Source organism: Phaethon aethereus (assembly GCF_964289735.1).
Source record: "Phaethon aethereus genome assembly, chromosome: Z".
Classification (NCBI taxonomy): Eukaryota; Metazoa; Chordata; class Aves; order Phaethontiformes; family Phaethontidae; genus Phaethon; species Phaethon aethereus.
This window is the reverse complement of record NC_138577.1, coordinates 32,782,428-32,843,581: the sequence shown is the minus strand read 5'-3', so window position 1 is coordinate 32,843,581 and position 61,154 is coordinate 32,782,428. Positions and strand designations below refer to the sequence as shown.

The window sequence follows — 61,154 nt, the reverse complement described above, 5'->3', positions numbered from 1 at the left end:
TGATGCTGCCCCCCCTACTTAGCAATCTCCTGTATTATAAAAATCGTTATTTTCTATGAGTGATTGTGGGAGAGAAACATCATAGTGGTACAAAACATTGCTATACTGGCACTATGTTACACTAACTAAGGTTTTTTTGTTTTTGTTTTTTAACTTTTTAAAGTTGAGGTACTTAAACTTCTGATAAGATGGATGTAGTTGACCACAAATCTTAAGGAGGCCCCACAGTGAAAGTAACTACTCTGTTTCACTAACTCACTGCCACAAACTTTAAAAAAAGAACACTTAATTTTAAATACAAATCTGGATTTCAGGTCAGTTTGCAAGTTGTATATCCCCTTAATTGAACTTCTCTCAGCAAAAGTCCAAGAACAACAAGCATTGTACTTTGCAAACAATAATGCTAAAGAATAAGTAAAAACAACAAAAAACATGATTTGAACTAAAAAGAAACAAAACCTGCAACTTTACTGCTTTGAGATATGAGATTATCCCCAAGTTTTATGCCTGGAGGCAAAACCGAAGAGTTGTCTTGTCTGTAAATTTTTGTTAGACTTATTTCAAGAGCTGAATTATACAGCATAAGTACTCTGTTCTTATTAGAACAGATTAAATTAGGTAGCTCTGATCTCCTTCCAGTTCTCAGTAACTGGAATCATGTCCTCACCCCTTGCTGAGTGTGGAGCAATTGCACTTGTAATTCCTCCTTCCAAATAGTCTTATGTTGGGTATTACCACAGAAAGAAATAGGAGGTAACTTGGGCCACTTCATTACAAAATAGACTTGATGTGGTTTTGACAGGCCGTATCAGATACTGAGACATAGGCATTCTTTTTTGTGTACTGGAAGGAAGGTATAAGGTGATCATCTTAACAGCAAAGTGAGGAATTGTGAAATGGAGGGCATTTTCTAGATTTTTAATTCTGCTTTAAAAAGTTTCCAATTTATAGATACACTTATGACTGCATGAAAATTACACAGATGGAAAGAATAAAAGAGCAGCATTTAAAAGCAGTATGTTTAACTTTTTCATATTCAGAAACAAACTGAAGACACTGCTTTGTATAAGATGGTTTAATTTCTACCTGTTACCACTCTATCTTCAATTATATGAAGGGAATCTAATGCTTACTCAACAGAGAAAAAGAAGAGTAAGAAAAACTGGATAATATGTTTGCTTTCTCATTTTAAATGAAAATTTTCACATGGATGAGTAGGTTTTCTGGTTCTCCAAATTAAGAACAATTTGCTCCCTTTCCCTCAAAATACTTACAGCACATCACAGCCTATTACAGCTCTTTGCATATATTGCTGGCTGGCAACTGATTCAGACAGGCACATTAAAAGTTTCTGGGTTACATAACCACTCCTATGTTGTTATAGAGAGAAGCTATTTCTGCATCAACAATGAAAAAATTATAGAACGGTATTACCAAACACAAGCCCTTGTGCAACACACAAAACAGGGTGCTAAGTCACTATAATACTCAGTGTGAAAAGTCTAGAAGTCTTTTCTGTGCATCTCCATTTCAACAAGGAAATACACTGTCTTTTCATCTCTTAATCTCACCACATTTTAAGTCACTTTTTTGCATTGCCAAATAAGGCAAAGAATGGTGTTGTAGACTGACCATATATTAGATTTTATTTAAAAAAATAATTTCTCTCCCTATTGAAAATTTCAACATGTTCTCATAGTAACAAATATATCCTGATAAAGAAAACCAGCAGGATTCCTCAGTATGCAGATTGAGATAGGATATTTGCCACACAGATTTTACTTCCAGCAAAGGTAAGATGCACATGTGTACGTACATATGTCAATTACACACAGCAGACCAAGTACATTTTGTTCTGCATTCCAACACATCCTCTGAAAGAGGGATAGTCTTCTCATCCACCCATGTTGTCCCTTATATGATCCACTCGCTGAGCAAGATCCCTAAAGGTGGGACGCTGGGTAACATTATTGTTCCAGCATTCTTTCATGATAGCATAAATCTGGAAAAGAAACAAAGAAAATCTGTATTAGATAAACAGATGTTACAAATGGTTAATAGTTACTTTGAACCAGTCCAAAGAACATCTAACTTAACTTTATTCTTCCAAGCAACAGTAGCACAAGACTGTGCCTAAAGTCTTGCTATACCACTCAGTTTATCTGCTTGATCCCAATGACAGCAAAAAGTGAGAATAGCTAGCTTTGCAAAGGCCCTTATTATAAAAGAAGAGGTTTTTTGAAGTTAGTATGGAAATTCACTCAGCTAGTTTTTGAAACTTCAAGAGACTTATGTTATTTTGCTAAGTTTTTAGCTTCTTGCTTGCTTTTATTTTTTGGAAAGCTCAAAAATATTTAAGATGACAAACACTTTACAAGTCTGATCAAAAATCAGATTTACAAAGGCAGCAATTCTAAATTAAGCTTCCCTGCAATACTAACACACACTTCTCCACATTCATATATTAAAATCTTAGTTATTCTTCGTATATAATGAGAAATAAGCTAGAAAAGTTACTGTGCAAACTGAACCCACTTCTCGTAGAAGTAGATTTAAATGATTTTTGGAAGAGATTTCCATTACAATAGACATTTGGCAACAGTCTTCTCTTTTCCCAAACATGTACTTGATACTTGATCACAAAACAACTTGCCAAGATCCTCATGTGTACTCATCTCACTAATTTAATCCACATCATTGTTACCAACTTCTCATACTTTGAATATTTTTTTACACATTGCTTAAGAACAATCTGCACAGCACCCACGGAAAAAAGTAGCATCAGTTCTTTATTTTTCAGCAAAACTGAAACGCCTGCACTGACCAAGCTGCTTTAGACATGAGTCTCAAGCACCTTGTAAGCTAAGACATCTGGAAGATACAATATCTGTGATGACTGGCCTTTCAGGATCAAAACAGGAAGAGCACAGTTTCTGACAAGAGAGAGACATTTCTATCTGGCTTTGATAGCTGAAGAAATGTCAGACAGTGAAACCTTTGCGTTAGTTTGGATACAGTTGCAGTAAAACAGATTATGTATTATCTTACACATACGACATTCAGGTTATCTCCAAAAAGCCAGACCTTTGCAATTAAACAATTGTTGTACTCATACATATAATGCAAGAAAGGTTACTTGAGAGACTTCTCTTTTAATTCTCTATAGACTATTTCTTCCCTCATGGCTTCCCTGCTCCACCTGTACCATTCTTTCTCTTCTCTGCTAGACTACTTGACCCTGATTTCTCCTCTGTCTCCAGTTTTGAATGGATTATTTCTTGAACTATTGCCAAGTGTGCTTGATTTTAAAGGGGTGCAGCAACTGATCTGAGCTGGAAGTTATAAGTGTTAAAAAACATAACTATTTTATTTACATTCTTTCCCTACCGATTCACCTACCTAACCCTACCAGTTTGACTCAAGATGAAGTGCACTCTGCTCTGAAGAACACAGAACTACAAGAATTAGAAGTAGTATGAAAATATTTTTTAAAACATCTGGAGTATTAACTTTTTGTTAATACTGAATTAATTTGTATGCAGTGGGGATGGCTTCACATGCATACACACTTTAGTATCTACGAAGAACATGAATAGAAATCTGAGGGCCCTGAACATACACAATCTGATTCATATACTTAACCGTGTCTACAGTCTGCAGGTAGCACTTGGCTGAGAATGCTTGACAGTGAATAATACACATGATAAACATGGGTATTCCTATGCTTGAGGAGGGAAGAGCAAGAGAAGGAAAATAATCAAGATAAGGGGTTCTTTACATCTTGGAATTAAATGTGAAAAACCTTATGTAGATATTAAGATATTTCTGCTAAACGTTACAGCCTTCAAAAGAACCCAGAGCTCACAGCTTTGACCAAGAATCTCTGTATAGGACTTCCATGGAACAAGTTCTATATACTAATCTCACTGCCCTAATAAATTCATATTTTTGAAAGAGAAGTCTGAGTGCCCAAGTACAACAGTCAGTCATAATAGTCCTACTTCATATATTTATACAGACTACGTTCTAGGCTCCTAAGAGAATGCAATGTAAAGAATCAGAAATGTGATTATACTCATCATGCACCTCATAAAATAACAGCACAGCCATTCCATTTGTATAAATACTTTAGCAATCCATGCAGAAGGAAACACAAGGTTTGCATTTACCAGGTACTCACCCTGACTGATCACCTTTCAGACTATACTAACATATTAATACAATACTTCACCTCATCAGGGCATCCATCTGGTCTCGGTAGTCGTCCATTATTCTTCAAAAGCTCTATCAAATGAAATACAATCATCTGCCCTTGTTTGTCATTGCCAATCATGCGCATGAATTCCTGAAACAGAAGGTTGACTGTCATAAATAATTTTTAAAGGAAAAAAAAATACTGCAATCTCCTTACCAAAGGAAAATTCTTTATAAGAAGAATAAATAATACTAAGAATAAATAGAATAGTATATAACAATGATAAAATTATAAATTATGAGTCTATAGAATACATCAATAATTACATATTTTTTTGTCTGTGGATAAAAATAGGATGTTATATACTAAACTTAAAGCAATAACTGAAAAATCTTATTAGAAATGTTGGTGATCATCTGATGATTAACTAGCTTTAAAAGGATAAACCTCACAGCTAATTCTAAAGAGCTCCCTGAAAGAAACATAAAACCAAGATCTTGATGTTTTGAAAAATCCCAGCCAAAGAGAAAACAGGTATCATACTGATGTATTAAAAAAAAAAGATCAACAGGATTAATCAGTAACTACAGGCTAGAAACAGTAGTCTAATTAAAGCCAACAAAAATGTCTTAGATAAATCTTGCTATGCAAAAAACCTGACCCAAAAAGTAAATTAAAATCTCACTCAAATTGCCAGAGATGAAAAGTACTCAAGGAATTACTATTAACTGAACATAATTTCTAAGCACAACATAAAAGTATTTTCCTCCAATGATATATCATTTCTTTAATGATCCATGACATGAAAATGTGAAAGAACTGTTGGTTGAACGTGCAAATGGCCAAAGTTGGGAAAACAATGTATAATTAAAAAGACTATGACAGTTAAACAGACCACTTTGGCTAACTGGTAAAATTAATTTTTCTTGATGCACACCAATAGGGTAATCAACCTGATGAAGTAGTGAATGCACATGTAGAGTCAATTTATTCAAAGTATATTCCCCCTGAACCCATGACTTACTCTACCCACATTCCATTTCATAATCCTTCTGAAGAACTCTAGGTGTCTGCAATGTTTATGTTATTAGGCAGGAAGAGCTGCCCCTGCCTTGAGAGTTCTTTGATAGTAATCCAATACAATGGACTAAGCTAAGAGGTCCACTGAGGTCAATGCAGAGACCTTCCAAGTGCATTTTTGCCTGTCATCATCGTTGAGCTCTCAAAACTGTATTTGCCAGGACTGAGACACTGGCCAAGGGTGAGGACAGGTCCAGTAAATATATAAGGCTCAACTCTTCTCTGTGGGCCTCCAGAGGACAACTAGGTGTAAGCAAGATTGTGAATCACATTTCCTACCGAAGAACTGTTACTCATTGTACAAGTAGTATTTTACTCCACCCACTGTACATTTGTCTTTAAAGGTGTCCATCAACAGTCTGCAAAAGGCCACTCCCTTTCTTTCTTGAACTCAGTAAGTTATTAACTTGGGTTCTGGTAACATAACAAAATAACTTTAAGTTACCTTAATCAACTTAATGTATTTGTTTGGCTCAGCCTTAGTTCAGAATGGCATTAAAAATACATGTCATGTTGCAACAAAACAGCTGTATCTGGGATTACTCTCCACAAAGGACGACAAATAACAATCTACAATGAGAGATTTCTAAATCTTTTTCAAACAGTTAGGAGTTACAGGATGGGTAAGATTTGCACAGACTATTAGGTAATTTTCAGATCTCCCTTCTTATGGCTTGATACTAATACTTTTTAGCATGTTTATTCTTCTGATTGGATGCTGTCTCATAAACACTAACGTATCTCCAGAAAAGGATCAGTAAATGAATCTATCATGTATGTAAATATCAGCCTATTTACACAGAGGAACAATCTATATATTTTTTAAAATTTAAATAAACAAACAAAAAGCCTCTGAGAACTGTTAACTATGTACTTACAGCTGGTGGGCTTTTGCTCTTGTCAATATATGTGAAGAGTTCATACAAGACCACACCGAAACTCCACACATCTGAGGCCACAGAAAATTTGCTTTCTGTCAGAGATTCTGGAGCATACCTGCAACACAATGGTAAAAGGAATATTGTTGTGTGTCTTTTTGGTTTTGAAGATACTTCTTTTTAATAAGACTGATTTTTTTTTTTTCATTCGTAAGTGTTCTTTGTTCATAGGCATTAGCACATTCTCATTTCCTTCCACTACCTTCACTAGTAACTATTCTTTTAATAATAGTTAATTGGCATTGAAAACACTAACCACTTTAAACAAACACAGTTAGTGATAACTATATCCAAGTTTGTTTTTTCTCCAACAAAGCTGTAGATATTTTTCTTATCTATAGTGCAAGTAAAAAGACTTTGATGTGATAAGGCCTGGAAAGAAAAGACTACTACAGCCAGCAAGCATCCTTCCATCATTTTCAGTAAGCCTTGAACCATGTTCCAGATATGTCTGGACTTAAATTTTGCAGCTCCCAATAACATCTATTAAAATTCTTTTTGTATAATTTATCCTTTAAATATGACATTTTAGCAGTCCCTAAGGCAGACTAAAATATAGACTAAAATCACATGTACGGAATGGCATTTCTTTTCCTATCAGGACATAAAATACTTTTTGTCACAGTAATCCACCAGTGTATTTTCTATAGTATTTCTACAACTTTATAGAACAGAACTGAAGTATGTATTTTGTATTCTGAATACAGTCTACCAATTTCCATTTCATAATCATCAGTCTCCCACAGGCTACACGGTTTTCCTTTCCAAGTTAAGTGCAGCTCATTGGAGCATTACTGTATTTTGGAGTGCCTTAGACCTACTCTGAAAACTCAATGCCCAAATACAGACATCTACCTGATTATTCAACCCAGCACTTTATCCTTGCTAATTACAGTCTGTGGGACTTACCTCCACTTGGTCAGAGGGTCTATCCAACAGATCTCAGCTACAAGATATGAACAACTAGTGTTTAGGGAACTGCAAGGCCTAAAACATTGCAAGCATCATGCGGAGTGGGCCTTTCTGGGTTTGTTTTATCTTTGAATATCTCTCCTGTTGCATTCTATTTCTTTTAAACATTTAGTTTGTGTTTTGTTTTGTTTTTTAAATAGGTTTAAAAATCCTACAGTTAAACGCTGTTTTGTAAAGTCAAACATCATGCATATGACACTCACAGTGCTGGCAACTGACTTGGAGTTTGCACTTAAAAATTCCACAATATGTATAAGAATTGGCTGAAACAGAAAAAACTTAAAACATGCCATGATTTCATATACTAAAAGATGACTTACCAAAATATAGGGCTTTCACCAGGTTCTTTTACTTTGTAGTACTCCTTGTCTTGTGGCAAGACTTTTGTCAATCCAAAATCTCCAATTTTAACTCTGTTCTCATTCTCCACTAAGATATTTCTGGTTGCTAAATCCCGGTGAACATATCTTTTTGTACCCAGATACTCCATGCCCTAGGTGAAAAGTTGACAAACACAGTAGGAAATGAGTTACTTTTATCATTAAGTAGCTGCACTTTCCCTAAAGGGATGAATTAATCTCAAAGATAAAACCAAACACAGATTGTTACCAAAATCTGTGTGCTTGAACATCTGTCTTCTCTGAAGAGTTTATTTCCAAGTGCAGAGACTTCCCTTAACTGAAGGGAGATAGACTGAGCACCTCTGAGAGCCCAGTGTTTTTTGATTACATAACTGGATAGCTGTTACAGCTCCTTTCTGTAGCCAAATGCTGCTTGCCAGTGACAGACAGAAGGAAAACAAAATTTGGGCTAAGCTACACAATCCAGGGCAGATGACAAGACTGTCCTATTTACCCATTTAATTTAATCTTTTTTTCTTCACTTTGCATATCTGCTTTCCTGACTGCTTTATGAAACTTTATATTATGATTCTTTGAATTTGATAACTATTCTCTGACTGTATTCCCACCTGTGTCTCTGTTTCTCTTCTGTATGAACCATTATTCACCACAGTTCTGCTTACTGTCATATTTCCATGGGTTGCTGTAACAAAATGTTCGTTCAAAGCCATGTTGTCGTTTGCTGCTGCTGATCCCCTCTTACCAATGCACGTAATTCTTTTTGCTAACAACGAAATGTGGAAGGAGCCAGTGTGTGTAGTGGCATTACCAAAAAAAGAGGTCTTACTTAGCAATAAATGGTGGACAGAAGTTGACACTGCACAGTGTCAAGAGATACCCCAGTGATACATGAAAGGAAACGCAAAGCAAGCTGTCAGTTTCAGAGTGTTGTAAGAAAGCTTCTCACTTCTTCAACACAACTGAAAAGCAGTAAGTTATACTAAGAGCAGTAAGTTATACTAAGAGTACTATCTTACTAAGCCTAAGATGTCCTATACTAAGACATCGTTGAACTCAAGTTTTGAACATCAACGTTACACTATTAATGCCAGAAGATTTCTTACTCTCTTTTTTACTTTTAAGTGAGAAACCTCAGCAATAGTTTGACTCCAACGTCTAACCTTCCCCTCGGACTCGTTACCTCCTAGCACCACTGGGTGGCATCGCTGTTTACTCACATCCCATTCCAATGATACTCAAAAATGCCCTATTCTTCATCACCCGCTCATCCACTGCTATCCTGAAAAATACCAAACTTAACTTTTTCAAAGTGAGACTTCCAGGTTTCTGATAAAACCAGTCTATGTAAATACTATAACTTTTTATTTCTACTACATACTGTACTGAAAGCAGTCCTAAAGTTTCTCTGATGGTAGTAATCTTTCCTGTTACAGCAGGTATTTTCCAGGCTGAGAGAGATACTTAATTGAAATCATGAAAATTCCAAGTGGAAATCATAATCCTCTGGCACTATGTTAACAATGGAATTGAGTTTAATTATGTGATTGCAAAGTTTCTATCATTGAAGTTGGGCTTTCCAGCAAGGACACCTGAAGTACTTTAAGCATTAAGAGATGGAAAAATAAATTTATTCTTAGCCTCTTCTGCTATCAGGCAGCATTAACAAAATGCAGGGCCAAAAGAGCAAAAAAGGACATCGCAAAAATCAGATGGATGGAGAAGTTAACTTCTTTATTTGCCATTCTATTGTGAGGATTCTTTAAAGTTCAATATAGAGTTCTATTGCTTGCCACCAGACAAGCTGTGCTAATGGCACAAGCTGCACCAGCTGATAGCTGCATTAATTTGCATCTACAGAAACATGATCACCAGCAAATGTCATCTCTGAAAATGCTGCTTTTCATGGTATGAGATATGCATAAAAAACATGTTTTAAGTCACGAACCCTTTCCCAGTATAGTAAAAAGACGGCAATCAAGCAAACACACTCATCTTAACCCTCAGAAGCCTTTACTTCTCTCTCAAACATTTCAAAGAAGAGCAGCAAGGCAGAGGGAGAAAGATTTTGGTTAAAAACCCCAAAATAACAGAGTAACAGAAATGCACAGCAGAGACATCTGAGATGCTGAAAGAGCAAACATTGCAAGAGAAGCAAAAACAACTACAGGAAAGGGGGAAATGTGATCAGGTAGAAGAAGAAGGAAAAGCATTCAGATTCCATTTTCATAATATTAGGTACTCACCATGTTTTTAATTAAGTTGTTTTGAAATGATGTTGCAGATTAGAGTGAAATCTTAAAGTGATCAATATAGCCTCTGCTTTGTAGGTTGCACAGCAGCAACAGTGCAAAGCGAGACACATACGCTGTAATTCTTAGACTTCGCTTCCCTTAGAAGTGAGAAGATACTTCTTTAAGAGCAAGTCCTACATGTGGTCTTCCCACATTCTGATACTGTGGGTACCCATGCTTTGTCACATGAAAGCAGGATGTTTTCCCACTGAAGTATTTGCAGAAGGCATATCCTAGCTCCCTTCCTCTTGGTTGGTGCTTGGTACTTAAGCAGCAGTCATTTCATCTTCTATTTTGATTTTTCATCACTATCCTGAAGACCTTTAGTATTTCAATGCTTCTTTATATATATATGTGTATGTACACACACACACACACACTCTCTAAGAACCTCTTCCTTTGTACCTTGTGAATCTAATTCCTTTCCCAAAGTTTTCTGCCATACTTGCACTGACTGCAAAGGCCAAAATCCACCTTCCAGTCCTCCTACCAGATAGCTCTGTCTCAGACCAGGGTCCTGAGATATATTGCCACCACTGTTTCTTCAGGCACTGGATAAAGCTTTGGATACGGCCTGAAGACTTACATATGCAAGCTTCACAGCTTCTTATGAGAGTGAACAGGGTAGGCACCTTACGACCCTTTAGGTAGTAGGCTGAGATGGCCACAGAATAAAACATGTAAGTGGCTGCAGCCTTTTTGTGTTCAAACACCCCTGTTGCATTTTTACTCTATGAAATATTCACTGTGACCATCCTCCTAGATGGTGTTGAGTGTTAGGCTCTTCCAGCTCTTTGCTTGAAGGAAGATTGCTTTCAGTGACTTACCAGCACTGATAACAACAGTCATTTTGTTGCAGAAATAACATTGAGAGAATTTCTTATGCCCAATTACTAGAGAATGACTTCTTGTTTTGTAGACACAGATCAGAGGGCTTTTTAACCCTCTTTGAGTGGCTGGTCCCATGTTCAATCCTTCCTTTGCCTCCCTGGGGCGTGGGTTAAGGACATCACTAGGATGCTTCCTAGCCTGGTGCGGGCCCTCAAACTATTACCCATTACTGCTTTTCCATGTGGATGGTGATAAAGCTGCAATGCATAGTCCAAGGGTGATCAAAAGACACTTCAGTGACTTGGGATGGTTGGTAAGGGAATCTGGAGCACGGGTTTTTTTTTCCTCTCTCCTTCCAGTTGTGGGCAGCAACATTAGAAGAAACAGACAGGCCCAGTCTCTTAATACATGGCTCTGCTCTGTGACTGGTGTCACTGCCATAATTTTGAGTTTTTTGATAATGGGATGGCCTACATGGCACCTGGCTTGCTGTCATCAGATGGGATCCGCCTTTTTCAAAAGGGGGAAGAGGGTCTTCGCTTACAAGCTAGCTGGTCTTATTGACAGAGCTTTAAACTAGACTTGAAAGGGGAAGAGAGATAGTATTAGGCTTGCCTGTGACAAGGGATAACACGCCAAGGTTAGAAGGGGCAGGAAGCAGCAAAGGCCCTGAGCTTGTTTCTCTGAGACATGCTGGCTACACTGTAGCACACTTGAAGTCTTATGGAAATGAGCCAGGGGCTCCTGAGGTAATAGAAGCCAACAGGAAAACACCTGTGAAAGACCTCAAAGGAATTAAGGAGTGTTTTTCTAAGAGGGTGACATGGCTGACAGCCCAGCTGAAGTGCCTCTACACCAATGCACGCAGCACAGGCAACAAACAGGAGTTGGAAGCCACCATGCTGCTAGAGAGCTATGACCTGGCTGCCATTACTGAAACTTGGTGGGACAAATCCCATGACTGGCATGCAGCTACAGGCTGTTCAGAAGGGATGGAGGAGGAAGGAAGGTCAGAGGCGCTGTCTTCTGTGTCAAGAAATGGACAGATTATGAAGAGCTGTCTCTGAAGTATAGCCACAAGCAGCTTGAAAGCTTATGGGTTAGAATCAGAGACTGCAGCAACAAAGAGAATCTTGTGGTTGGTGTCTATTACAGGCTTCCCAATCAAGGGGAGTCTGTTGATGAAGCCTTCTTACTCCAGCTATAGAGACATTTGTGCTCGAAGGCTGTTGTCCTGCTGGGAGACTTCAACCACCCCAGCACCTACTGGAAAAGTAGCATGGCAAGCTGTAGGCAATCAGAAGACTCCCGGAGTGCACCAAGGATAACATCTTAAGCCAGGTAATAGACAGCCCTACCAGACGGGATGAGATACTGGACCTCACAGTCACCAACACAAGTGAGCCAATTGGTGACGTCAAGATTAGGTGCAGCTTGGGCTGCAGTGATCACGCACTGGTAGAATTCACAATCCTGAGGGATACGGGGCAGGCGAAGAGAAGAAATTTATCACAGCGAGGGTGGTGAAACACTGGCACAAGTTGCCCAAAAAGGTGGTAGATGCCCCATCTCTGGAAACATTCAAGGTCAGGTTGGATGGGGCTCTGAACAACCCGATCTAGCTGAAGATGTCCCTCCTCATTGCAGGGGGGTTGGACTAGATGACCTTTATAAAGGCCCCTTCCAACCAAAACTATTCTATGATTCCATGAAGAGACTGACACTTGCCATAGACTTGTGAACGTTTTCTGTTTTCCAGCCTCATTGCACATAGCTTGCCCATTCAGGAGGTTTTGCTGGAGACTACCCACATAGCCTTTCTTCAGTGAAGCACATGAATGGGTGAGATCAGCTGCTAAAGCTGCATGCAGCATCCTTCCGTACATGACTCAGGTTCAGTAGCTAAAACGTTTGCTGAGTCAGCCCAGTTTCAAATGGAACTATCAAGCTAGTTCACCAGGTGAAAGTTTGAATGCCTGGAGAAGATCTCAGCTCTTGCAGAGGCTCTCTTGCCTGATTCTTGCCAGGGCTTTTCTGCGGATATTGTAGAAGGAAAGTTTTCTGCTCTGAATGTGGCAGGGCACAATTACCAGACATAGTATGTGTGGGCTACAAACCCTGAAGACTACTCATTGACTTTAAGTAACCTACTGTTTCCATGCCTTTGATGTGGATATTGGGGAAAGCAACTCAAAAATATTTCTGTTACACACCTTCAGGGTGTAGGGGAAAGTGTGGGGTTTTTTTCCTCTTCTCCCCCCACGCCATATTTTTTTTCTTTCCCCAAACTACTGAAAATGCAACGAAATCTAAAGTGCCTGTAGTTTCTGTATCTAAAGCACAATAACAAAATAAAACTAGGATAGTCATAAGCTATGAGGAAATGAGATACCACAAAAAGTATATGTTTGCCCCTCTTTTCAGAATTTTATGAAGGATGTTCAGTACCAACCATTGAGACTAGCAAGTGATTTATTACAGCTTTGGGCACTTCTATGGCCTCTAGTTCCTCATGCAGAAATCAGATATCTTTGGTCTTTCTGCTAAATAAGCTAATATTATTTACATTTTTAAAGTAAATTTCTTAAAAATACACATACTGTTATGGTGGTTTTGTAGAAGAATGTCTAAGTTCTGAAAAATCAGTTACAGTATGTCATGAACAGTTTGCTTGGATGAGTATATTTTACTTCAGTTCTTATTAGGGAGAAATAAGGTTTTAATTCTTTTGAACAAAATATAAGCTAAGCAAACTATAAAACACATGAAAAATAAATGGAATATATTCTGCCTCAGTCAGCAGACTGGCCAGTCTCAGCACCCTGTATTAAGACACTCAGAGGTCTGTCCAGTTCTTGAGTACATGAATATGTATTGCAACTTTTTTTAGGGTTATGTGGTGCTAGCAGCCCGACAGTATTATGAAAAATTATAAAAAAGATACACAACAACAACCAATGATGGTTGTTTTGCAACAGATGAGACCAAAGGGACAAAAAATTGTTGAAAAATATCAATCATATGAAATTTCCTACCTTGCATATCTGAGACGCATACAGCAAAAGCTTCTTGTGGTCCAGCCTCTCCTTGTGTTTCTGCAGATAATCTCGTAAACTTCCGTATGGTAAGTATTCCATAATTAATCTTAGATTCCTACGACCTTTCACAACAACAACAAAAAAATAGATTTGATTTTCAGTAATTTTCCAATGACAAGTTTTGAAATATAAATATTTACAAATACCTATGAACAAAAGTAATAGAAAATAATCTTAATACCAAAAAAATAATTTATTTTATGTACATCACTATGCAATTCTTCATATATTTGTTAACTGCATGTGTTCACTAAACACCATTTATTTAAACAAAACAATAATGTGGATATGTTTGGTATACAGAGCATCACTAATCAAAATTATACTTTAGCTACTATTGCTAAAGCAAAGCAAAAGTGCCACATGTGTATATCTGCATTTATGCAACATTATTCTTTTTACAGCAAGATCCTGGGCAGAAGCCATGCTTTCATTCATCAACTTTAACAGCATGAACAATTCACTCACATCCATTTCTGAAACTTCTTCCTGCCTAGTCTTTTACTGTATAGGCTGTACAAGAACTGGTAATATCCACTCTAGGACTTTACATTGAACAAAAACCAACAGTTGCAAAATGGTTGCATTTTCCTACTTAACCCTAAATTCTTTTCTAGGAAGATTTTTATGCTTTAAGATAAAGAAACTGAGTAGCCAGTCAAAATAGTACTTTCTCTAAATCAATCAAATTATGCAATGAGTTAACTGAATAAAATGTCCACCTTGTACGGAGAAGTAGTATGTGACAGACACTACTTCCTTTGGTTTGTAGTCTCTAAGTTCTGGTAAAGTTAGGACAAGTCAGTGACTTTCATAAACACTTACCTCTCTGAATTTCTCAGTATGCATACTTAAATGTACACCTGAATTCAATATAGCACATACCTGCACTGTAGCATACTCCTTTGTATTTAACAATGTTATCATGCTGCAGAGACTTAAGTATTTCAATTTCTCTTTCAAAGTCCCTAAGGTGCTCTTCTGTGCTATGTTGCAGCTTTTTCACCGCCACCACCTCCCCAGTATTATCCTGCAGGGGGTCATACCGGCACATCTCAACACTGCCAAAATTTCCCTGGATCACAAACAGAAATACTTGAATTAAAAACAAGTCCACATCATTGTCTCTTTCTTAGTGCTTGTTCATGCTGCTTCAGTGCTTGCTGTAGTAGCATTAAGGTGACCACAATTAATTATTTAAGTGAAATGCCACAAAACCTCCCCGAGAGAAAAAAAAGAGTGCAGGATCACAGGTAACAGTTCTGTAATATGGAAACAAACAGCGCAGGAGTAAAGAAGGACAAGGAGAGGGGGTGATGTCCATTCATTTTCTCCCCTTTCTTCACATATTTCCACTTTCACTTCCAAACTGTTAGTTGGGATACTCCTTTTCCAGCACTTGCAGAACCCCCTACATTTAGGTTCCTCGTGGCTCTTAATGTTTCTCTGTTTCTTGGTGGTTCCTCCCCCATTTGTTTCAACGTTCTACCTTCTTCCCTTTCTCTGTTTGTATTTTCTTTATCTTCCTTTATGCAGCCATCACCTACCACTCTGTTCCTCTCCCTATGCTACCATTCATAGTCAACAATGAACCATCTCCAAATAGAAGTAGTTCTGCTACTTTGCTTTCAGGCTTGCTTTCACTAATACTTGAAGTCAAAGGAATATATAGCTATCATGCCAATAAAAAACATAAACCATTCTGGAAAAATAGTACTTGGATGAATATCTGCCAGCTGCACTTGGTCGTCTGTCTAGGCATGCTTTCAACACAGCCAGACTGCAAGGACTTGCAAAACTAGTAATCAAATGCTGATTTATAAAGCTTAAGAAGTTCAAGACCTACATATATCTCAAAAACTTTACTGAATTTAGGGAATTCAGACTTCTCAGACTATGCATGCACAAAAAACCCCAACCCTACTAGTTCTAAGCAAGACTGCTCTGGAGCTTTTTAAATTGAATACCAAGTATAAAAAGAAAAAGAAACACAAAAAAAAGATTATGTCAGAGGCAGCTCTGCATTACTGAAAAAGATATTAGCCTATTGGTGTGACTGGATTCATTGTACAGATCAGCTACCTTTCTTCTAATGATATTGTGAAACCGGAAAAAGATCTAAAAGGAACCGCATGTTGTGGTCAGATATGACTGAAATTATTAATTTCTGTAACAGAAGTTTCAATGTAAATAATGTATATGGGGTCATTGGAAGATAACTGAAAAAGACACTTCTTTCCTAGGCAGTTAGAGAATTTCAAAACATCTTACCTTGCCAAGTTGCTGTAAAAACTTAAGATGTCTTTCTTCAAATTGTGTTGGGTCCCGATCTTCAAAAGCACCAGAAAATCCAAGTGCTCCAATTCTCATATTTGGCAACATATCACTTTCCGTCAATAGCTCATAATCTGAGGTCCAGGAGGAAAAAGGGAAGACAGAAAGGGAACAGGAGGCACAGAGAAGCAAATAGGAGACTAAAGAAACTTATTACAATCACGGCATGTTCCACCTTTGCTTGGCATACCCCAAGCTCAGTAGAATATTAACAACCACCTTAATTTCTATATAGTAATTTGCAGTCAAAGATAGTGGTGTATTACAAAAAAGTCAAATCACTTGTCTTGACCTGTAGCAAGTCTTGCTTTAATTTCCCAATTTTTCCTTTTTGCAGGTCTATTGTACCTAAAATTTAGCAACTATCGTGCAACATCTCCACTACTGCACAGGGAGGAAACGTAAACTTTTTAAGGGCTTGTGATAACATGCATCTTCCACTTGGAAAAAAGCAAGATACCTATTTACTGTATCAAGAGAAAAAAGACCATCACAAACATAACATACTTGGTTGAGAGACTAGAATGTTCGGGACAGACAAACTAGAAAACTGCTTTGAATGATAATGCTAACTTTGAATGTGTTCTCTTTTAGAACAAACTAAAAAGCAGTAACGTATAAACTTAGTTTACTTGGGCTGCTTTGGAGAGTGATTGTGAATCAACATACCAAAGAGTAAGGCACCATATGAAAATGAATGAATATTAATTAAGGTTCTTTTTGTCTAGTGTGTTGTTGTACCACAGACTCACCTGGAGTGAACAAACTATTCAAGTCACGAATAATTGCTCTAAATGAAGGCCTGAAATCTGGCTCATAATCCATACAGTTGTTTATAAGGTTTGCTAGTTCTGTCCAGTTGGGAGCAGGAAGCTGGTGCCTATCTTCATAAAACTGTAGTTTCTATAATTAAATAGATAAAAACCATTTTAATATACAACCGTGAAGAGTTGCAGAAGCCTTAACACTCTCACCAGGGCAGCCAAAAAATACAGCTCTCAACCTAGACTTGTTATATCACTGGTCATACATCTGGCCAATTTACGTCAAAAGCCAAGGCTGACAATGTAGCAAGACTGACATAATTTAGAGTAATCAGTTCAGAAATTCCCAGTCAGTCACTGGTGGAAGATAAGAAAACAGAGAAAGATAAATGTAAAGATGGTATCTCCTTTGTTGGTAATTTCATAAAACCTCACTGGATGGGTCCAGCAGAAAATTCTATCCACCTGAGCTGGCTGAGCTCCTCCAGTTGTAAAAAGCTTCATGAGTATTATGAAAGAATGTGGATTAGTACAACAGAGAGGGTAACTTCTGAACTACCCAGATGTCTATAAGCTAGGTCTGGGTAGACCTTTGAGTTTATTGTAAGAGCTAATTACAACACCTGAGAAATCAGATCAGACTTTGTGAAAAGGTAACAGTCCATTTATAAAAATAATACTACAAATCTTTTTGTAGCATAGTAAAGGAAATAATGGTTTTGCTTCCAATTAAGGAAGCAAATAAATAATTACTATTTTTCTGGGATGTGTTCCTCCCACCCCATCCCACCCCTGGCCCCAGTTGAGACAAAGTTAGCATTTCTGATGTAGCTAAAATTGGTCTGCAACACACAAATCTTACAGTATTTAAGATGTTCAATTACTAGAATAATGCAAATTAAAATCCATGTACATTGTCAGGAATACTTTTTGTTTAAAGTGCAACAGAAGCAACAAAGCAACAGAAACATGAACAAGACAATACTGCCAATGCTGTATTTTGTCCCCATAAAAATAAAAAGCAACACAAAACCAAGCCTCAAATCATCACTTTTGATCATTACCTACCAGTAAAAGTGTGCTTTTCCCACAGCGGTCATGGGTCACACCACCTTACATACTGATATAGTTACAACAGCAAATGTTTTAAATTAGAAGTGTCCCAAGAACTGTTATGACTGCGGACCCAGTAACACTTACTCTTGAACAATCCAGTGCACTCAGAGGTTTGTCTCCTCCACTGCAGATTTCCCACAAAGTAGTACCAAAACTCCATTTGTCTGTGGCCAGGCTTAATTGTTTGGGATTCTCAATACATTCAGGTGGAACCCATGGTATTCTCTCAAGAAGAACTGTGCAATCACACAAAGGAAGCAACATGTTAAGATGGATAATAAAACCATAGAAGTCTATAACATATTTGATTTAATAAAACTGACTTTAGTATACATAGGTATTTCATTCTGTAATGTGCTTATAATACCTTTCCAAGTTTTTATTACTCCCTGAAAAAATAAGCTACAGAATACATACAAAAAGAATATTTATGAATCAGAATGGAGAACCATTAGTTTTATTGTAAAGTGAGTCTAATGTTATAAAACTGCCTTAACATCATTTCCACTTTATATTTTTGCTCCGACTTCTGTTATTTTCCCCAATGTTTCCAAGATTTAGTAGCTACCACAAAGGAACTAGATGGGAAAGAGCAAAGAGTACTTTGCTAGCGGTTGGCACATTATGGCATAGCAAGAGGCACCGTAGGAATTTCACACTATTTGATTTTTAAACTTTTGATACTGATTGTAGTAACAAGTTAAAAGATGGTACTGTACTGATGTAGATGAGAGCTCCTTAAAATGAGATCTTGTAAGATTAATGTAGGCTTCTTATTTAAAAGGGAGAGTTTAAATAGTTCATTAGAAAATAATGACACTGCATTGCTTATAGTCTCTTAGATGCATTATTTCTTTTGACATGTATAAAATCATCAAGTATAAAGTGTGTTCATTTTTCCAAAATGATTTAAAAGACTAGATAAAGATTAGTATGTTTAATTCAGTTTCATTAGCATAACAATCTTGCACACACTTTTCATTTCCTTCATTTTGCTGTTTATAAAGCATTAGAACAGCCTCAAAAGGCAAATGATAATCCAGTATCTTTAGCATCATCAAGTGGCTTCAGGTATTCACCAAGAAATGCACTGAAAATGATTTTCAGCTGCCAGGCAGCACTGTCAAAAGTGCATTTACTTTCAACTCTGAAAGTTTCTCCAAGCTATAAAATACAATTTAATCTTGATCAATAATAGGAGACTAAGTCCAGCAGCTACCTGCAGATGCAACAGACTTACTCATGGTACATTATAGCATACTAACAGTACTACCAGTGGAAAAAAAAAGGTGAGAATGAGAACAGCAGGAAAAAAACCCTCACACAACGTAGAGTTGTGGCTTTATTTCCTGTAGCTATTTGCTGATAAAGAAGATACACTCAAAACTGTTGACTAGGACTGCAGAGATTATTTTAAAGTGACGGATGAAGGAACTTACTACAACAGAAACACCTTAGAAGGTCGTCAGAAGAAAAAAAACCTCAAACTTATTTTTCAAGTCAGAAGCATTAAACAAGAAAGCTGACACAAAGACTTACTATCTCTTGGCAAAACTGTAATACTAATGCCAGGATCACTTAGTTTTATAAACGGAAGGTTTCCAGACTTCCTGTCTTCCTCTCTGATAAGCAAGATGTTTTTTGCACAGACATTCCCATGAACAAGGCCTTTATCCTCCTATGAACAGAAATGCATCTTTCACATACTGACAAAAAATTCCTATGGTTGAAAAGGTATTTAAAAACCAACACTTTACAGCATGAAGATAACATCATCAGAGAAAATACTGATCGTAGATTAAGTTGATCAAATCTCAGACATTTCATGAGTTCCTCTCAAAGTTACAGTTTCTAGCCAATTTTCATTTTAATTATCTACCTAAAGTTTCAAGTTTAAAACTATTTGATGTACTTTAACTCAGAAGAATGCTGATGCATCAGTATGATCCATTTAAAATGAATATAAGAACATATAAACTGTTAAAAGGGAAGATTCATCTAATACCATATTGTGTCTCGAATAATGCTCTTGATGTTAAATTACGCAGAATGTAATGTTGGGACCTAAAGCACAAAAAGAATGTACTAGCAGTTTGAACAGTACAATGTTTTCCCCTCCCAGTAGTTAACTACTAACACTACCAGGAAATATTTTAAGTTCAGCTGAGGTGATCATGAGCTGAGGTGGGAAAACCGGGAAGGACTGATTCTGGGGTAAGGGGGAAAAAAAATAATTACTGGAAACGTGGTTTTATTCCACACCAAAACATAAAGTATTAAAAAAAGAACGGGAAATTCAATTACACTTCAGTTACATTTTGTGCAAGACAGAAATATCTGTTCTTGGCTATCCACTATCTGGTATATGGCCAGCCTATTTTCAAATACCCTCTAGAGTTTCAAGTAGTAGGGTAATAGCTCAGTCATTCTACATGTATTAGCCTGAAACACTTAAACTCAGCCATTAACAAAACTGAAGAATAAACTACTTACCAGAAAATGCATGGCTAATGCCAACTGTTTGGCTACTTCCAGCTTCCACAAGATATTGATAACATTTTTGTTCTTTTTCAAATATGTGTCCAAGGATCCAAATTTTACATACTCTTGTACAAGGATGTCTGATTTAAAATGGTTTAAAAAAAAAGTAACAATTAAAACCAACATGAAATAATGGAATTTCAGGACAGATTCATTACTCTAGTACTACCCATCTATTTCTTTGATATCTTGCTGGTGAACTAACTATAAATTTGAAGCTATATGACATCTGAGTATTGCCACAAATATTCTATGTTCTTTATATTTCTTCAGGGTGTGGCAGTTAGCCTAATTTCTTCTCAAATGCAAAATTACTACATTTAATCATATTTACAGAATAGGTTTCCACTTTAACAAATCCAGTGAGCATCCTTCCACCCTCAGTTGAAAGGCACAATAAATAACATGACTTCTCATAAAGCAAAATAGTATACAGCAATATCAATTGAGTCAAATAATATTCAAATCATTAATTTCATAGTTGTTTACAGCCTATATTCTTAGTGAAAAATATGATGCTTTCCTGACAAAAGACAGTCTTTTTGAAAACCAACTAATATTTGCACTAAAAAAAAATTGGTGTATATATATGACAATATATATGACATATGCCTTCAAGCATCCAGCAAATAACTGAAGAAACACGATCTATTTCATAATACTGCACAGATTTCATCAGTTTCAATACAACAATTTCAAACTGCATGACTGAACTCTTGCCTTCAGCTGCAAGATGCTCACATTCCCGTGCTTCTCATTTAGACTCTAAAGACACTAGAAAGTACTGGTATTGTATTTGGTTATAACAAATAAAGTGATTTTTATAATAAATTCATTTTGTAGTCAGCAAACTTTTTTTTTTACTATTATGTGAAGCAATTTTCACCAAATCTGTACACCAAGTATGTAACCCACAGAAAAAATAAGAGTACCTCTTCCTGTTTCTTAGTAACTGCCTCTTACTAAACTGTAATAAGTCTCTTGCCTTCAGAAATAGAACTGTCTAGAGAGGGCAACTGTGATATAAAGGAGAAATAAGTAACCATATACATCTTGAGATAATTTTTTTTTTAATTATATACGTGGCCTACCTGAAATTTTATATATACTCCCCATGCATGATATAGTGAATAAACTAGAAAAAACACTCTTGGGCATTTTTGCGAAGAAAATTGTGTAACAAGTTCTTGGCCAAACATGGTGCCGTCCCTTTTCTAGCCTCCTAAGAAAAGCAGCTCCTGATACAGAATCCACACTCCCTTTCACAAATTCCTTCTCTCAGTGCAGGCAAGCATCTACGTAATATGCTTATACAGTTATTATAGAATGCTTCCTTTTGTTACAAATGTCTAATCACATTAAAAAAATGGTTTTAGGGCAAACTAACATTTCTGCCCAAAAACTGAATGAAGAGGAAAAACTGGCAAAGTGAGACCCAGTAGTGCATATTCGAAGATAGCACGCATAGGTATATGACAACCATCCAAAATTAAGATTTCATCACAAAATGTTATAAATGTATTTCAGATGTTCTTAAAAAAACCCTTATTAACATATAGTCACAATGCAGTTGACAATGCAAAGATTTTACCTTTAACATTTTGTGGTGTTTTTGTTGAAATACTGGGACCTCATGTTTTCAGATGGGATCTCTAAAGCAAACTTCCCAAAGCTATATTTGCGTTCCAAAGTCAGCACATGCGTGGGAAAGGGTGGCAGTTTCTGTGTTTCTGATCACAGTAAATGAAGATTTTCTGAGGTAGCCAAGCACTTTCCTTTCTAGCTAACCACAATGGATACAATGTAGGGGTGCAATTTTTCTGGCATTTCAAAAGCTCGTTTCATAAGTTCAGCAAAACTTTGCAAAAGTGAGATTTTCAGATAGAACAGACATGACTGAGTCATTTACAGAGGTTACTATTCACACTGACTGTATTTACACAATTTTTCCATTTTCTTTGTTATGAGCATATTAACTATTTCTCAGACACCAAGACTAATACTACTGCAATATGAAAATGTATTGGGTGTCCAGGTGGTGTGACAGGTTGTTTTGTTTTGGGTTTTTTTTTCCCCCTGCTTTTATCCAGAACCAATGGCAAACTCTAATGACAGCTGTATAAAATTAGTACAAAAAGATAATTAATTTCTACTTACTCTCCTCTCCACATACGCAGACTCCATAATTTAACACCAAATGTTTGTAAGAAAGCTGGCTCATCATACTTGCTGCCTCAAAGAAGGACTTTGAGGAAGGAGAAAGAGATTGAGAGAGAATAAGTATCAGTGAAAACAACCCCCCAAACGTTAGAGAGAGACTGAGAGATAGAATAGATGTTAGTGAAAACAAACCCCTCAAACATTACATGATTTCTAATAAATTTATTCAAACCATGTGCATTTTTTAAAACATTTCAACTTCCATCTCATTGCAAAGACCCTAACATATCTTATATTTTTGTGGTTGGTTTAGTTTTGTTCTGTTTTTTTTTAAAATAACTTATACTCCACATTCCAGAGAGGTTAGCAATCTCTTTCTGCAGGCAGGTGTATCTCCACATTTTTAAAAGAATCTTTTCTTCCATGTCAGTTAACTAAGTAAAGTAAAATACAGAGAAATTCATGACGCACTATTCAGTTTCCAATTTATTCTTTCATAATGCACTACTTGGCTTCTAATTTATTTCTTCATAGCACATTATTAAGTTAAAAGACAACAAGTATTATATTACTAATCTGCTACTCCAAGATGTTACCTAACCTTGTCAGGAAGGTTTCAGTTGCTTTTATTTCTTTAGCCTTTTTTTTATTCTCTTCAGTGGCAACTCCAACTACATTTGCTTGCGTACTGACTATTCACACATCAAAGCAAGGTCAAAATTAGCACATTTTCCTCCTGGTGACTGCATTTGTATTTCTGTACTCTTAATCCTTTTAACAACTGATTTTCACTTACCTTTAGTATGTAAATACATTACCTAACTTATTAAAATTAAAACATGGGTTATAGTTTCTTTACTGTTTTCAATTGCACAAAGTGTATGCCTACATTGCTTATGAATATTAGCTATCCAAAATGTCTTTTTCTTTTCTGATTACATATAGATTCGTCTTAAGTAATTGAAAAGTTCAGTAAACAATGGACTGCTTCTCTTGGCTTGCTGTAAATACAGCTAGATTAATTAGGAATTTGATACAATCATATAATCAAAATAAACAATACACAGCCATATAAAGTTACATTTATTAAACACTACTACATCTTGTTAAAGTCTTTAAAATTAAATTCTCACAGACACAGTCTTGGGCTCAATCACATCACCAGTGTATTAGTTTTTGCACAAAAGCATTTCAAGTTTGCTCACAGCTTCACTCAGTGAAAAGTACAGATGATCCTATAAATGACAAGTGTTTATCATACATGAACACTTCTCGTTTTTTATGACTTAATGTCTAATGTTCATTTTACTGGTGGGTCAGTATGACTCCAGAATATTGGAGACAGTCTACCAAAAGAAAGTAATTTTCAATAAATGTTGGTTGCTCATCTATACGTCATGAGTTTACCGGTGAAGACAATTCTGTGGCAACACGACGTCTCCTGTGCTACTTGTATCAATCAAAAGAAACCGCTCTCTGGCTCTCAGTGGGTAGCTCTGAATTCTCTGATGGGTGGTGGGAGAGGGGAAATAAGATACATAAGGTGTACTTCCCAAAGCCTGTCTTAAATCCACCCTCCCAGAGTCACAAGTCCAGGAATGAGCTTGGTTCAATGCACAACCCTCTACCATACAGCAAATACTTGTTTATTGTAAGAAAAGTAATGCTCAACATAGCATGGACAAACATTATATAGCAGTCAACAATCACACCAACCTCAGAGTAGTTTCTGTGCACTTTGTCCAGCACCTTTAAAAGAACTTCAGTTTGATGGAGCTGGCCATAGTCTCCCACTTCTTTCCTTACACCTTTGAAAATCTTAGTAAACGTACCCTGTCCAAGACTCTCCTCCTAAAAGACAGGAGGGATGCAGATTAGGAAAAAAAAATCCAAAATCTCTGCCTGTTTTGCAAAAGGTCTCTTGAACATCAATCCTAAGTAATGCATATGCAAATCATTACAGCTAGCACACCTCTGGAGTCAGACTGAGGGGACAAGGAAGCAACTATATCAGAAACAGCTTAAATCTTTGCTTATTTTTTGTCAACTCCTCAAGGATCTCAGAAAATAACCTGCTGCAACAGAGAGGAAGGAATTGCTGTTACTAAGATGTATTTAGACACCCCTAGAAGTAAAGAAAATAACTGGTATTGCAGTCAAAACAACATATTTAAGAAAACCCCAATTATTTGTATTAATGGAAAATTTTATAAAGTTCTTTTCTCTCACAGCTCTAAGGAAAGATTACAGCAAAATCCCCCAGTTCAGGTAAGACTCTTTTAAATATATACGGAGTTTTTTAAAACTTAGTGTGTGTTAAACGAATGATCTGCAGAGGAAGAAGCAACTAATGGACTTACAAATATCAAGTCCTCATTCCGGATTTTGTGAAAGACCATCTGGTTGACATTATTGTGTCTCTGTAGCGTAGGTGATGAAGGTACATCAGAAACACTATTGCTTCTGAATACTAGGAGATTTGATTTATCTGGGAGAAGAAAGAGGGTGGGGAAAAGAAAAACAAATTAAATTTGTAAAATATAAAACTATAACAGTGTATTTCAGAAAGATTACTAATGAGAAGCTGTTAAACCAACAAAAAGCCGATACCACTTTGCGATCAGTCTATTAAAAAAGCCACAGTATTTCATTAAACAAATTCAAAGTCTGATTTTTTCTAATCAGCACAAACATTTAAGTTCAATTAGCTGTTTTAAGTTTCTTAAGTAAAAAGTTCTTACTTTTGACAAACATTCTGAAAACATTCCTGCCTCCTTTCACATTTTAACTTCTGCTGTATTTGTAGCAACAAACAGGAATGGAAAAAGGGGATATAAGTCACCTTCTTCTTTTATATTACAAAGTCATTCTGATACCTGTATAAAGGTTTTAAGTATTTTTGCCCTGTAGCACTTTAGTGATCCTCATTGCCTTATGTTTACCAGAATAACTATTCATTGAGTGATTTTGAAAAAAGGCTCTCCACGAAGTACAGCAGGTGTGTTACTAAAATTAAAGCTGATAGGTTGTATTTGAGGGTGTATGCATGCATGCGCAATTATATTTATTCAATAATTTATAATTCTGATGCATACACATTTTTTGTTTTGATGGAAATAAGGTTTTGTTTGATGTAAATAAGAATAAAATTATTCTCTGTAGTGTGCATAAGCATTTACTTTTCAAATCTTTTCTAGCTTTTGAATCCATGGGCTAATTTCAATCAAATTGGAGAGAAGTAAAAGTGACATCAAATAGTGTGTTCTCTCAAGTTGTCATTTAATAAGGGACTTGGATAGAGACAAAGACTAACTAAGATTAACTGTAAGTAGTAATACTTATAATAGGCAAAAAGGGCAGATGTTATAAAATTCATAATGGAGAAAGATACTACGAATATCAAAGATAGGCAAAAACCTTTAATGTAAATTCAAGAAAAACCCACTCCTCAGACAGTAGCTCTATTCTATGTGTATCTTTCAGTGTTAAAAAGAAGTTGAAATCACACTGCAGCCTTGGCATAGTTCAGCTAAGATGTCAACAAACAATGAAAGAAATTCATTGGCATTATTGATTCCATTGCTTATGGAACTATCCTTAGTGAGGAATGACACATTCAGTAGTTCTTTCCTTTCAAAGACATGAAAACACTTGATTGAAGACGAAATGCTGTTGCATACAACCACTACAATTAAGAAACCAGTTTTGCTTCTTATCATGAAACTGGCTACCATGATTCTTTCTGGAAGACCATCTTATAACGAAGTAATATTTGGCATATGGTAGGACTGAAAACTGTTGACTAAGAAGATGAACAAGTCAGTCAGTGAAATTTAAAAAAAACCTCACAAACATGTATCTACCTACCTGAGAGTCATTTAATGTTAACTTATTTTTAAATCTTTAATCAGAAATTGGAAACCCTTCTGCTTAGAAATAATCTTTCTCTTACCTTTTGGTTTTGGAGGACAGCATTTGATGAACTGGAAAATTATGCTGTCTGAACGGACAGTTTCTGTCTGGTAACAGGTCAACAGATCCTTAAGATTACCAAAACTTCTCTTGGTTCCACTAAGATTATATTCTCCATTCTCATTCTTTGTAATTAAGCAGTGCTTATAATCAGTGGTATTCTCACGCTGCAGAGATTTTTTCCATTAAAAATAAAATTGATCAATATTTGGTATTTGAAAGTTTGTTTAAATGTATAGCACCCTAATAACTGAAGAAAGAATGCTTCAAAATATTACAATAAACTTTTATTTTGTTCTCATTATGTAATACTGATTCTGAGAAAACATTCTGTTCCCATTACGGAATTAGCATGTTGATGATGAGAAAAACAAATGTTACAATATCTGCAAAGATGGAGCTGAGAAAAGAGATAATGGATCCTAGGAAAAAAAAAAAATCTTTCAGAGCTAGTAATGAAAGATTCTTCACCCTTGGGGATACTACCCCTTGCACATAAGGTAATATCAAAACAAAATTTTGTTGGAAGCAATAGCCCAAATGCTCATGTTCCATGTTATTTTGGACAGCATTTGGAGATCTCAGCTGCATTTCTACTTTTCTGTCATCTGCAGCACAGTTCTAAGCAATTAGTTCTTAGCACAGATTTTCAATATGCACTGAATTATTTATACAATGAGTCTTGAAAAGATCACATTAAAGATTTTTAAATAAGAGGAGCTCTTAATAGTGCTTTCATGGTCCTTCACGTCAACATTGTGGCAGCCCTTCAGTTGGGCTTATAAGAAAGATGGGGACAGATTTTTTAGCAGGGCCTGTAGCAACAGGATGAGGGTTAATGGTTTTAAACTGGAGGAGGGCAGGTTCAGACTAGGTAGAAGGAAGAAATTTTTCACAATGAGGGTGTAGAAACAGTGGCACAGGTTGCCCAGAGAGGTGGTAGATGCCTCATCCCTGGTCAGGTTGGATGGGGCTCTGAGTAACCTGCTCTAGCTGAAGATGCCCCTGCTCATTTGCAGGGGGGTTGGACTAAGATGACCTTTAAAGGTCCCTTCCAACCCAAACTATTCTATGATTCTATGAAATTCTGAATCTCAAAAGCCTTCTGACAGCTTGCCCAGAAAGACTCAGAACAAGCAAAAAACCAAAACCAAAACCAACAATATGGCTAGGTCACTTAATGGCAGGCTTAACTCACAAGCTTGACTCTCAGACTTTGACTTTCTAAGCTTGCTCAGGGACTGATCTCTTCGTCAAAAAATTCCCTATCAAACACACTTCACTGACTAGACATAAAATTTTTGTGAAACTGATCTTAAAATGGCTGTTTACTTCTTGATCCACACATCAACCTTATTTTGTCATTTTCAGAGATGTACAGGATTTAGCAAAATTGCTAGCTTGCTTCAAACCAGCAGCAAAATCCATGTATGACCTTCCCTAGTTAAAAGTCCAAAGGTAGCTCTATTAATTTAATTAAAGAGAAGCTTATCCCTGGAACCAGATCATACAATTATATAATAGCAATATTAAAGTACTGTATTATCACTAACTGCAATCTCACAGAAGAGAGGTCATCTGGTCCTTTAGCTGCATGAGAATTGCAGGCATTTCAAGGGTGGCTCCCATTCTACCTAACACCAGATACCCAGCAGGAGATCTGTGTTGACATAACAGCTGCCAAATAACCTGGCTGGCCCAACACTGGGGATGGGAACAGGACTCAAACCCAGAACCACCTGTGGAGAGACTCTCAGTTCACGAAGGGCTGTATACTCAGTCTAACTAAACCCTGTTCAGGATGGGGGAAGAAAGGGAGTAGGCAGAAATCCCAGGAAAAAAAGCAACTGAAAAACCCCAAACCTTAAAAAAACCAAAACCAAAACCAAATGGCTGTACCACCCAAACATTTACTGAAGTCTAAAGAACCATGTCACTATCCCCCAAACTCTCAAGCTCTCTTCCCTCCACCTGTCTTGTTCTCCTAGGCATATGGTATGTGTCATTAGAGGTTCTTTACCATACAAGTATTTTGAATGACCTGAAAGCTGGTCAGTCTGACAGAAGTAGCCATAGAATATACACATCAGACAAACATTCTGAAGAGAAAATTCAGAATCATTTACTGAACATGCCAGGCTTATTATTATAATGCAGTAAAAATTATGCAGGTACAATACAAACCTCTATAGCAAAGGTGAGGAAGTATTTTTTAAAATCTTTAGGACTGCAACGAAGAACGTAGAAACCAGTCTGATTACCCGCCTTCTTCAGTTTACTGATAGCAAAGTCCATGCTATAGTAAAAAGAAAATGTTTAATATGGCATACTTTCAAAATCCAGGAACATCAGAGATTGGCCTATGAGCACTATTATCAGATATGGAATGCAACAGCAACCCAAATTCTCAGATTTTTACAGCTTCGTTTAACTTAAAATTTTTGTCCCTTTATTTTCCAATATTCAGGGTGGCTGCTTATGTAGAGCGCAGTGTATTAAAAATTCTTCATACTGAAAACACAACAATTATTTATTTGATGAGAAATCTTACAGCCTAAAACATTATATTCCCCTAAGTTTTAGGACTATCTGATATAACTTTCAACATCAATTATGGAAGCAGCTGTAATAAAACTGCCTCATAAGCAAAAATTAGCAAAATATTTGTGTGGTTGAAAAAGGTGGGTTTGCCTTGGGAAAAGGCTAACAAGAAAGAGAAGTTGAAATAAAACATAACCTGTTACTACAAGAACCAGTTTCCTCTTAAACCAGCCTTGCTACCTGACTGTCTCCATCTCAGGGAATGAGGAATAGAAGGGCTTGGAAAGGTCTAGACTCATTGCATATCCTTCTAAACAGCTCTAAATAAAGGTCAATATACAGCATTATAGTGCATGAATTAGTGCATGCACTAGTGCGTGAAATGTGATTAGAACTGTATAGGCCTCCATCCCTCTCCTCCTCCTCCATCTCTCCTGAAGATTATAGCACCTACCCTATTTGTCACTGGGAAATTTACAGAACTATTCTGTATTAGCTGAGTAGACAGTGCTAGTTTCATGCAATATATCTTGCATATATCAGCTTTCAAGCTTTCTGTAGCTAAAGCAAATACCCATTTTATTCTGTCTAACAAAACATTTCTAAAGCTCCCATGTGTACTTTTGCAAACAATAAACAAAACTATATGAATTATTAAAAAAGTTCAATGAAGTTTAAAAAATTTTAATGAAGGTACAAAATTATTCCTCTTAAAAAAAAACCACAAAAAGGAAACAAGGAGACAACATTCCTTAAAAACAAACAAAACCTCCATTTTATATGGCTGGCAGTTTACTGCAATCCTTGCTCAAATGCCAAAGAGAGTGTTAGCTGAATTTTCCTTTTTCCTCTTGGCATCTCAGATAATATAACTGCTAGAGGCTGCAGTGAAAACATGAGATCCTCTGTCTATGACACTGCATATTGCTGCCATGGTAGTAACTATAATTCTGTAAAATAAGCATCATGACTTTGCTGCCTGTCTCACTTGAAGAAAAAAAGAATTCTAAGGGAAGAAAATTAAAATCAGTATCTTTCAGTTTGTTTTTTATAATATGTCAAGAAGGCATCGTATTTTGCAAAGTGAAAAATAAGAGGAAAAGTGTAAAGCATTTTATGTTACGTAAATGTAATAAATACACATTTCAAGATGTCCATCAGGGCTCACAGTCAACTAATGTTTATCTTTCAAAAATAGTATCACCTTGCTACAGTTCTAAAAAATTGCTTACAAAATTGGTCCGTGGCAGTTGCTTTGGATATTTTCAAGGACCGATGGTGGTGCTACTTCTTTACAAAGATAATGGTGGGCATCCGCAGTTAATCTGTAATATCCATCAATTAATGATACAAAGGAGAGGGCTTCTCTTAATGATTGAAATTCAGCCTCCTGTTAAATTGCCAGGGGAAAGTGAAGGGGAGAGTAGAGGGTGCAGGCAGGGGAGAGAGAGAGAAATTCAATTTTTAATACGCAACACAAAATTTCTAGATATGGTAGTGGTATAAAAAATATAAATATATGCATACATTTAAGATATCCCAACTGTTTTTAACTACTGTTTGCACAGTTCCATCTTCCTAGTGCTACCCAAAACTTGTTAGCAATCTTCAAAGTTCAAAATTAAACCCAAATCAAACAAATCTGCCCTAAAAAAAACCCCTCCTCTAGATATACAAAACAGCAGAGGAATGCTGACAAGAGGGAACATTTGAAAGGGAAAAACTGAGCAGATACAACTCATCGTGGCAGACACCTACTGTCCTGGCAACACGGTGCTATTTTTTTCCTAAAGGAAAGCCTTCGCTTATCAGAGATTTACAGGGCTGCCTTCAAGTAGCAAAGAAAAATCTCTAGGGAAGTGTCTGCCCGAAAATTTAGCTAGTAGTCAGCAAAAAGTGGTGTCCTGAGCTCAATCATAGATAGAAGCTGACTTCTAACTACTATGAAGATAGGTGCAATGGATGGAAGTGGGAAGAAGAATAATGTGGTCAAAGGAAACTGGGGTGTGGAAAAGATCTATGCAGAATACATTGAACAGGTAAGAGCAGGGCAGAATTACATCCATCTGTAACAACATATTTATTACTGCTAGTAAAGGAAAATATAGATAATTGCATAAAAATACACTCTATTTTCTTAATATTTTGACAGTTGCATCAGAGCATTAAAGGCTTCTTTACTTCAACAGAGAAGTATTATTCTACCATCTACAGAGTCACACTAGATTTCATTCAATAGCACAGCCAAACAGAACAGGCTTTAGTACATGCTGCACAAGTTTGCCAATGACATGGGGGACACACTTAGTGGCTGAACACAATCTTTTGGCAAGTTCTTTGCTGGACAACAATAAAAAAAGCTGGTGCTTTTGACTGTGTGCCAAAAATTTGTTTGGAGTCTTCAAACCTCGTATTAAAAAGAGGACCTGGGAACAACTCTCTAGTTGTTTCAACATGATCAGAAAACCCACACAGATAACAGACCTAAAAATCCAGCTATTTTAATCAATCCATGCATCCTAAAACTTTGTTAAGTACATTTCTATGATGAATTCTACTAGCTGTGTAACAGGTTAAACTAAATCACAAATTCTAATTTACACATCAGCTAATTCTGGTGTGTAAGGTGTCCAGACACAAATCATAGCAAAACAGCAGCTACTGCACCTTTTCCTGCTCTACCTTGCTTTTTCATAGCTTTTTTAGACAAGCTCTTAGAAAGTCATTTTTACCCTCAGAAGCATATGCAGTCAAGTACCTAACTACTGCTGTTGAGAGTTTTTAAGAGAATTTTAATGGCTTAAGATTAAGGACGCTTCCTCCACCAATCTGAAATAGTATTATACTCTCAGCATCATAGATGCACACCACAGACACTCCAGCTACTCTTATGTTTCAATAAAAAGTCTCGAAAAAATTTCAAATTCTTAACAGGTCATTAATTCTGTGCCATTAATGCAGGAAATTAATGTGAATCATAATTCTACTATAAATGAAAGTAAACCACATCTTTTTTTAAAAATGTATCATTAGAGAGACAATAAAATTAGATAATGCTTATTGAAATATTTTTTGAAATTTTAAAAATTATTATTATAGAAAAGAAGTACATAAGCTGTATACAGGCTTTTTACACACACACGTGTGCACACACACACACACAGAAAGGAGGGCTCAGCTCACAAATTCCTGAGATGGGTAGACCTGAAGGCCCACAGATCAATCGCAAATAAAGGAAGAAACAACTTGTACTGGGTTTGCATGGCAAGGTTTTGGCAGCAGGCTGGCTGCATGGGTGGCTTTGGTGAGAAGCTGCTAGAAGCTTCCCCTGTGTCCAACACAGCCAGTGCCAGCCAGCTCCAAGATGGACTCGCTGCTGGCCAAGGCTGAGCCCATCAGGGACAGTGGTAGCGCCTCTGGGACAACAAATTTAAGAAGGGGAAAAAAACCTGCTGCGCAACAGCAGCCGGAAGACAGGAGTGAGAATGCGTGAGAGCATCAACTCTGCAGACACTCAGGTCAGTGCAGAAGGAGGAGGAGGTGCTCCAGGCACCAGAGCAGATATTCCCCTGCAGCCCATGGTGAAGACCATGGTGAGGCAAGCTGTCCCTCCCTGCAGCCCATGGAGCTCCACCCTGGAGCAGATCTCCACCTGCAGCCCGGGGAGGACCCCACACCAGAACAGGTGGATGTACCCGAAGGAGGCTGTGACCCTGTGGAGAGCCCACACTGGAGCAGGTTTGCTGGCAGGACCTGTAACCCCATGGGGGACCCATGCTGGAACAGTCTGTTCCTGAAGGACAGCAGCCCGTGGAAAGGACCCATGTTGGAGCAGTTCGTGAAGAACTGCAGCCTGTGGGAAGGACACCATGCTGGAGCAGGGGAAGAGTTTGAGGAGGAAGGAGCGGCAGAGACAACATGTGATGAACTGACCACAATCCCCGTCCCCCTGTGCTGCTGTGGGGGAGAAGGTAGAGAAATTAGGAGTGAAGTTGAGCCTGGGAAGAAGGAGGGGGTGGGAGGAAGGTGTTTTAAAGATTTGGGTTTAATTCTCATTACTCTAGTCTGATTTGAATGGCAATAAGTTAAATTAATTTCCCTGAGTCGAATCTGTGACAGTAATTGGTGAATGATCTCTCCCTGTCCTTACCTCGACCTATGAGCCCTTTGTCATATTTTTTTCACCATGTCGAGTTGAGGAGGGGGTTGATAGAGCAGCTTTGTGGGCACCTGGCATCCAGCCAGGGTTAACCCACTTCACAACTGTGTGAGAGTTGTATACCTGCTGGAAAGCCTGACTCAAGTGCAATGCTGGAGCTCAAACTGAAACAACTTTTTTCATTCACGTGTAAAATACTTTAAGATCTTCTTTAAAGAATTTTAAACAGTAAAAGCAGTGACATTAAGTTTGTCCCAATACTAATTTTCTGTGCATCATCATTCCTTCAGAGCATTTTGAAGCCTTTTTCAATGTGTTGGTCACTGGCAGACAGCTTACCATGACAGCATGGAAACAGTATGCTTGATAGCTAAAACCACAGACTCAGGTTTGAGGCTCCAATAAAGAACAGAACAAATCTGTGTATCAGAAATTACCCTAAGCTATAAAAGTCTATTTCTATTTCAGTCCATGAGCTTTGAATGCAAAATATCTTTGGTGAAACATTGCTTATACTGCTGAAATGCATTTAGCTTGACCTCATGGTTAATTAACATGGTTATTGGATGTGCAATACTATAAATACCACAGCAATCACATGGTCTGCTCAAAGCAACATCTATTTGAGAAAACAGCAAAGGAAAGTAAACAGACCAGATTCTTGCTGTCTTGTTTGTGAATGGTGACAATTCTTCTCTCACTGGAGCCTTCCTGGCTTGCTTGTTTAATACTGACATCAATGATATCAGGAAAATCACAGTATGTTTGTAAATCCTGCAATGAATATTGGTTATATAATGTCAGTAATAACAAAAACAGTAACTAAAAATCCCACCTATTTGCAGCATTAGAATTCCTACAACTCTGACCTTGTAAGCTAGCAACAAAGAGGATCATAAAAGCTTAAATATGCCATTACAAATAAAGGAAGGAGTTTTGTGTTTACAAGACCATCAATAGGAGAAATTAAAAAATGCACAAAGATCCAGAAACAGTGAATGGAAATATCCATGTGTGGTTGTTTTTGTTTATTGTAGATATTTATTTGCTCTGTAGTATTTTGTGAGGATTAACGATGGAGTATTTTATTTAATCCCAAAGCGTGGCTTTTTTTTTTTTTGAGAACTTATTCTTAGCATCCCGATTAAAGATGTTCAAAAAGCTTGTTAACCACCCAAAATGTCATCACTTCCTTCACAGTGATACAGGCTGCAAAATCTGATACCAAAGAGGTGGATATAGTAGATAAGGGTCTATAAGAAGAAAGGGTCTAAGAGAAGGTTCTACCATCAGTCATGGTCATTACTGACTAGGTAACTTGAAGCACAATCCTCATTACATTGGAAATCCAAGACACATTTTCCTTTGATAGCAAGTTCAGGTAGTTTTTGATACTGGGAATTCTTTACCAGTTCCATCAGTCTTTCACAAGCCAAATTACAAAGCGATAAATCATACTTTGTTTCACTTTCAGCAGAACTTCAGATGCTAAGTAACATCCTCAAATAAAGGTACATTTATCTATCTAAAATTATTCTTCCAAAGCAAATAGATTTTATTAAAGTCAGAATACCCCATTTACATGGCTGCAAGCGTATCCTAATACATAAACAGGTGTAATAATCAAGGCTGTAACATTCAGTGATTATCAGCTAGAATAAATCAGCTCAAATGCATTGACATCCCTGAAGCTCTGGTTTTCATCTGGTTGTTGGAAATGTGAACTGGCAAAATAAATTTATTCACAATCTACCCCACATATGTCATTCCTGCCTCCAAAAAATTTAAGAATTTTGTTTCAATTCAGCATCTTAATAAAGATTCATCAGTATAGTTTGCTGAAACAAGAGTTATGATCACATTTACAAGCAGCCTTATTAATTTACTAAGTTTTCATAACCAATTTTATAAACAATTTCTGCACTAGTGAAAATAAATGCAGCCTACATTGTGTCTCTGTCAACAAGTGGGATCATAATGTTATTAATTATGAAAAAATAATTTGGCAATCTCTATAGGAAATACAATCTATTTAAACACTACTCTTACTAAAGGCTTGGTTGTCAGGCCCAAACAGCATACTATGCATAAGTTTTGTACACATAAAACTAGAAATTGCAAAATCTGACATTTATGTTAGCTCAAGCCAGAGCAACTGGCACTTACAGGCAACTTAGGAAAGGCAGGGGGCTGACACATAACAACTATGAATGAGGTAACTGGACCTAATGTCAATCTACAAATATTGTAAGACCACCACACTTAAATCTGGGTATGTAATCAGGTTTTTTTTGTTTGGTTAAGTATTACCAAAAAATAGCATTTTTACAAATTATTATAGCACACTGTAAAAATACAACCTTTTGTAGTTTGGTCTCAACTGCTATATATTATACGTCAAAACTAACAAACTAGCAAATGCAATTATTTTGGAAAACTGACAAGTGACCCACTTTGCCTTTAATTTTACTTTTCAAAAATTCCCACAATCTCAATGTACACTGCTATGAGTTTGTATCAGATTCTGGTACATTTGACAAAATGAATAGTCATGCTGGGAAATCATACACAGAAGAAATACTACTGATAAGTAAAAATGGAACAGCACATGATTACTAGCAGTTATTGGAACCATTTAGCATCTAATTCCTGAACAAAGAATATATGGACTCCACAGTCACAGAAATATCACTTTAAATTTGCTAGCTCAAACCCTGGTAGGAGTCTAGCTGCAGCAGGAAAGAGGTATAGGGAAATCCACCTGGTTTTTGGAGTCCTTAAAACCCTGCTTTCAAAAAGAATTTATGGAATTTGTGCATTTTATCTATACCTGGGGGCAGGGTCATTAGTTTTTCCACATTGTTTTTTTTTTTTTTTTTTTTTTACAGTAATGAAGGTCCAGCACTCAATTTTTCATTTGTCAAGCACAGAAGTATTATATGTTCAAGTATTGACTTTCTTCTAATACTTCAGTAAACAACTGATTTTACAATCCTGCACTGCTGAAGTTTTAATCCTGCACTCATTTCTGTGAGCCTCAGTGAGCCTCAGCCACACGGAAATTGTATCATCACTGTGAAGTAAAATTTACCTACCAAATTTACCAAATCAGAACTTCTAATACACTGTCACTCTGTTACATGATAAACTGCACAATTATTAAAATAATAAAAGACATTACCTGCTCTGCCAGTGTCTCACAGTCTTTAAGTTTTCCTCTTGAGCACTGAATTCCACCATTTCCAGTTATTACAATGGTTGCAAAACTTTCCTCTCCAGAAGGATCTCCACCAGGTTCTTTTACTTCAAAAACCTCTGAATAGAAGGCAGACTGAAGGGTTTCCAGATTTATGAGATACTTAAGTTTCAAGTTTCTGGCAGTAGCTTTGCATTGGCCAAACTGTTGTATAAATTTGCGGAACCTGTACCTTATTCTTTTTCGCGTCAAAATGTGGTAGTCTTGGATTTTTGCTCGCACACATTTAGGCAAAAACATCTTGTAGCTGTGAATACATAACCAGCAAAAATACTACTAATTTTATTCATTAAATCCAGCAAAGATAATTAGTTCTGTGCTAAACAAGTCAACATGAAAATGTCTTTTCCTCTAAAAGTAGTATGCTATTTCAAATACATCCCTGTCTCCTTTCATTTTCCCCCTCACTCAGTTTCAACATATATTACATAATGCATTTTCTGTAAATCTAGACATGTCTGTTCCAGTCATTACTGAAGTTTGGAGGTAAGACAGCAGGAGTTACACAGTTGCTTTGTTTGGTGTAGAAGTTGGAAAGAGGATACTGCACAGATCGAGGCAATTATACGGACAGAGGACAGATTTCCTAGCCGAAAACATGCAGTGGTAGAATACAATAATGTGTTTGGTTCTCACTGAAGTTCCTATAGCACAGTCCATATTCTATATCAAGAGGCAAGAGAGTAGTTTGTCACCTGCAATGAGCTGGCAAATTTGTTGTCTCATTCTGTTTTTCACTCCTCCTGCTAGTTTTCATTAAAAGACAAACACCAGACATTAAGTACTAAGCAAGAGACAGAATTAACTCAGCTGGAGTGGAAACCAAGTACGTTGATAAACTGAAGTGCATTGATAAATGCAAGCAAGTTCAGTAGAGATCTGTGCAAGATGGTTAAAAGTCTGGAGCATATGACATGATACAGAAGAGGCAGGAAGGAGCTTGATTTGTTCAGCCTGGAGAAACGAAGGCTCTAGTAGTCTGTTCTACTAACTGTCTTCAACTAATGGATGGTTATGGAGAAGACTGAATTAGACTCTTCTCAGACATGCACAGTGGGAGGACAAAGACACAACAAAGGGTAACCAGTATCACAGAGGAGACTGATTAGATATGGAGAAAATCATCCTCAGTGAGGGTGATCATACATAGAACAAAGTTGCCCAGAAATATGGTGGATCTCCATTCCTGGATATCTTCAAAACTTGACTGGATGAGGCCCTCAGTAACTTCATGTAACTTTTGAAGTTGGCCCTGATCTGAGCTAGGGAGTGAATCTGGTGACTTTCAGGGGTGTCTCCCAACTTATTGCTTACATCCTTTCCCACATGAGTAGCTGCTGCCTTACCTCTCACTAAGAGAACTAAATCCATGTACCCAAAACCATGAATGGCTATCATGATACAAGTTTTCTATTAATTTCTAGTTTACACTATAGGTAAGTTTATGGAATCATTATGCTAGAATAAATCATTTGCCAACAGCTGAAAATCTCCCAGATGCCAATATGCAAAAATATTATTTTTAGGTATCAGATAGGTGTGATACAGTTATTAAGTATGGAGTCACCTGACTGAATTGTAAATAGCCAGTGGAGTTTGGTCCTTTTCTTTGGCCACTCTCATCATATCCAGAACAGCCATTCCAAGGCATTCTTCTTGTGTTTCGTGAGTAACAGGCATCTGTATCCATCCATCCAAAAAATCATCTCGCCACTGAGAAAGAAGAATGCAAGAAAGCAAATCAAAACTGTTGCACTGCTGCTCATCAAGAAAAGTTTTTTGGGGTGTGGCTTGGGGTTTTTTGTTTGTTTTGTTGTTTTGTTTCTGTTTTTTTATTTTTAAACTGCATTCTTTTGAATTAAACCCTTTGTCCACAAAAAGCTGCACATGTTCATAATGGATACTAGCTACCATCATGCTTAGAAACACTGTTTTCAAAATATTTTTGTTTCAAATCTCAGAGATCCCTATAGAGAGGATGTTGTTCTACATTGTGTCAGTCCAAAATAAAGTAACGACCACTGAAAGACTTCCATATGGTAGTGGCACAAGAACGAAGCTACACACTCATTGCTCTCCCCACAACTGCCATTTGAGCTTCATCTCTCCAATACACAACACGACATGGGATTTCATTTTCATCTTGAGTGGACTTCAAGCTGTCAAAAGAGCCTACACAGTCACTATGAGAAGATGTGAAAGGGAATAAATAGTAACAATCTTTATCAATTTGCTTTAAAAAATAATCAAGCAAATCGTACCTGTGCAAATAGGTAAGACATGACAAGATCATCAAGAACAGGGCTTTCTGCACCTCGAAGAATGCCATATCGATATGCTCTGTTGGTGCCATTGCAATACCAGTGGGGAAAATAAAACCTATTAGGAAATATTAAAGCAATCATCAATAAACAGATACTTTTGCTTACCAACACGAGGCATTATCGCTTTCACAAACATGTAATTAGTGCTGGCTGGTTTGGAGGACCAATATGAAGACCTAGCTAGTGAATGCAAGGTTTTGGATCCAGTTCTTGGTGTTGTAAAGTACTACAACATTAAGTAGGGCAATAAGCTGTACTGGTAGGAACAAGAAGCTCTGCAAAATTATCCTTACTAATCAGAATATAGAGAATTTTGTGTCACTGTCTTCCGGTTTCCTTTGAGACAGTTCCTAAAGAAACACTCAGGCCACATTATACAATGTCAAGAAACAAAACCTTTTACATAAAGAAAACTGACTGTAGCTTTAGATGTCCACATTCAAAAATCAGGTTAGAGGAAAATGGTTCTATTTGCAGACATCTGCCTGATTACACACGATAATTACTCCGCATTTCAGAACTGCCACTAATTTCAAACAGGCAAGCATAGAAGAGATGAGATGTATCATTATTAAGAAAAATGTTATTTTGCTTCTGCTATATTTTTTATTATTTGTTTCTTCAATCTGACATGCAAACATATGGTATAGACACAATCGATAAAATACATTATTCAAATCTACTGCAATAATTTTGATTCTTTTATCTATCTCATATCTCTTAAGAATCTGTCCATAACTTCTTAGAGAAACTATCGTTCAACTAAATATCTCATTGTTTGTGTTTTCTCACATTGTTTTACCATGAAAAGTACCTAACATTTGATTTAGATTACCTTATCCGGTAAATTAGGATGAGTCTGGTTGCTTCATCTACGTGGAATATGTGATTTGGGGGATACCACATTCTCTCCGTTTCACTCATGAGTGCAAACATGTTATGATACACTGGCATGATACCTAAACAAGTAACAGAGAAGGAAACATTTATAGGAAATTGTTTCCACAAAGAATGAACCTTATTAAAAATAAAGTATTGTGGGTTAAAAGTAGCAGATTGGCACATGTTCTCCAAATATTCACTGCACTGCTCTATCACTGTCAACAACATTGCAATCATGACCCCATAGCTGTTTTTTTGCTGGTTTATTTTCTCATCCTTCTTTTATGTTCTCTGACTGCAGACTGTGTTTACCTGCTATCCTATACTTCACTGTTAGATTACAAGATTTTCTCTGTATAGCATTTAATACAATGGCTTCTTAGCCTCTCAGTTTAGTAACAGCTAATAACAGTACATTACCTTTTTCCTTATCTTTTCAAAAAACAAAACTAGGCATTGATTTTAAGATTTTAGACTGACAAAAATCAGAAGTAAAAGCAATACAAAGAAAGTCATCATGACTAGGACAACCACCTGTCATTTACACATGAGTAGCTCAGCTGAGAACAAAACCAAACACATATTGTTAATTAAACTAAACTGGAAAATATTTTTTCCCCCTCAACAACTCAGGATTGCTTTAATGAGAAGTCGCAAGCAATCCTACTTAATTACAAACTATGGAAATGAGTTTAGCATCAGCTCTTCAGCAGCACCAGGATTCTACTTTGGCTTTTGGGCTCCCAGCTGAAAGTACAGCCTAATAACAGACACCAAAGTATTGTACTCTGCTTGCAGTGCTGCGCATCCATGCAATGCCAGCACTAGGATTTGGAAAACTGTGTTTACATTACAGCAAGACACTTTGGGGGAAGAAGGCAAAAATATTTTAAAAATAACAGATAAAAGACAACAAAAGTAACTTAGAGACAAAAGATTTCTGGAAAAAGGCAAAATATCCACAACCCTACCCAAAGACACAGAATGAAATAATTGAAATTCACACAAGAAACCAGGAGAAAAAAAAAATTCCCTTATCCATTTCTTTCTGCTCTGAACAACATCTAGGTAACTACTGAAGGGGGCAGACCCAAATTTCTTTCATCACATCTAAAGTGCATGTAAGACAATCAGTTAGAAAAAACCCAATCAACTCCACATATAAAACCGCTAAGTTTGTGGAGCAAAAAGTAATCTAACAACTAGCTTAAATTCTACATAATGGGGTTTGTCTCTGTAGGGAGCCAGTAAGAGGGCTAAGAGCAAGAAGTCTATTGTGCAAATGTCAGATTAAACTGCTGAAATCTACAGGCTAATCATCTGACACTTGTTTAAACTAAAGCTTACCAAAATATATCAAAACTACAGGTCCTAACACATGATTTTCTATGAAAAGGAGCCATAGACTTACAGGAAACTACAGAAATGGAAAGCATTATGTAAAGAGAAACCAAAACTGAACAAAACCCCCAAAGGAATAACCCTGAAGGGATTAGTAACTGAAGGACTGGCTGTACATCTAGATGTTGCAAATTTATGGTGCAGTAAGACATATTCAATCCATCAGAGTTTTGATAAATATCCAATTAACTCCATTTTATGGCATTTAAATCTATCCCATGCAACCAAGTATCGTTCTCGTTTGATGTGTGAAGTGGGATCAACTAGATTATGTTACAGATCAGTTGTCTACAAAGCAGTAACAACTGACTTAGCAGTTTTAAGGCTGTGTGGTGCCTGTATCCCAAATAATTTCAGATAAATTACAGTGTAATATATGTGAATCACCAGCCTATTTCTGGATTCTAGCCAGATGCTAAACACCATTCAAGGCAATGCTGAATATTTACCTAGTCTCATTAATACATTTCCCTTACCTATTAATAATCCCACATAAGCACACTGAACAAGAAAAAATTTCCAAGTCATATTCTTAAATTCAAATGTTAAGCTGCTGTATTTCACCAAATACATGAGACAGCCCCGCCTCTCAAAAAAACTAAACCAAAACAAAGCACCCCACATATGTCAATCCAGATCATATCATTGCCATTGTGAAACTTTAGCCAAACAAGGAACATGACTTTGGAATTCCCCCTACAAATCAGAAATGTTGACATTAACAACAACAAAAATCTAAAAAATCCTCCTTGCTGTCTTCCTATATTTGAAAAGTAAACTGTGAACTCACCCACCTTGCATACTTTAGCAATTCCAAACGGTAACTTCTACTACCAGTGCTCAATGACATACGGATCATACGTGTTTTTCAAGAAAAGGAGTTACACTTTTTCCATTTTTTCCTCCCCCTTAAGAATCATGCAATTGTGCCAGAATATTGCTACACTTGAAATTATACCAGTAGAGCATCCCCTTACTAGAGTCTTTAAAATTGTCCACAAAAGTCTGACAGAAGCAGAGAAGCCAGAAATGTAATTCATGTAATTCTTAACAGCACTATTAATTGCAGGGACTTTTCAGCCAAATGATAACTGCAGTATTTAAGTGTTTTCTCCAGAAACAAAATGAAAATCAAAAGACTGGAGGTGGGGTGGAGGTGTGTGGGGGTGGGAAATGAAAGTCTTCTGATAAAGCCATTTCAACAACAGTAAAACTTCTGAGAAATGTATTTTCAACACAAGTAAAATCAGAAAAGCTGTTCACAGCAGGTACTAAAAAAGGTTTGCCTGGATTTCTGCACTGCACTAACCATGCTATCAAATCAATCAATAATTAATTAGGAAAGGAGACAGTGACTCAGACATAATAAAGCAGAATTGTTCCCCACTTTGCTTCTCCAGCAAGAGCTATTAAATACATTTTCTAGACTATTGCAAAGACAAAAATATGACTATCTCTTTGCAAGTCTTTTATTTAGTACGTAAGGCTAAATATAGAAGCCTCACCATGCTACATAGACTGTCAAGTAATATCATGAAAGGCTGTAACACAGCCAAAGTTTATTCCTCAATCTTCTACCTCAAGCCTAAAACAAACCCCAAATGTTTTGCATAGTAGTTTCTTCCTTTCCTCGTTACGATTTCAGAGCTCCACATTGAGACAAGTCACACCACTTCATTTACCCTGAAGCAGCTAAGGAAATACAGCTTTTCTGTATTTCCTCCTTTGTTGGCATTGGGTACCCTTTCACCCATACAGTATGTTTTCATTTGGTAATGTCTCTCTGTAAAGAAAAAACTGAAACAAGAAACTGTAAATCACAAAAAGCCATGATACCACTATGAAACATGGAAGCCATACGTAGTCTATAGTAGCAATAGTGTCTTATTCAAATTGTCAGTTCAAGCATATAAATAAGTCACTAGACATATACAGATGAAATGGCTGCATGGAGTTAATGATTAAAATCAATTTTAAAAATCTCCAATAAAAAAGTACAACACAAACATTTGTCAGTTCTCACACACAACTGTCAAGTAAACTATCTAAAACCTACAAAGCCTTGCACACACCAGATGGATATTTTCTTGGCTTTTCATATATAAAAATAGTCTTACCCTCACTTCCATACAAACTGGAGGCTTACTGAAATCTGACACCACATTCAATGTCGCTATCCTGTCAATAGGATGTTTTCTGAATAGTTAATCAAAGCACATGTTTCCTTTCTTAGCAAAACAGAATTGTCCAGAGTTCTGACTAATACATTCCTCACCTTAGGGAAGAGAGGGGAGGGCGGTTGTGTGCAGATTTTCAGGGAAGGCTTAGAAAAAAGAAACTTAGAAAAAAAACCAACACCCACTCACCCCAAATCCCCAGTGGGCAGTTATACTCAATGGTAATGCTAAGCCATATGAATTCTGGAAATTCAGCACATTAAGGATAAGTCTGCTTAAACATCTCTAGCTACCAAGAGCGAATCTCCACTGAACCGTACAGGCAAAGAAGTACTACAGATAATCACAGTCATCACATTACGCAACACAGCCACTCCCTTGAAAATGTTTAATTGAGTGCAGACACTGTCAGTGCTTGGTCACATTAAGTGTTTTGAAACAGTGTTTTTACTTTGGTTTAATTAAATATTCTCTGCTATCTTTCCAGGAGGCACCAGCAGTTTTCAAGGGGAATACCATGAAACTTCCAATCTATTTGCAAATCAGATGACTGAGAATTAAAAGGTTCCTAGGTGGAGTTTCAGTTGTTTTTTAATCAACATTAAAAAACCCAAAACAAATGACCAAACAAAAAACCAAACATAGAAGCCAACTAATTCAAAGTCTTTTGTTAACTGCTGGCTGCCTGTCACTCACCAAACCAGTCAGGATTATCAAACTGGTTCCCTCTTGGGATTCTAGTTCCATTAAAAAGTTAAGATTTCAGGGTTTAATGAGCCTAAGAGAAGGGGAGGAGGAAAATTAGAACAAAAGCCTGCCAGAAAGTAGACGAAGTCAGATATATCCTACAGAAACGTAGGGTTCATATACAGCAGGGAGACAAGCCATGGAAGAAATGCAAGACGGTAAACAAAACTATGGTCCTTGGCTGACCTGCCAAAACATTTTTCAGTGTGCTATTTAAATGTTATAGTTACATTTAAAGTCAGCATATTTTGCTACTAATTTATTACACTTTTCAAGGACAGGGAACAAATTTATTTGGCTACCATCAAAGCAATTCTTTGCTTATAACTGTTTTAACTGTGATTTACAAACTCATTTACCTAGTGCAATACAAAAATCTCTTCACTTTGTTAACTTTAATTCAGTAACAATTTGGATTACAAATACAGATAATGTATATACATATTATTCAGCCAGTGGAATAAATCAACAAATTGTTAGTTTAAAAATCAAAATAAAATTATTTTTCCATTTAACACTAGGCTTGTATATAATGTATTATTCTGGCAAGTTACAATGTATAGTCCATAGTTGTTTGGGATTTTTTTGTTTTTTTTATTTTTTTAAGTTACTTTATCTGATGATAAAATCTCTTCAATCCACTTACAAGAGACTGGGCAGTATCTTATTGCAAAATCATTGGTATAGCTTAGTTATATATTACACAAAATATCCTTCTTTCTGTATAGAAATAAATATATCCAGGATTCAAATTCAAAGACTTCCTATGTTCCCAGTAGTCCGTATCTGATTTACCTACATCACAACAAAATTCCGTTCATGTTATTTTCAGTTACACTGACTAATTTTTAAACACAGTTTTCTAGATTTTTTCATAATTTACACTTTGAGTAAACCAAAAATTCTAAACAAGTTTATAGTTATTCTGTAAACAATCACATTTACTTATTCTGTAAAATATCATATCAATCTTGCATTATCACTCTCTCGCATCAACTCTGGTGGCTTTCCCAAACCATTACTACTACTTGTGTTCAAATGCTCTTGACTGATAGTTTTATAAACTGATTGTAAACACATTAAAAACAGCTTAAGAGATGCCATTTAAGATTATTTGAGAGAGCAGAGAAAGGGTTTAACATCATGATTTGGGAAAACAAGTCTCCGATACTGAATTCAGAAGACGCATCTAACACAATGATTCTGTAATCTCTAGAACAATTTCTCCATCATATTTCATTTCCACCATCAGTTAGTTCCTCTAATACCATTTTGTCTCTTAGGACAAGAGCAAAGACTTCTCTTGTTCTTGGTGTGAGATTTATAATTTTTTACATGGCAATTAACATACTAGTTAACAGAAAAGAGCTGAATAACACTACTGGCCAGTCGATTTAAACTTAATGTCACGATATTTCATTTATTCTTGCATTTCTGGTTAGAAAATGTGATATTCTGTTTCATGTTTAGACAGTTTTCCCTATAAAAATACAAACCTACCATAAGTTTCATAGTTATTTTTTAAAAAAATAAAAAGCTGTTTTAAAATAAAATAAGAAAAGGCTTAGGCTCAAACTGGCATGCAACTACAGAACAATACTTATAGCCAGACTAATGTTTATATAGCCAATACATGCCATATACAACAGATCTAAAGTCAAGTCAGCACAGACTGGAAAACCTTCAATTGTTTGAACTGTGTAAAAGGTACATAACAAGAATGTCTCTGTGACTGCTGATGTTTGCCTAGATCCAGTCCTGCTTGCCACCAATAACAAAGTCATACTTTGATGTAGCCAGCTCTGCTATCAAGGGATCTAACAATTGCTCACATCAGAGAAAGTTCATTAACAATCACCAAATCTGTTACATTTCGGACATGCTTACTACCTGAACCACTCTCTTAGCTATGAATCAGAATACTTCATGAACAACTCCCAAAAGAAAAGTCTTGCCAATATAAACATTATGTGACTGTATAGGCTTTGCAGACCTACATGTTCTGCCATATAACCACAAAACCTCCTACAAAAAAACCAGAAAATAATAAGAAGTGGTACCTCGTGATTTAAGCACTAATAACTTATGAAAGAGAACAAAAACTTGCAGCCATTTCACTCTTTTCCACCAATTTAGAAAGAAATGAAGTTACAAATTCCTTTGAGAAAAAGACTGTATAATACTGCCACAGTAGCTGCCAGGCAGAAACCACTATTCAGAGGACTTTGTCTACCTCAGCTCTACAAGGATGAATGATAAAACATTTTATTTATACAAGTAACTATAAATCACTACTGATGTACTTTAGAAACTCTGGTGAAGAATGCTGAAACCATAGCAAAACATAAAAACAACTTGATAAGGAGTACTATTCACAAAAAATTATTTTTAAGATGGTCAAGTATAAAAGGATACATCTATGAGCTAGGAACTAGCCATGCCAGCAAAACAGAAACTAGTACCCCAGAAAAATAGAAGCCTTGAGAAGTATTGGTGAGGTCTGACAAAACAAGCAATAGGATACCAAGTCTTCAGATGATGTCACGGGAAAGTGACATCCAAAAAAATTGGATTTATGGATTAGCAGGAATTGGATTTTGTATGTTTGTGATGTGGGTGAGAAGAATATCATACAGGGCCTGGGCTGTGCATTTTCCTGGGGAACTGGAGACAGTGCACAAAAACCAGTTATGACATTCAAGCTAAAAATGTCAATCAATTATTTTACTATGGCACATAAATATCTCTCTAGGGTTGGTCATGGCGAAAGGAGACGAAAAACATAACTTGAAGAAACATCTGAAAACTGAAGCAAGGAAAATTCAAACCAGAGAAAACGGATGAAAAAAATGGAAAGACCAGCAATAACAGTAAAAGCTCCTAATCAAACTACCAAGGTAGTTACTATTCCAGTGAATTCAAACAAGGATGGGAGGTTTTCTGACAGACAAGCTTTAACTAAGTGATTCTTTAGAAGAGTACCTGAAAAATTTGTGTTCAGAGGACTTCTTACTCCCGAATCACAAAAAAAGTCTAGTCAGATAGGAAGCAAAGGAAGCAAGGCACCTGGTGTCATGGTTGATGATGCAGTATATTCTTTCAAAGACCATGTTATTTTTAACATACTGAATTTGATGGATCTAAGCGCTCATCAGTTTAATATTCTGGCAAGTTGGTACATGAATATCTAAGTTAAACAAAGAGGCATTCTGCCCACCACTATCTAGTAAAATTGTTCTTTATTTCACTCCCTCAGCAACACCCTCAGTGACTACAACAGTTTTTATTTCCATTTAAAAAAAGTAACTACCACCTAATGTAAAAACTCAATACCACTAACACTCAGAAAGTGAAGAACCTCCCTCTCCCCTCCCCCTGACTAGCCTTACACACCTTTAGATGCTGTACCTGAGTGTCTGAACTAAGCTGACAAACCTAACAGAGGCAAAACAGAAGCCCAAAAGACATCGGCATGAGTGTTAAGAAATCCATCCTTATTACAGAAATGAGTACAGGCATATTTTCTAAAGTGGGGAGATAATTTTTTTTTTTTAATTCAACTGGAGAAAAGAGACTACAGAACCTTGGGAACACAGTGGAAGCCATCTGGAAGATCTTGATTTGAGTCACCATCAAGAAGGTACCTTAACTTTGAGAGCACTCCCAGGTTCACCTGTCAAACTCAGACCTACAAGGTCGTTAAAGCAGCAGAATCTCACACACATAAAACTCTGCAAATACCATACTACATCCTCTTGATCTCCCAGAATGAATCCCAGGCAGTGCTTATGCTGAACTCATTATATGTGCTTATCTGCATAAAGCTCTCATGTTATATGAAGAGCAACTCTACAAACTCAGGCTTTAGTCAGACTCTGCCATGCCTAAAGAACTCCAAGGAACAACAGGACTTAAACCCAGAAGAATCTTTATGAAAGTAGCATATACAAGCAAATTGCCAACTCACAGCATGCAGCTGAGTCAGAACAAGACATTCAACAGCACAGAAAAAACGCAACAGATCCCTCACAAAAGTAAAATCATTAAAACTGTATTTAAAAACAGTAGAGCAATTAAAAGACAAAAATTGCAAGAGTGTAAGATGTTTGGAGACAATAAAACGTGCAGTCAGAGCCAACAGCTTCACATTTATGACCTACTGGAAAAGAAAGATTCGGAATTATAAGCCTTCCTTTAAACTCATTTGCACCTGAAATGTGGCAGTTGGAAACCTAAAAGACAAACCCAGCCTTGTACCACTGACAGCCCAAAGGAAGATAGGGAGAGACTCTATGTATGTGGGTGTGCACATGTGCATGAGGAACAAGACAGTCACTTTAATACTCAAAGTTTATTAGAATTAATTTTTTTAATTCAGAAATTCAATGTACTGTCGCAATGAAAGAAAGAATGCACAAAATGCATGCCTGAATTATTTTACTGTGGGTCTCAGCACCTGTTCATATTAAACTCTGGGTAAATGTAACAACTCAAAGGCTTTCTTAGATATAAACATGTTTTATTTATTTATTTCAAATATACTACCCTGTAATTTCCTCACTTTATTTCCTAAACAATTACAAAAAGCATTAACCACACACACATACAAGCAGTCACATTATATCTAATAGAACAGTCTCCATCTGCAAAGTGATTAAGCATGTGCAATGTACAATATATGCATAACTTCCAGAACCAGTCTGTTTTGCAGGGTTGCATCAGAAAGTAATTCAAGTTATTTCTAGCTCCTGCTCTTATTTAACTATCCAAACTATATCTCAGCTCAATGGAAGAAGAATTCCAGGTAAAAGACAGTATACCCTCAAATTATTTCGAAAAAGGATGGCAGTCCAGTCACCCAATTATAATCTCCATTTCACCACAATTCCAACAAGAACAGTTTTGCAGCCTGGTGCTAATTACTTCTGAAAGAATAGAGAGATTAGCATTTCAGTTAAAATGCCACCACTTTGATGAGCTCTGGATTATTAAAAACTTTCTTGCATTAAGTTGAATTTCACTCCTTCATTATCAAAACTGTTATGTATATACTTACCACAGGCTTTACAGGCAACAGCGCAAATCTCTTCTGCAACATATTCTCCAGCTGGAAATTGAAGGTAATCTCCTCCTGTCTTCCCAGGAGAATGATAAAGGTACACTTGAAGCAACGGTTCTGCCTGCTTGGGTGCACTGGTATTCCCATGGATGTCACCATTCTGGTGGACAGTAGAAGTTGCTGTACCTTCCATATTTGTCATTGTAAGACAGGCCATTGTTTGTTTTGGTTCTGTTCAGAGCATTTGCCTAAAAGAAATGCAAGGAGTACTTCTTGATTAACTGTATTTGGTTTTGCTTGTAATACTCCTATTTAATGACAGTACCATTCTGATCCAGGAAAAACATTAACAGTTGAGGACAACAGAATGGCTTAGAAGGTTCACTAAAAGTTGAGTTTCTCTTTGATTTACTACATAGCCATAGACTGAAAAACAACAGACATTATGACAGGAAAAACAAATACATCAATTGAGAGTCCAACTAGAGGATTTATTACCTCTCATTGGATTTTAGACAATGTGTGCTCACCTGTCCAGTTGAAACATGCTAGTTAAACCTGAAAGCCAAAATAATCCCCTTAATGACATCTGTGCAACACATGAAATTCCCACTTTAAATGCAAAGATTGCACTGAGAACTTATAACACAAAACAACTAGCGAGGTCACAAACTGGCACTGATGAAGAGAAGAGCAGGAATAGCACCCTTCAGCTGAGTCTTAGTCTTAAGCGGATGCTTAAAAGAAAACAAGTGCTAGCTGATGTGAGATTAAGGAAGCTCTAAAAATTTGATTTTTTAGAAACGTAGAACGGTTTGGGCCACAATAAGGTTTCCCCAGGGCCTTCTCTTCTCCAGGCTGAAAAACCTCAACTCTCTCAGTCTTTCTTCAGAGGAGAGGTGTTCCAACCCTCTGATTGTTTTCGTGGCCCTCCTCTGGACATGCTCTAACTGGTCCATGTCTTCCTTGTGCTGGGAACCCCAGAGCTGAACGCAGTACTCCGAGTGGGGTCTTACAAGAGCCGAGCAGAGAAGGAGAATCACATCCCTTGACCTGCTGGCCATGCTTCTTTTTATACAATACAATTGGCTTTCTGGGCTGCAAGAGCACATTGATAGCTCATGTCTCATTTTTAATCTACCAACATGCCCAAGTCTATTCATGCCCCAGCCTGTATTGATACCAGGGGTTGCCCCAACCCAGGTCCAGGACCCTGCACTTGGCCTTGTTGAACTTCATGAGGTTCACAGGGGCCTACTTCTCAAGCCTTTCAAGACATCTCTGGATGGCATACCTTCGCTCAAGCCCATCAGCTGCACCACTCAGCTTGGTGTCATCCCCAGACTTGCTGTGAGGGTGCACTCAATCCCACTGTATGTCATTGATGCAGATACTGAACAGTTTAATAAAGATACTGAACATTAAAATGTTACTGTTTAACTTAAAAATATGACTATTGTTTTGCATAGGCAGATAGATGTTACATTCCCAAAGTGTAATTTTCAACAGCTTTTGTTTACATCGAACCATGTTACTTTATCATAAAAGAGCTGTTTGGAACACGATTTTTTAAAATTTTCTGCTCCTAACTACAATTACTGAGGAAGGGATGACTGTATGACTATACATTTTTGTGGGCTAAAGATTACGTGTGCTACATAAATGGATCACAAAAGTTATTTCAGCAGAAAAAAAAGCTAAACATCTTAAAGGAGGAAAACATTAACTTCATGAGCTATGTGATAGACAAAAATATTCAATTATGCATACAGGTGCATAAAACTATGCTACCATGATGGTAATTCTGGGGGAAAGAAAAAAAGAAAAAAGGCACCATCACCAAGAGATAAGTGCATCATTTTATTTCCCAAACTAAGCAACATGAAAAGCCAGTGTAATACAGACATAATAATAATACAGAGTTTTACACAGTAATACAGAGTTTCTAGGCGCATGTGTCACTCACTACATTCCTTGGGCCCTGATCTAGAGGGGCATATGGATTCTCTATGCCTCATTCATAAAGCCAGACACCTTTAAATGAGATTTGTGCTGTCAGCTGCAAAGGCAACACACAGGTAACAAGTAAACATCCAATTAAGGGGGAAAAAAAAAAAAAGCCTTTCTCCTAACCCAGCAAGTAACTCATGTTTCTTAGAAGCAAATAAGCACCACATCGCTAAAAACATCATATTTGAAAGATTTGACTACCTTTGTCAACAATATGTAAGATATAATGTTTGTGCTCTACCAGTTGCTTATGCAAAATGTTCACAGCTTTAATCTCCAGAGGAAGCCTTCCTTAATTACCACAGTTAATATTAGAGTATTTCAGAAAAATTACTGTTTAATACCAATCTTCACCTTAATTGACAGATTCTTTCCTCCTGGTCATCTGGTATTATGTCTATCCAACACTGAATGGAAATACTGTTTATAGAACTAACCAAAAACCTGGCAAATTTCAAAAGTGAACTAGACAGATATGCTTGTGCCTAGCTCTCCTTCATGAGTTTGTGTATGTACAAACACATTTGCCATTTCAAAAAACCTCATCATTCCCTCCTTGTTTCTATATATAAAAAAAATTCTATAAACTGAGAACCTTGCTTAATCATACCTAAGAATGTGAAATATCAACAAAGTGCAGTAAAAAAGGCAAAGTAAATACTTCACTCCTTCTGTTGCACTAATTTCAAAGGTTCCATGCGACAATGTGAAAAATCTCCCAGGATACTACTTGTGTAATTGTGTCACCACTTCAATTTAAATAATTTTCAAGTTTTAACTTTGTCTTATGTTGGAGTGCTGATGAAACAGACAGGTGAAAGTAAGAAATATCCCAAAATCAGTTTCTTCACTGAAAAGCAGAAAGCACATTTTCTTGGCCTTTGTCCTATACATCCAAGTAAACCAGTTCCATGGACAGAGCTTCACACGTGCAGTAATTGAAACACACAGTCACCACTTACCAGCGGTGTGAAATAGCTCATCATTAACAAAATCGTTTTCACCTGTATTTTTTAGCAGATAAGTCTCCAGTTAGACACATTTAGTTTTCCCTTCTTTGCTCCATCCAGAGACCACTGCATCAGCACAACAGAAATATTAAACATGGCAAAAATGTAATTGCTATTCATCCAGAATATTTAAAATAAGACCTATTGTTCTCACCATTGTAAAAGTTGAGCAATTTGAGACTAAATATACTGGGAGACATTACCTGTTTGCAGAACATATTTGGGTATCATTTTCTGGGGTATACAGAATAAATTTGTCATCATACTGTAATTCAAGAGAATTTCTGTGTTTGTGTAAAGAATGTATATGTTGAAGAACTCCCATAGCTGTATACTAGGATTTAATACACCGAAAATGGGACTTTTGTAGATAAATTACTCAAAGTACCACAGAGGTATTTGTTTGCCAAAAAGGAGGTATGTACCAGGTCCACACACATCTGGAAGTGGATGTCTGACATAATCAAGACTCAGTGAAAATGAAGAAATGGCCTGTCCATTTATCCACGAACAAGAATGTGCAACAAAATTTGGATCGAATATAAACATCTTAATTTTGAGATCAAAGCTAGTAACTACAAAAGATCCAATTCTGGTAGTGATGAACAGAAGACTTGATCTAAAAGGATTATTTTAGTGTTCCTAATCTGGATAATATTTCAAGTCAGAGCTTCTAAAAGATGAGATTAATCATTCCCGATATTGCTCTAACCACAATCACCAGCTTCTACAATGCAACATATTTACATGCAATTCTCTGTTGCTGTCTGTACCTCCAATGCACCTGAGTATTAATTTTACCAACCACAGTGGACTGCACTAATTCATATGGTTCTTTTTAAGTCAGTCAGGAAGAAATTAATTAATGAGATTGAAAACCACCACTTAAGAAGAAGTATCATTAAAATGTGGAGGATACACAAAATCCTCATGATTTAACAATATGCAGCATTCACAGCCCCATTCAGAACAACATTTTTTTCTTCTTACAGACAATTTGAGCTATGGGCTCTACCAGTTTCTTCCCCCCACCTTCAGTTCATGGTTTTGTTTTTGTTTTGTTTCTTTGTTTTTGGGGGGGAGGGAGAGTTGTGGGTTTCTATGGAAACCTCCAGGGCTAGGATCTTAAGCCATACCACTTCAAACATACAACTTTGCAGGTTCAAATATCAGAACATTCTCTCACTACAGATAAATCCCTGACTGTTAATTACCTTTTATCACTTGAGAAATCTCTGTATGAAACATGAGAGTGATGAAGCCCTTTAAATAAGCACGTCACAAGTCACCCACTTGCTGCTGGTATCCACAGGAGGTCAGACAAAGCAGGCACAAAAGCAGTGGTGGAACATAATGTATCTGCAATAAAACCACAGTTAATATAAAAAAAAAATTAATGTCTGAACAATACACAATGCAACATTATTTAAGAATTCAGATCTGTACTTAGGTACAGATTGAGTGATCCACTCCTATCTCATTTGTCCAAATTCCTGTCGTCTTTGCCAAGAGCTTCTTAAATTAAGGGGTTTTAAATATGGAGTTTGAAAATATTTTTTTTTTAAAACACATTTTTGGTACTGAGACTGCTCCTCAGTTCTAGCAATAAATTGGTATTTGAAACAGACATCTGACTTGAAATATAATTACCAATTTTTTTTTTGCACTCACCATGTTTTTCTTTTCTGTGAATACAGCATCAGTTTAAGAAAACTGTTGACGGCATTACATGAAGAAAAATGAAAAAGGAAAAGTAATTACAAAAAGAGACATGGTATGTTTACTCATGTAGTAACACTCTCTTTAGCCAGATAATTAATAAATACAATAATAATAAATACAATAATTAATTGTATTTAAACACTGACAACAGCAATCCATTTCAGTACATGTGGAAGTTAACATCAAATGTCTTGTAGCAGGAAGGACAAGGGTACACCCACTCCTGCTTTCTTTGCACAACATTTCTGTGGTTGCAAGAAACACCAATGAAAGCACTTAAGCACAACAGCAACTTCCTGCAGCAGTGAAAAAATGATAAATTCCCTGTTGTGACCCTCCCAACATAGGAAAGGGCCTGATAGAGAACCAAAAATGAATTTTAAAAATTAATAGAGCAGGGGGGAATACAATGGAAGTTCAAAAGGGGGCAGAATTCAGAATGGGAGAACTCTGGAAGTCTTATATTTGATGACTCTTCAGGCAGAAATCTCCCTGCCAGGAGAGAAGGGAATCAACACAATTTCTTCAGCATCATACGCTGTGACTACTGAGTCTATCATCAATACCCTAAGAAAGAGAAACCCATCTCAATGAGCAGTAAACTCAGCTTCTCTTCCCACAGAAGTCAGACTGTTATGGCAACGATTAGCATTTCTCTCCTTGCAATACTGGCTTTAGAGATAAGCAGTTTTGCCTTGTTTGGACAGCTGTGTATTTTGTATGCACCTCCAGGGATTCTCCTTCAAATGCTGTCTAGCCAGCCAATTAAGATCTGATCCAAAGTCCAGTACAGCCAAGGCAATTTTTCCAGACCTGTATTAAAGTGCCGCAAGGGGAGAGAGGGGGTTGTTTGCAGCAGAGCAGGCTATCACTAACCTACTGAGCACACACTCCCCGGAACACTGATCTGAGGGCACCGGCTTCAAATGAAGTAAAGAACCACCACCTGCTCATGCAGGTTTCAGATCCAGGGGCATTGCTGCGTATTCTAAATTATTTTCTATTTGAAAAGTACTATTTCCTGCTCAGAACTGCCTTGCATTTATCATTCCCAGTCAGGCTCTTGACTTTAAACAAAACTGCATGAAGATTTACCTGACTGTAGTTAAATATGCAGTTTTTCCATAAACTCCAAATGAATTGCCTGACATCATTAGCTATATGAGACAGCTGCAGGTGAACTGATGGGACAAACCAGGTTAAGCTAAGAACTCAAGCCACTTCTACTCTCTGCTTTGCAAAGCCCAGTGGAATAAGGGTTGCAACATTTTAAATAAGCTCAGTGACATTGCAGCTTGCATTTCAAGTGCAAAAATTGAATAAATCAGCCTAATATCAAGTCTATCCTTCTTCACATGACAAACAGAAAAACAATCGCTTGCTTATGAAAGAGAACCTCATAGCTCTGGACAAAATGCAAGGAAATGTGGAGATTAGAAACACCAAGCTGAACAGTGTCATGGTGCTTATAGTAATATATTTCTCTTTTATTTTTTTTTGAAGGGAGAGTCAATAATTTTTTCTTTTGCACACATTTACAGACATACCTATTTATAGGATCTGCATCAAGACCTTATAAAACTATTCAGTTCACATACTTTCAGGCTGAGTAATTCTCACTGGACACAACTTGTTCTTTTAGCTGCAGAGTTGCAAAGAATGTTACCTACATTCCTGGCTGTACTAATCTACCAGTGCACCATCTTACAAAGACCCAGCTCCCCTGTTTCCTCCTTCCCTCTGATTTATAGAATCATAGAATCATTAGGATTGGAAAAGACCTTTAAGATCATCAAGTTCAACCATTAACCTAGCACTGCCAAGACCACCACTAAATCATGTCCCTAAGCACCACATCTACACATCTCTTAAATATGTCCAGGGATGGTGACTCAACCCTTCCCTGGGCAGCCTGTTCCAGTGCTTGACAGCCCTTTCAGTGAAGACAATTTTCATAACATCCAATCTAAATCTCCCCAGGCGCAACTTGATGCCATTTCCTCTTGTCCTCACACTTGTTACTGGATTTGTTCAATTTAACACGAGCTTACATTTCTGGCAGCTGCAAAGATTTAAAAGCCCAGTTCCAAAGTGAGGTTAGAGTCTAATGAAACTCAGTCAAAATGAGTTAGCCCATCATCTCCAAGTTGCCATTACCTGCAAAGAACACAATACAGAATTTGTTATGCAGAGGAAGTTCAACAACCTGAAACATTCACTTCTCAGCAAGCCTTCAGAACTCCCATAGTTAGTGCTTATTGTGCCTGTGTCACTGAGTACCTTGAATACTCAATTTACAAGCAAGAGAGGAGAAAGATCAAAACAGCATTTTCTATTGCCAAGTAAGGCCCTGAATACATAGGCTGTCTCCCATCAACTCAACATGTTTTTTGCCAGTAGATTAAGACATCTTGTGTAAACTGAAGATGACAAAAATGTGCACGCTTTCCATTTGCTTATACACACATCCTTCTTTCAAGGAATTTGAATGAACATTGTAAACATCATGAAAGCCTTCCCAAGTAATGGTAGATAGGTGCTTAAGACTGTAGGTAAGAGACTAGAGAAGTCTCACAAACACACTAACAGGTCTTAACATTAGTCAGTAGTAAATCAGAGAACAGCGGTAAATTCTAAAGAGTATTATGTGTCTTGTTACAAGATCAACAAAATAATTTTTTTACCTCTAAAACCAAGGTTAGACTAAGAAGAAAAGTCAGTTTCTCACTTGTAATTGTTCTGGTTAGTTTGTTTGGTTTATACATAATACATATATTTAGTATTTAATTTTAGTCTTCAAAGTTCAGTTTGAATGTACAGACAAATGGTGCACAACTAAACTTACCCATAACATGTACCCAGCATGGCCTTTTATCCTATGAAAACCTTAAAATCTTATAAAGATAAGAATAGCATTCATATTCTGCATACAATATGCAGTATTCCTTGCATATCTGGTCTGATTTGCTTTGTGTATACATGTTTGTTGTGGTGGTTTTGTTGGGTTTTTTTTTTTAAACACATAAATATACAAAATGTATTGTATTTTTAAAACATCAGCACATGCAGAAATGCCACTGCTCCTTAATAGACCAACAAGAGATTCTGACATCTTTGTTCAATCATAACAAACTACATCAGCTGGTATTTCACAAAAAATTCACAGCAACAGATTCACATCTTTCCACCACATATTCACAAGAAAACATTCTTCTGACTAACTTTATCAACGTACTCAATAATACCTTTAAAAACACTAGGCAATCTGGAAAATCTGAAAACTTTTTCCATTGCTCAGACAACAGATGCCCAGTTTACACATAAACTTAATCTGTGCTTTAAATGCACCATCTTCTGCATTAAGAAAATTCTGTTGTCTTTTCCCGATTCTGTTCTGAATTTAAAAATGGCTTTCGCAAAAATATAAACTATTGTCTTAAAACATATTTAAAGATGTTTTATAGAGAAAGAGTATGTCTTCAGATTTCACATCTGTTTTTCTAACATGCTCTGCCTATCGGGGGATCTAAAAGTTGCCCTGCTGCAAGGTAAAGCCGCTGACACAGGAAAGCAACAAGAAACAACTACAAAAAGTTAAGTGACTCCAAAGGAATTTTCCTGTTTTATCAGCTATACATTAATATTATATAAGGATTCTTAATATATAAAAATTTGAATGCAAGTAGCAAGCAAATAGAGAAGGAAAATGACAGATTAACCTATCGATGACAAAACATATGTTAAAAAAGTGGAGAAGCAAAGATAACATTTGTTTACAGTTTTCACTTGGCAAACCACTGCCTCTATCAGCAATTCAGCAAGAGTCCATGAACTTTTGCACAAGGAAAGAGTAATGATCCTGGCCTGATATGCTTGCATGACACACAGGGACTAAGTGGATTGAAGCTACTAATATGAAGATTTTAAACTTTTCATTCTGATTAGAAATTTTTAAAAAAGATTTCTTCACAACAGAATGAAGCCCTTGCTCTAGCTTATCCCAGGAACAGAGCTACTTGGGGGTGCCATGGAAAAGAAAAATGAATAACACATCCTAGAAGCCTCAGCATCACAGTAACCTGCCAAGTAGGTGAGTTACCAGGAAAGCAATCAAATCAAAGGCCTGCCCACAAGCAACAGTTGTACTTAGGTTCCATCAGAACTTTGGCAAAAGTCGGTCCGTATCTGTAGAACATTTCAGTTTCACCATGCTGATAAATTTCAGCAAAAGACTATTTCATCAGAAAATTTCCAAGCTATTCGAATGGTTGCCCAATTGTTTTGGCAAAGATTATCTCCTGAGACAGTGGCATCTGAGCCACCATTATCGGCACAGCTTTTTATGCACAGAGGACACAGGAAAAGTAACAACAGTAAGTCAGAAAGACATTTTGCCTGAAATATGTGAAAAATGTCACCAATTTCCCATGATTCCCTTACACATATCAAATTCTTCTAAAGTGATGCATCAGAAGATGACAACAGCAAAATTAGGACTAAGTGATCTTTTCACAAGTATGTCCCATCATACTAGACTGTTTAATGAACTGTACTGAACACTGAATTCTGTTTAATAGCTTAGACCATGAAATGAGGGTTAATTAGTAGAGCATAGGTCATCCTTAATTGATTCTTCGATTTCTCTCAAGAAGATATTAAAAAGGAATTGCCAATGTTCCTGCATGCACAGAGCAAATTAACTCAAAGTAAAAAGTGTTTCTGAGGATTGCTTACTACTAGTTTCATTCCGCCTGGTATTTCCTGGTTACAAAGAATGGAGAACCACTGTCCTACATTGAACAACCAAAGCACTGGCTTCTATGTAAAAACAAGTACCAGTGAATTACCAAGAAAGTAGGAGACAATTAAAAAAGCTTAAAAAAAAAAAAATCACATTTCAAAGTGGAAAAAACTATTCCTATTTACCACTGAAGCAGAAAAAAGTATTTTTTTTATTAAAAAGGCATTTTTGTTGAAAACACTGTCTAGGAGAAAAACCCTCCATGATCTACAGAGAATACATATACAGTTATAGCTACACTCACAGGTTAAAATAAATATTGAAAGTGCAAACAAAAGCAAAAAGTACAACAGCAAAGTAGTCTGTCAAATTGCTTGGCCTTCTTAAACATTCAAGACTGAGACAGTGGAGAGGTGATGCCAGAAGACACTTTTGAAGAAAGCAAGCTATCCTTTTCCAAATGCAATTCCTAGTGTCATAATTGAAGAGGGATTTGTCAAAACACAAACCAACAGTTCTTGCTACAGTACTACATTGCCAAAGAATAGCATCGACAGTTACAAAACAGATGGCAGTTCAGCAGATGCTGTCAAGAACGAAGCAGGCTACACTAAGCTATCAGAACTCATGCACATTTCATGTTGCAGTCAGAGTGCTGAACCAGCGGCACAGCCGTATCGCAATGGAAAAGGGTTAAAACTGTTACTCTTCTCTCAGCGTCCAAAGACTTGTCCTTTTTCCTGTGGCAGGCAGGGATTTCTCAGGTAAACTGCTCTCAACAGCTTAACTATGGAAGAAAGAACAGCCAAGACCCACCACTTGCCGTAGTTTGGTACTTCTGAAGGGCATCAGACCTTCGACAAAGTTCTTTATCCTCTCCAACTACAGGAGTGCTCTGGAGCTCCAAGTCTATTAAAAAAGGTATCTTCTAGGCAAGTAACAATGCAACAGTTTCATCAAACGGTGTTACGTCCTGGTAGAAAATACAAGGTTCTTTTCCTTCACAGAAGACAAAGGGTTTCCTCACAGAAAATATTTCTGTGAAGAAAACCAGTCAGAACTCTTTCCAGTTGCCATTGGCTATCAGGATAAATTGCCCAGCTTGTGGTTGTTCAGGAAGCTTTTCCCAAGACCTGGATTTTTAAAAGTTAAACCCTTTTGGACTTTCCTTCTAAATTCTGTCATCTCCCTTTTCTTGCCCTCTTATCTCACTTCCCCAGTCTGGCAACTTCCCTCCTCAGAGGTTAGTAAAACTACTGCCTCTGCAGTAACTGTCATATGTGTTTACGCTGTGCACAGAAGCTCGCAAAGGCTGAAGAGCTAGAGTTTTCTTCCGGTGAACCAGGAGCAAAAGACTGGGGGAGGGGGGGGGGGGGGCCGGGGGGGAAGGGCAGTGATACCGCTAGCCTCCTGTAAGGCAAGCAGGAGGTACACAGGAAGAAGAGCCAAAGTAAAGACAAAAAGTGTCAAAACAACATTTAAAAACCTTCTTTCCCCTCCACGGGTTAAGCCACTTACTCTCATTTTGTGGTTTCTCTTCCAACACAGCTTGAATTTAGTAGCATCAAAAAGATGGGGGGAAAAAATGAATCAGGTATAGAAAGATCCTGATCACTGGTCAAGTACCAGAACAACATAAGAAAAAACTGTTACTCAGACCTCAAAGGCAGATTGAGGAAATTTGCAGACATCGTACGTCTAGTGAGAAATAACTGCACAGAACAGTATCACTATGCCTCTTTGCTATATTGTTCTAGATGAAAACGCATCTCCAGTTTCAACAACCAGAGTATCATAGCAGACTACTTTTCTGTGTCAAACTTCTAAATCTCTACCTTTAGAGATTAAAAGTACACTTTACCATATGGGGTAAAGTACCATGGAGAATATAAGCACAACCCCAGCCCCCTTTTCTGCCTACAAAAAGAGAAAACAAGAGACCTACTACATTCTTCCCAATATTACGAGTAAGATGTGCCCCCCTGCTGCTCCTACTTTTGTGGGTTCTTTGGTTTCTCCCAGTTTTCACCACCTGACAAAAGCAAAGTGGTCTTGGACAAAAGCACTGCATAATATACTGCATGAGAAAACATACATGACCTTGCTTCCTCTAACATTTTTCAGTGAAAAATGTTGGTGAGGTAAAGACTAGTAAACCTGAGACAGTTATCAAAAATGTGAAAACATCTAGATGAATGAAGTTATCCCCTTACTTCTCTTCTGATAGTGTAAAAGCTAGGATAGACTCTGAACACATGTGCTACAACAAATTAGCCCTTTGCAGAAATAACCGTCAGCATGTAAACAGGGTAACATTTAAGTCAGAGTGAATCAGCAATTTCTAGCAAACAGCCAAGAGCAATAGATACCAGTGTCTCCTTTGGGCTCTCCAGAAAGATTCTCATCTTCAGCCTCCCCTGCTTTTTCAGCTTCAGTTGAGTAATTGTGTATCAACAGGCCAAACCTGATGC

The 61,154-nt window shown here is 36.9% G+C and overlaps 1 protein-coding gene across 1 annotated transcript; it reads right to left on the bottom strand.

Moving 5' to 3' along the window:
* Positions 1-1,798: 1,798 nt before the first annotated feature.
* JAK2 (Janus kinase 2) lies at positions 1,799-49,432 on the bottom strand. The gene is made up of 23 exons (XM_082013642.1): positions 49,198-49,432; positions 39,770-39,893; positions 38,872-38,989; positions 38,178-38,323; positions 36,536-36,857; positions 34,009-34,128; positions 30,428-30,585; positions 28,839-28,950; positions 26,635-26,821; positions 25,043-25,170; positions 24,399-24,533; positions 22,680-22,767; positions 20,475-20,602; positions 19,521-19,659; positions 18,066-18,217; positions 16,854-17,004; positions 16,039-16,175; positions 14,653-14,842; positions 13,705-13,829; positions 7,506-7,678; positions 6,154-6,271; positions 4,232-4,345; positions 1,799-2,002 (listed from the first exon to the last, which is right to left on the bottom strand). Exons 1-23 carry the CDS (start codon positions 49,415-49,417, stop codon positions 1,895-1,897), a joined length of 3,393 nt encoding a protein of 1,130 aa, XP_081869768.1. The 5' UTR covers positions 49,418-49,432; the 3' UTR covers positions 1,799-1,894.
* Between the last annotated feature and the right edge of the window lie 11,722 nt (positions 49,433-61,154).

Excerpts from the sequence above, each read along its gene's own strand:
- JAK2 (XM_082013642.1), bottom strand. The coding sequence starts at position 49,417 with ATGGCCTGTCTTACAATGACAAATATGGAAGGTACAGCAACTTCTACT. Across the intron at positions 36,858-38,177 it reads GCTATTTACAATTCAGTCAG|CTACAAGATGTTTTTGCCTA; the intron begins GTGACTCCATAC and ends ATGTATTCACAG. Across the intron at positions 7,679-13,704 it reads ATGCGTCTCAGATATGCAAG|GGCATGGAGTATCTGGGTAC; the intron begins GTAGGAAATTTC and ends CTTTTCACCTAG.